Genomic DNA, 72,089 nt, shown 5'->3' with positions numbered 1-72,089 from the left:
GGACCATATGTAGTTAAAGTAGTCACAGATGGAGGCGTGATCTAGCTCGACAAGCTTAGTGGAGAGCCTTTCCCAAGAAGAGTCAATGGCAGTTGCCTGAAGCTCTACACGGGTGGGCCAGCTACCTGATTAACTGACCGCAACATAGTCTCACCGCTCTGGACAATTGAAAGAGAGCACGGGATGGTAAAATAGTCTGTTAGGGGGCTGCATGACAATAGGGGCATGTGCAAGATCGATATTTCACAAAGGTCACGGTTGCGCAGAAGGGGATATGTTGTTGCGTGGCTAAACATGGAAGTGACAGTTGTTGTCACTGTTCATGACAAGATGTCTGTGTAACAATGAAAAGGAGAGGGTGGCGGGCAATTAAGATACGAAGTACGAGCCAGATCCAGAATGATCTAATGTTAATGTGCCAAAAAAGGAGGGAACGACTGAATTTGAATTTCAACAAACCTATAAATCACAGTGGGGCATCCACTGAACAATCTAAGGTGACTGGAGAAGTAAGCTATTGTGCCTTCCAATCGGTATGGAATTGTTAAACGTCGACACTCAAGGAGCAAGCCCGGGGGTTTTCATATGGCCAACAGTGATGCAAGACCTTCTGGATAGTGTGATGTCGATGGTCGCAGACGCCATGCCGAGCTTAACACTGACAGTAGGGGATGTACTGGAAATTCTCAAACACGAAGCAGGACTAGTCCGGATGCTGCTACCTAAACCACGGGCCAAAAGGCGACCTATGAAAGATAAGGGAAAGATGGTGAACCTTGAGACAAATGATGGAATTGCAGTTAACAGTTCGTCCCTGACGCACCTTGAAGATTGGGATCTCACAGACAACAACATCTCTCTTGCAAAAATGCAACACAAGTTGCAACAGACAGTGCGTATAGTGGACCAGAAATTGGAAACTTGTTGCTTTGGCACAAAGAATTCCCGCCTTTGGCACCTCAGCTAGAGCTAAAATCCTATGAGGGGTCGCTTTGTGTTAACCGAGCAAAGCAGAATGAGCATCATTGGTTGAGCAAGTTAGTAGAGGCAATGGAGTAGGAGCTTGAAGGACTTTTGCAGGAAGCGAGGATGGAGCAATAGAACGTAGTGTGTCACTCGTAGGGATGGTGAACCGCGATACCTTGGTAGCATGTCTCTCCGCATCGATGAGTGACTCGGGACGAGTCACGATGATTGTGTTGGGGGCCTATTGGGTAGTGGATCCCCTGCATAACAGTTTTGGGGCTTAAAGCCCACAATTTAGGGTAATGATATTGTAAAAGTTCTGCAAAGTGCACAGGGCGCGAACTATAATAGATCGAGTCAAAGGGTTTTCCACTTGAAAAATAATGTAAAATAATAGAAAGCGAGTTGGCCTTCCCATGGTCCGCAGACCATGGGAAGGTATAAATAGAGCAAAGTTCTAAGGAGAGAAAGTAGCTTTTGGTGAAGATTTGATGTATTATGGGTTTGTGAATGCAATATTCACTCTGAGTTTGTGAGTCTAAGTCGTGGGTAGTAGATAGTGTAGGCTCTGCAGCTGTGTGCGTAGAGGCCTGGTAGAGTCCGCAGCTGTGTGTGCGGACCCCTGCAGCTGAGTGCGTAGGGTGGAATTGGGTTGTACTGGAACAAAAGAGTAATAAAAATAAGTGTTTCTGAATTATTGTGCATCTGGTCCCTCCTCCATTTGATTATTCTTATGTTATGGTTATATGCATATCTGTGAGATTTACGGTTGCGCATGCTGGTTATAACTATTGAATGTTAGATTAAACCCCTTAAGAAGTAGATCAGATCTATAATAATCACAATAATAATAAGAATTTAAGGAGTGCCTCATAGCTGAGCTATGTGAAGGCCAAACTGCTGTGCAGAGTAGCGCGAGTGCACAAATCGGTTCACAACCCTTCCAGTCCTCATCAAGACATCCCTAAGGTGTGGAAACTTGGTTCCAGCACCCTCCCATACTACCCCAGGTGAGACTTCAGTGTGCTCTCCGCGGATTGTTGCCGAAAGGGCCGATAGTGTGGGATTTGTTTGGATAAAACACTTCTAAACCTGGGTCAGGCCCCATCAAGCCAACACCCACTGCCAAAAAAAGGCAATTTAATCAACCAAGTCCTCTGTCAATAGAAACCATCCAATCTCTTCGCCACCCTGGCTTCCCCCACATGTCTTTTCCTCCAGGCAAGTCTATATTTTATCAGGTTTGTATCAATAAGTTTTCCTATCCGAAGCTTGTTCAAAAAGAAACTAGCCATGAGATCGACTTTGGCCAAAGGAACCCAAGTCTCAGACATTCCCAATGAAAAGTTTAAATCCCCCCCACCACTAGATTGGGATTTTTCATAAAAGATTTAGAAGGTAGGTTGTTCTAGAAAACAACCCTGTCATAACATGACCTGTAAATTTTGATGAGAGATAGTTCTGAGAAAATATTTGATGAGTACAACTCATCCCCTAAAATCATTTTTGATCCCCGTGAATTTAATAGCTTCATAATACTACCATTGAATCCCAAATTCAGGCCCCCAAATCTTCCTTTTGCATCAGACGTCACAAAGGACCAGCCCGACATGATTTTACTAAGGTAAATCCACATGATCTCACCAACTCTAAGATTTTCTTGAAGCATAATAAAATAAAGACAGTAATTTTGAAAAATAACTTTCAAAGCTAGATTCTTTCACGTGCTAGCAAAACCAGGGAAATTGAAAGAAAAAATAATCATTTGGTAACCATGATAAGGGCCTGCGTTACTCTAAGCGCCCCTTTGAGGAATTATTGTTTTCCATTGGGAATATCCAATTTTTCTTTTAACTGAGCCTTAGATAAGTTTGACTTCCTGCCTCGAGTCTTTTGAGGCAATGAGGACTCGTGGATGCCCCCCAGCCCTCCTACAAATTCTAAAGGAAGGTCCCTTTTTTCTCGAGGTCATAGGTTATAGTGAGGTTTCTTTAAGGAGTCCAAAGGGAGTGAAGGAAGCTCGGGGCCAACCAGAGAGGTCTTAACTAAGGTAAGAGATAGAATATAGGTTATTATAATATTTAAGGTGAGTGACACACTGCTAAAAATGGAGCTTCAAACATGAAAGGCCTGGAGGGACCAGGCCTAGGGAGAAATTTTAGCAAAGAATGAAGAGAATCATTTACAGAGGATATGGGATGATAACACGTACCCACTGATTGGGGCACTGGATTGATGGATACCACATCATACCAAGCCTTCTGATGATGTTATTGCTCTAGTAGAATTTGTATCCCTGACCTCCCATTTTTTTTTCCTCTTGTACCTCCATCGGCTCCTGAAACCCATTCTACTGATTCCCTATCTCCTTTATCTATGAATTGGCCTCCTCTTCACCATGGAAAATTTTAGGGGCTAATATTTGCAAGTGGGCTAATTTTCCATGATTTTTCCAAAAAATAGATTCGCCAATTTCCATTTTTTCTGAAAATGATTTTTCCCAAATTTTACAATACAAAATTATTTTACCCTAAAAATCACCAAAATTATATAGAGTCTTCATATAAAATCATTAGAACCTTTAATATTTTTACAAAGATATCAACAAATATTTTATAGTTTACATCTCAGACACTAGTGAGATTCGCCAAGGCTTCTAAATTTAAAACTAAATTTCCATCCTTAAAAATTTCCCTGTTCTTCACCTTGTGGTCGACCATTTGTCCCGGGATCACCCCTTTTCCTTCTTTTCCTTCTAAGTCCTAGTGGGAAATCGTGCGCTAGATGTCCATGTTTTTGACATCTATGGCATCTAAAGGGCAACTACTCGTAGTCAATAATCTGAGAGTAAGAATAGCCTTGAAGTTGAAGCTAAATTTTTTCTGCCAGACCCCCCCTTGGGTCCAATCTTACCAAAATGTGAGCCACGTTCCTATTCTTTTTCTCCACAAATGAAATGTATGCCTCTAGGAAGAGGCCCAATTTGTGACCAATGGCTTTGAAGACATCCTCTGTCTAGAGCTGGGGGGGCAGATTTAGAAGTCGAACCCATACAAGTATCTCTTCTAGTTTTTCTCTTTGAGCATCAAAGAGGGGTGTGCATTTCTTGAATAATATTGGTGTTATCTCGAAGCACCAGATGCATTCCAAAACCCATTCCAAATTCTCTCCCTTATTGAATCTAACCATGAACCATCCCTTGGCCAAAGTGATCACTTCTACTTGATTATCTGAAGCACCACACCATGCCTTGGCAGTCCATTCTAATATGTACTTTGCTGAATAGTGTTTCCCTTTCGCTCTTCCACCAATATTAGTTTTGAGACTTCCATAACATTATCTATCTGGATATCTACCCTGAGAACCATATTTGGGCATTCCACTTTTTTCCTTATAACGTTCCCTTTCTTTCTTTTCGATCCTATATTTTGGTCATTCTCGGTTGATCCTAAAATTCACTGCCCCTCTCGCAGATGGTTCTCTTCCTCAGGGGTGCCCCTATCCACTCCTCCGCTGACACATTCCTATTGAGAAAAACCAGAGGTTCTATATTATGCCCCTCCACTTCTGGGATGGTATTCTAAAATCGCTCCTCCTTGTCCTAAGAGCGAAACCCCAAAAGCCCTTCATTTTTGAAAAATCGAAGATCTGAAGAGGGGACACAAGCCCATTATTTCACACTATTTACAGCTAGGGTTTTTACAGTATCTTCCTTCAGAGCCTGAAACTCTTGAAAAAACCCATCTTCTATCACCGCTTCCAGACTGAGAATCGGAAAGGGATTGGGAGTCATGATTGCCTTCTGGCTCACTAGTAACTTACATGCATGGGCTCTGTTCAATATTTTCCCCATACACAATTAATTTGGAAACCGATCGTTAACCAGACATAACTTTAGCCCCTTGTTCCCCCTCAGGCCACTGCTTATGACTATGTCTTCCAAACCTCCTGAGAAAAAATTTGAAATAGGAAAAACCGAGGCATTTTTTGAGCTTACAAGTATCTCCTCGACTCCCCTACATCCTGATCCACCAATATCACTTCCGTCACCTAACCTTCTAGTAGACTAATGTTAGAACCCCAACCGACCGCCTTTGAAATGCAGGGTTTTGCTTCATCCAAAAATCCTAAACCACCCTTTGATTTCCAATCTAGCATCATGACTCCCAGTTTACCAACTGGGGATCTAGCTAGAAGAATTACCTTGGCCAGATTTTTCTAATTGGGCTCCAAGCTCAAAACCAATAAGATGTCTTCCAGCTCGGGCTCCAGGTCGATACAATCCCTTGGGTTTACCATTTCCACTATCTGTAGGAGAAAAGGATAACTATAATTGCCACTTCTGTTGAGCTCCTAGTAAGGGTGTGTGTAGCTGAGGGTAAACACAGAGATAAAAAATAATCGCAGTAAAAGCTTTCCCTTTACACCGCATGGTTATCCCTCTCCGTTTCCAAATGAAGTTGTTCCCCAGCTAAAAAGGATTACTGCCATGTAGGGGCCATGTGTTGGCGAATCCCTATCAATGATCACCATTTGTACATCTCTGTCTACTATTGATCATTGATCCAGATGTAGCTCTCCACCGAAACACTAAACTCCATTCTCTAGAGCTCAAAACTCGAGTTGTTTGAACGTTCCAAATTTATTATTATTATTATTATAAATTTTTCATATTTTGCCTAAAATCTAGTCAAAAACTAAAAAGAAATGTTTTGTACATATTAATTATTGATATTACATAATCTAAATGCAGTAAACGTTCTTAAAAATACTAAACCATTTATATATTTAAAAATGCAATTTTAATAATGAAAATTTATGATTTTACCAATGAAAAATTGCCATTTAATCAATAAAATTATATAGTTAAATTTTATTAATAATTGTTATAAAAGTTTCTACTTAGAAAGTAAAATTTCCATATAAAAAACAAATATAAACTTTAATATATATTACATGATGGTGATGAGAAACACCTCAAAATATATGATACTATACATTTTGAAAAGTCTTGAGTGAAAGGATTGGTTATTTGGATCTATTTAACATATATGCACATAGAAAAGGTAGGTAAATGCAACACTCCCTCCCATCCCCTTGTACTCTATGGGGCTATGAGAGGTTTTACTTGTTGATTTGACCTGATCTCCAAAATATGTTATGAATATGGGATTACAAAATTTCTCTTTTTCCAATATCTTCAACACTTGTAGTAAATGCCACCATCATGTTTGGCTTGTTGAGATATTTCTAGTGAAATAAATTTTATTTCAATCGGACTCCCAGATTGAAAGTTAACTAATCATATTAGGCCACATCGACATTGAGCTACCATGTGACATCCACTTCTTGCACAAAAGAATTTTCCACATCAACTTGACATGGGTCCATGCCATCAGTGGATTGCCAACATGGCATCCATGTGGACACTATCAAGACCTCATAGCATTACCATGCCAACTTGGGCACGGGGTCTCACAAGGCCTTCCCCCTTTTATTTTGCAGCATTTTTACATTATATCTGGTTTGCTACACATCCTATTGATAACGTTGCATTGGTTTTTTACCTCCTTGTATCATTGGATTTACAGATCCATCTGTTTAATTGAGGGAGATCTGGCTTGGTTCCCATCCAAGAATTCATTAGTGGAAACCCCCCATCAACACATAGATCCCTAAAAGTAACCTTACCTCAATGGTGTATATGTTCTAGTGCCCATCTAGCCTACCACAAGTGTAAGTACCTCAACACACCTCATATGCTTGGATCTTGGATATCCTAAACTCTAAAAAACAAAGTTTGGCATGGGAGTGATTCGACCTTTGCACAAGATTGTCATCCCTCTGCACCACTAGATGCTTAGATCACTAGATCCACTCTACTATGAAAATAAAAGGATATATGACCTCACGGTGACTCACCCTCCTCACAAGAGAGTTAGCCCTTGGCACCTCCAGATGCCAAAATCATAAGATGTCCTACAAAAATGTTAAGGAAATGGAAAAAGCAAGGATATTTGGGTTTTTTTTACAATGATTTCTTAAAACCAAGGCATTTTCCAAGAGAACCATATTTTTGAGAATGAATATGAAGTCCTGAACATAGACTTTCCACAACGTCATGCCCCATATAGAATGAATAATATGGGTACCAATAAAATACAAGCTACACTAGATATCGAGTAAAGGAAAGGTAGGGTTCCAAAAGCCAATTAAACCAACCTCAACATTGTATAATATGAAATATGTAAGAAAATTCAATTTTAGGTCTATTGCAAGTTAGTTAACTTCTTTAGTGAACTTTTATTTCTTTATTCATTAGTAAGGAGGCATGCAAGGTTTGTGTGACTATTCATAAGATTATAGATGTTGTATTAACATCGAATCGTAGGTTGATACAGTTGATTACATTTCTCAGTTACAACAATATATATCTTTGTGTGTGTGTAATTCATAGAATCACCACATCATTCTCAGATTAAATGACCATCAACTCTAACTAGATACTTATTTAACACACAACATATAAATTAAATTCATAACATGCAAGATAACCTACATTCAAGGTTATCAAAGTGAGCTTCCTAGTTCGTAAGCATATTAAATAGTTAAGAGCTTATAAGATAACATGTCAAGTGAATGAACTTCAAACAATTAGTTTTAATGATGTATGTGATCCTAAAATTCATGAATATGGTAACAATGACACAGTTCCAGTAGTTCAATTTCATATATATATATGTGTGTGTGTGTGTGTGTGTGTGTGTGTGTGTGTGTGTGTATATATATATATATAGATACACACACACACATATATATATATATATATACATATACATATATATAAAAGAAAACTTTTCAATCATGAATACGTTATGTATTCAAGCAACATTTCATGACTAGCATTGAACCATAAATCAACCAATAGCATAACAAGAATAGTCATCATTCATAAATCAAATATGCATAAATCATTCTATTTATTTGATTGTATGAGAAAAACTATCAAATGGAGGGACTTCCACTCTCCACCCAATGATATGCTAGTTATACTGCAATATCTCTTGAATTTGGCCACCATTGAGATAAATTCCAAATCCGAGGGAATTCTCATAAAGGGGAAATTTCACACCAATGGCTTAGTCAAACACTTAGGAGATGGAGTCCACTTTCTAGTTTTTTTAGACACAAGGATTCCAATGGTTTGATACATAGTCATAGGAATAAGAACCCATGCTGCATAGTGTAGGTTCAAGGTCTCAAAACACCAATTCAAATCTAGTTCTAGCTCTACTAGGTCATACAAGTCACACTTCCCAGCTCTATATTGTCCCAAACTAGCCTTAAATCTTACTGTCATTTAGGAGATAAGAATGTCCACACATCAAATTTCAGAAGAGAAAAGGAAAATTTACTTACCACACAAGTGTAGTGATCAACCCCAAGAACAGAGGCTAGAATGGAGAAAACACAAGCCAACCAATTGTTAACATGAATTGGTGAGAGAAAAATCTCTAACTCATAATCAACCCCTAGGAGTTTTAAATAATTAAAATGTTGAGTAATTGAATTCTGATTGAATAATTGAACCCCGAATTCACTTATGTATGCATATAAGTAGATTTTCCCTTGCATCCATTTGTGTGTTAGAGGGAGCCTCGTCTTGGATCTTTGATGTTGTTTCCTAAAGGGATGTTTTCAACTACCTCTTTGATTCATGTGCACATATGGGTGAATAGGAACCAACTTACCATTCCACTGCTTTCAATATAATTCACATCAATTATTGTAATTGAACTCTAGCTCACACCATTTGTGTCTCATTAAAAATATCTTAGGTCATGGATATACTGAGTTACAAGTAGCTTTTAAATTTAATTAAACTAGATATGGGTTAAAAAAAAATTGAGAAAAACAATTAGCATCCCTCAAACTCAATATTCACAAGTTTTTCCTTCCTCCAACTAGTTTAATTACTTTTAATTAATAGATAACAAATGTTAAAACAAGGTTTCATCCAGTCGTGGCTTCCCCATGTTAGTGTTACAATCACATTCGACATTACAAAATGTAGGGGAAAAAAGAGGGGATGCTACAAACCCCACCCCCTTAAAGGAACACCATCCTTGGTGTTCTACAAATAGAGAACAACAAACAAAAATTGATCTTTATAGTTAAAACTCTTTACATTTTCTTAAATATTAAAGAAAAATGGCTACAGTTCCCTGATTTGGTCTACATATTCCTAGGTTACTTCATATGGTCCAAAGTACTTCCATTGCGACTTAAATTACTCTATTACTCGATTCCATATCACAATTTGTCTCAAGTCTAGGATTCATAGTAGTTCTAGTTGGGATCATCCCTCATATTCCACCTCTATCATAGACCAATCAACCACATGATTATAGTCAGGTACATGATTAGTGTTAAATACAGAATATGCCATCACAGTGGGTGGTAAGGCTATTCTATAAGCCATTAGTCCCACTCTTTCCAAAATCTAAACAATCCACAAAATCTGAGTGCTAACTTAGCACAAGACCCCACTTTCAGTGAGCTCTTCCTTGGTATGATGTGGAAATATATACGATATCCCACTTGGATTTCTTTGTGCATTCTCTACTAATTTGCATAGCCCTTTTTCTTGTTCTTTGTTGGTTTTAGTTTCTACCTGATACTAATTACATCTTGATCCATTTATTTCAGCATATTAGGTCCAACAACCACTATGTTTCCTTGGTCATCTCAGCTAATAGGGGTTTTACATTTTCTATCATATAAAGCCTCAAAAGGCTCATCCTTAGTATTCTTGATAAGCATTCTTATATGCAAATTAAACTAATGGCAAGATTTATTCCCACCTTCTTGGTTGATTCATAAAATACATTCTTAACATGTCCTCTAATATTTTGTTCACCCTTTTTGTTTGTCCATCACACTAAGGGAGATAAGCTACATTAAATGCTAGTTGAGTCCCAAATCCAACAAACAATGCTTTCTATAAATTTGATGTCAACTTGGCATCCTGATATGATATGATCTTCTTGGTTATGCCATCCAATTTGAATATCTCTTTCATGAAAATATGAGATATGCCAATGGCCTTGTGGGTGGACTTAACATGCAGGAACTGAGATTCCTTGTTGAATTTTTCCATTAACACCTTAATGTCATCATGGTGTCTAGGTGTTTTTAACAATCCTGTAATGAATTCCATGGATACGAATTTTCATTTCCACTTAGGGATTGGATTTGGTTACAATAGTATGTAGGGTGCCTACATTCCACTTTAACTTATATACATTGCAGGCACCTAGAAATGTATTCAACAACTTCCTTCTTCATTCTCGGTCAATAATACATCTTTTCCATGGAATTTATCATTTTATGATAATTAGGATGACTAGGGTAAGGTACTTTATGGAGCTCATCCATTATGATATTTTTCAAGTCATCTTTACTATGTACATACCATTTATCCTTAAACAACAACATATCGTCATTAGTGAATTTATATTCCTTGTTGAGTGTTCCTTTGTGACATTTGGTTTTTTTTTTTTACAATGATTTCTTAAAATGAGGCACATAAATGTGGTTGGGGAATCTGTAAGCCTGAAAGGCACAACCAAAAACTCGTATTTACTGTATCATGTCTTTAACATTGTCTTGTGGATATCTTTATCCTTAATTCTGACTTGATGATAGCCAAATCATATATCTATTTTGGAAAATATTTTGACTCCTCTCAACTGGTTAAATAAATTATCAATCCTTGGTAGTGGGTATTTGTTCTTCGCTTTGTATGTGTTCAATTGTCGATAATCAATACACAGTAAAATATGATCCTTTTAATATATTTCATTCTTTTTCATTAAAAAGAAAAATATAATATTGAGTTTCACATATTCAACTTCCATATTTCATATCATAATGAGAAATTTTGATGAAGTGGATTTTTTTTTTTTTTGCATTGACAAAATAATAAGTGAATGATATTTTAATTGGAAAGTGACAACCATAAACTTTTTAGTTCATGATGGTAGCATGAGTTGTTTTAGTATTATTTAAAGGAGGTTTGAATTCTTTTTCAAAGTATTGTGAAATGGATCTAAATTCAAAGAGTTAAGATTCATAGTTCAAGTGAATCTTATCATGATTATCATAGTTCAAGTGAATCTTAACATTTATTATGCTTATCAAGACCATGGTGGCTTCAAAATGTATTTAGGCATTGTCATTGTAAGAGTGACACTCATAATAAAGTTGAATTCTTTTTCTCCATGTCCTAGATCCACCCTAAATTAAATAAGGGGATCTAAAGACATTTATCAATGTGTTTGATGGTGAATATTCTCTTAGTTTCATTATGATTATTTTGTATCTAGTTTTGAAACTCAAAATACTTTTGGATAGTACAAAGCAAGGAAAGTTAAGCATAATTAACACCATTCAAGAACATACGATCTAAGTACAAGAAATCAAGAAACTACAACACATAATCAAGCATTCAAGTTTCCTACGACATCAACATTCATTTTATTGTACATCAATTGTGCTTATAAATCAATATCAATTTTGAACAATTTAATTGCAATAGTTTATTTATAACTAAACTTGAGTTGAATTGTAATTTTTGGGTGCACTATTGATTGAACCCAACATTTGTTTGAGTAACGAGTAAAATTTGAAAAGGTTTTAGTAGTTGAAACGTAATTCATTGTAAAATCAATAGTTTGGGTGCATTCAATGGTGGTATATGACACCCTCATATTGCTAGAAACTAAATCAAGTGAAAGTGATCCAAAACAAGCAAGTATAAGCAAGATATTTAAAATGAGCATGATAAAAAACAAATAAATGCAAGTAATGAATCTCAACAGTACAAGTGAGCATGAAATTCAAGAAATAAATTTCAAGTGAACAAGTTAAAGCTAGAAAATTCAATCAAGTGAATTCAAGTAAGCAAGTTCAAAGGGAGTGAAGTATTTAATTTTTAGAGTTCGTAAATATTTTGATAATAACACTTGAAGATAATGTAATTTTCACTCACAAAATACTCTCTAGTTAGTGCTAACTTGTTTGCAAGTAATGAAATCTCAAAACAGTATTCTTGAAGCTCAGAATCAACTTCTTCAAGATGAACTTCAACTAAATAATTTTGAACTAATAGTGGTTCATAACAATCATGCTTTTGAGTATAGTGATGATGAAAAATATGATGAAGATGACAATTCTATTGAAACCACTCATGATCCACTCAATGATACAATTTCAAGTCTTCATGTTGATAAAGTTGGACATGATGAAATATGCCTTCTCTTTTCAAGCCAATCACCAAAACTTTCAAAGAAATAAAGTGCAAAAAAATTAAATATTGGTTAGGATATGAGAAATCCAATTACAACTTAAAAATACCAATATGCATTCCATTATCCACACTACATTGACCACAAAAATACTAATATTCATTAGGATCAGTCTTAGATAGGACCATTCTACATTGTCATAAGCTTTATTCAAGTCCAGGTTCATAATCAATTCCTATTTCTTCTTAAAATTGATTGAGTGTAGACATTCCTATGTAGTGGCTACAACATCCTACATTTGGTTCTTAGAAAGGAAACCAAACTATTCTTGAGTGATGTGTTTATACATGGTTTCCTTTATACTTCTAGCAATGAATTTGGAAATTAATTTATATGTGATGTTGCAAAGGGAGATCAGTTGAAAATCCAAAAAAGAATTCAGATGAGAGGTTTTGGGATGAGCATTATGAATGTGGAATTAATTTCATAGAGATATGACCCCAAGTGTGAGATTCCTCTACCATATTTAGGAGACCCTGTCTCATAATCTCAAAGAAGTGCAAAAAGAGTTTTATCGTCCATCCATTTGGACCTGGACACTTGTCCTTAGCAAAAGAATTTAGAACCCTGGAGATTTCATTCATAGTAATAGGGCTATACAAAGTTGCATTCAACTCATTCGAGAACATACATGGGAAATTCTCTATCCCCCAAATTTTATCCTCAATATTGACCCCTTGCGTTTCGTATACATATCTTCAAAATATATAAAAAACCCCCTCTGGATTTTCATAGTGCTATGGAATTTACCTCCCTTTTCCAATTCCATTTTCCAAACATTATTTCTATTCCTCCCTTGATTGGAAAATTGATGAAAAAACTATGTATTTTGATGAGTTATCCTTTGATGGAAACCAACTTGATACAAATGTCAATAGGATGTGTCTACAAATTTGATAGAGAGTTTTGACTAAGGGATAATAGTTCAGAGACATTGAATGGATAAAGATGAAGTTTGCAGAAGTATATGCAGGTGTGGTAAAGAAAAGTCGTGTATACACAGGCTCTATAAAGCAAAGTCGAGTATACACAGGTTTTATGAAGAAAAGTGGTGTACACACTCAGGCTTAGTGAAGAAAAGTAAAGTATACATAGGTCCTGTTAAGAAAAGCCACATATAGACATGGGTATGAAGAAGAAAAGGAGCGTACAATTTCTACACCATGGTATTCTAAATACCAAGGGTCCTTACCATAGTATTGACCAGTGGTATTGAGCCCAACAACAGATGTTTTGATCTCGTCTAAGAAAACCATTAGTTGGAGTATGGTTTTGACCTGTGGTGTTGGCTAAGGGCTAATTTATATAAGGAGATGAAGATCAAAGTGATAGAGTGTGCAAGTGATGAATATTTCATGAGTAGTTAGATCTGAAGCAAATATGCATGTAATGGGTTGTTAATGCTTTTTTTGATCCAAAACTAAGTATGCACCTAGGAATTTGATGATGGATCAGATCCAATAGATCTGAGATGACAATATTAAGGAGATTTGATATATGTTGATAGTGAATTAACACGTGATTTTTTGTGTATGCCGAGATATAGGTATGTTTGAAGTTTTGTGTTGCAACGAAGGTTTGAGTAAGAAATTGTAGATATATACGCGAGTTTTATAGCCTGCAATGTGCGTACACACGCAAGTGTGATACTGGCAAATCATGTACATTTCCTGATCTATATGTGGGTTTGTTTCCTGAAAAGCGCGTATACACACAAATATTCTTTGAGAAAAGAACGTACAAAAAGTAGGGTTTTTGTTGAAAAGGATTCCTGATCAATTTAGTCAATCTTGTTTTGTTTTTGGTTGTCTGTCAATGAAGTATTCTTGATGATCTGGGCTTAACAGCAATGTTTAAAATATGAATTGGCTAATTGAAGAATGATGAAGTTTGTGATTTAATTTTAGTGAAGGTTCTATGATTATTTCATAATGGTGTAGTGGTTCTGTGTATGACATAGTGTTTAGTTCAGGATGATAGTGGTTCAATTCAAGATTCAGTGGTTTAAGATCTGTACGTGGTTATACTTCATGGAAAGTTCGTAACAAACGTGGGTTTTCTACTGTAAAGTAGTGTATTTATTTTGATATACGGTTGATCAAGGGTTGCAGTAACAAAATCTAGTTTATGTGATTTGCAGTATATTGATTGGCATTCTGGTTACAATGATATGACTATTCTAATTGTTTAAGTTGATTGATTTAGATTTCGGTTGATTGGCTGATTCGGTTGATTCAGTGATTGGGTTTCAGTTGACGGTTGATTCAGTTGGGTTAGAAATTGGTTGCTTCAGTTGATGATTGAGTGGTTTGTTGCAGTAATTGGTTTCAACTTTGATATTTGGTTTTGGGCTTCAATGTAGGTAGTGGGTCTAGTCTAAAAATGTGATGAAATGTAGTCTACAAGTTGTGATGTGTTGTATCAAGTGGATCTAATATGAAAATTGTTGAAAAGTGGTCCACAGAGGTGTTGAGTATTGGAGCCTTCAGTGAGGGAGTTAAAGCTTCCTTCTAGTGGTAGATGGTAAATCAGATCAGGGGGTTGGAGCTCCCTTTCGGTGGGTGTCTGTAAATGAGATTAAGGGGTTGGTGCTCCTTTCCAGTAGGAGCTAGAGAATGAGTGAAAGTTGTAGCCTTCTGTAGGTGGGTGCCTGCGTACTGGTATGAGTCTGCACTAGTACAAGATTGTAAGAAGTTTTTCTTTATATTAAAAGAAGGCAGAGATGACATTAGCGGTGGTTTCACGGGGGCTTCACTGGGGGAACAATACCATACCATGCGCATTCATATTGGGGGATATATATTGAGGAAAAAGTGACATAATATACTGGGGGATATATATGGGAGGGGGTAAAGGGTTTTTATATTGGCAGGTATAAACAATGAAGCTCAAAGTTAACGAAAGAATATAAAGGGGCATAAAAAATGTTATTTAAAGAATGGATACCTACAATATCTAGTTAAAGTAGGGATTTTTAAATTGGGAAGGTGTATTGGGTTTGTATTGGTAGGGGGTTAAATAATGTGATTTTTAGAGGTATTTTCCAATATGTAGTCAAATTAGGGGAATTGTTTTGTATGCTACGAATGCACGTGATATGTTAGAGATTCATTGAGTGAAGACCCTATGGGTGGTTTTTTCCCACATTGGATTTCCACTTTAAATCTTTTTGTTCATGTGTCTTTCTTATGTGTGATGGTTTATTTTGTTCTTACTTCACATGGTTATTGTCTGTTTAATGTTTAATGAAGTACAAATGCACTGGCTTAAGATAAACAAAAGATGAATTAATGGAAAAAAGTAAGTTTAATGGATGTACACTAGTTGTCTGAATAATAGTCACATACATATGCAGGTTGCCTTCAATAAAGTCGCACACAGAAATTTGGATATGAAATTTAAAATTATAATGGTTTGAAAATACTGATTCACACCCCTCTCAGTATTTTTCCTAGCAATTGGTATCAGAGCAGGTCCTTTAGAAGAAACTTGACCACTTGAAGGAGATTTGTCAAGACAATGGGTAAGAAGGAAAAGAAGAAAGCAACTCAAAAGAAGAAGAAATCTAAAAGAAAATATGACAGTGAAGATTTTCTATTAGATGGAAGCAAATATTCAGATTCAGAATCACCCCGCTTTGTATCAATCCAGAATGAAGATGATCAAGTAAAAGAATTATCAAGTATTGATTTTTGTTCCACTTGTGATCCATTTCCCTATTCATGTAATATTGAAGGTAGTGAATATGATAGTGAATTAACTGAATATTCTCTTATGGGTAAAAGCGAAAGAAATCTAATGGTTGTATAAGTAGAGGTTAAAAGTCTCACGGATAAAATTAGAAATCACCAAAATGTATTTGATAAAAGGGATTGTACCTACAAAGAAGAGATTACTAGGTTAAAGACTTAATTGCAAGAGGGAAACAAAATAAGGAACCAATACAACGAAAAGGAAGATCAATGTCAAAGGTTACAAGATGAAGTAACATCATAAGAAATCAAGTGAATGAAAAGATACAAAAACCAAGGAACTTAAAGAAAGAACTATTTAATGTGAAGGACTTGAAGCGGAAATCATTTCTCTCAAATCTGAACTTGAAAAGTCAAACAAACAATATGAGGAGACTCTTCAAGTATTTAAAGAACATGGAAACGGGTTTAAGAAGGAAATAATTGAGTTAAGAACTCAATTGGAAAAGACTAGAAGCGAAAAATAGGTCGAGGTAAGTATTCTAGAAGGTAACTTAGTAGAAAAGGATAAGAAATTGAGATTTCAATATAGCTCAAAGATATTAGATAATATCCTTAGAAATCAAAGGTTTCCCTCCATCAAATATGGTCTTGGATTTGTTGAAAATGAAAAAGAAGAATCTAGCTCACAAGCTTGTGTAAGCAATCATAAAGCTATCAAAGAAAATTATGAAAAACCAGAGAAAGAAGTGAATAGTGAATCAATCCAACAACCAAAGAAAGAAAATTTTCAAAGGAAATAATTTTCTCCTAACTATAAAAGTAAAAATCACAAGAATGTTGAATTTGTTATCTGTCATAACTTTGGACATGTTGCAGCCAACTGCAGAAGTAGATTGTTTCGATCACAATCAAATAGCCACTTCACAAGAAGATCAACTCTTAGACATAAAGGATGGTTTTATGGGTATTTCTTTTATTATAACTCATTTGGTCATAAGGCCACTAATTGCAGGTCTAGTATCAGAATAGAACTAGGATATGGGATAAGTTCCAGCACATGGGTAAAAAGTGAAAATAGATTTGGAGGAAGAAGGAACCTCAGTCAGAAACATAGGGAAAATTATCCCTGTTGCAGTGCATTGATTATTAAAATAATACTTCTCATAGTGACTGCATAAGTGATGTGAGGAACATGACCTCATAAGAGAAGAAGATGATTATCTGGTCCTCAAAATAAGTGATCTGTAATCTTAGGGGGAGAAATACATGTTTTTTATTGATGATGATTTCCATGATTGTTTTTGATATTGATGTTACTTATGCTATTGACAATGCATCTGGTGTAATAACAGTAAATTGGAACATTCAATATAGGCATAGGGGGAGCTGAAATTGTGAAATTCAGTATTTCACTTTTTGTACGCAAATCCTATGAAGACAAATCATGTATATGCGAGTTCTCAGATGAACAATGATGTATGTTTTGCTTTGATGAAGAAATAGTGAGATAGACTCAGTAAAAGGATCTTATATGCTTCAGTCAATTATTATGTGGCTTTCCTGTTCTAGTGGTTGATGATTACAATTTGTTGATGCTATTTAGAAGTGATTTTCTCTTTTATAAGTTTTTGATGGCTTGATGGATAACTTATTGATAAAGATACTTTGATGTCCTCACTGATGGATGCGTTGATGTGATCAAATCTAACAACGAACACGTGGCACAGGTTTAGGGGGAGCCTTTTTTATGTTTTTAAAAGATGCATCATGTTATGCTACGGTCATGGGTTGCCTATGATGAAATCATGGATGATACTTATATATTGCTTGAGTCACATAATTGTTATGATGTTGATCATATTTATGGAAGATTCCTTTGATGATGCATATAGTACATATGTTATGAGTTCAAGGAGATAAACAAATCTTGAGTTTACAACCTCATTATTTGATGATGATAAGTGTCACTCATTACTTTTATGTTGTTGTCATTATGCCTTCAAAGATGCATAAATTGCATATGGTGCAGTTATGGATGAGGATTCCTATAGTGCTTGGCTCTCACATGGTGTATTGTTTGAGGATTTTTGCTTTTGATGGTATCAAAGAGATGTTTTACTAACCAAGTTTGACAAATCTTGGTGAGCTCATGGTTTTCTTTGCTCATTGATGAGAAGCTAGATACATATTGTTATCTCTATGATGGATGAATTACAGATAAGGATCTTATGGGTGATTACTTAAGTTGCATGTTGATGAAGTGATGTTGGTGTGATAGTTCTTCTTGCATGAAGAAAATGGGCCAAGAGAATGGTGTTACTGTAGGTTTCATGAAGACATAGCATACTTAGTCACATATTGATGGTGTTAAGGAATGATGATACTTATCTTACTTTATGATGATATGCTTGGTTCTCACATATGTTGATTGATGCATGAGTTTATAATCATGGTTGTTACTTATCAGATGTAGGATGTTAGAAAAATCCCTAGTTATGATACATGTATGATATGTTGGGGGTGGTTGTGGAAATAACATGTAGTTCTTGTTATGATTGTTTGATGATGATGTTGTTATCATGGATGATGATTATGGTGCTTACACATGTACATGATATAATGTGAATGGATTTGTGAATATTTGGTTATAACTGCTATATCTGTTGGATGATACTTGGAGACATGGCTAATGCATGAAAAGATATGGTTTGATGAACATTGATTAAGGCTTTTTTTCTACTAAGGGAAAGAGCAAGTTGGCCTTGATGGGGTTAAGAGGATGAGTTGATTACAAATCTCTATGAAAATTTTATGTTGCATTCTTGGTCACAGGTTGATGATATTAAAACTACATTGTATTATCTTACGAATTGATGATACACATTATTGTTCTTAGTGTTGTTGACAGATGCTTATGGTGCAAATCGTATATGGTGTATGATAGTTACTGATAAATATCATGGTCTTATTGAGGTTTTTGGTCTTGGTTATGAATGTCTTATCTATCATTTGATGTAAAGGTCATGTAAATACCTATGATGTAATCATGTAAAATTCAATCATGTATGGACTATTGTGGTCAAGTCCTTTCTAGGCATGTGATGTAATTTGTAATCCCATTGTGATTGGGAGATTCATGTAATAATGAAGTCAAATATGTAAACCCACTCTGATTGGGTAATTGATGTAACTTTTAGTCCTTGGTGATAGGAAATTTCATATTTAGTTGATTCATAGAGTCATGTACTTTATTGTACATTCATCAGAAATTTTAGCATGTGCTCAGGGGGAGCATGATCAATATCTAGTACTCAGAAATTCAGATCTACAAAGCTCAAGAGAGAAGCCTTCATTCTGCATTGGTCCGCCCTTTTCCCTTGATGTCAAAGGGGGAGAGTAACTTGGTATTTGAAAAGCTTGGTTCCTGGCTTGATGTGTTTTACAGGTATCTACAGCTGGTGGTGACCAAACACCAAAGTAGTTTCCACCAAGTCCAAAGGGGGAGATTTTTGACATTATGACTAATGTGTTGTCCTTCATGGAAACCTACTTGATGATTTTTCCTTTGATGGAAACCAACTTGATAAATATGTCATCAAGATGTGTCTATAGATGTGACAGAGAGTTTGGGCAAAGGGATAATAGTTCAGAGACAAAGAAATGATAAAGATGAAGTTCGAAGAAGTATATGCAGGTTTGGTGAAGAAAAGTCATGTATACACAGGTTCTATGAAGCAAAGTTGAGTATACACAGGTTTTATGAAGCAAAGTGGTGTACACACTCAAGTTTGGTGAAGAAAATTAGAGTATACACGAATTTTGTTCAACAAAGTCGCATACACACGCAGGTATGAAGAAGCAAAGGCATGTATTGTTTATGCACCATGGTATTCTAAATACCAAGGGTCCTTACCATAGTATTGACCTATGTTATTGAGCCCAACAATGGATGTTTTGATCCCATATAAGAAAAACATTAGTTGGAGTATGGTTTTGACCTGCAGTATTGGATAAGGGCTAAGTTATATAGGGAGATGAATATTAAAGTTATAAAGTGTGCAAGTGATGAATATTTCATGAGTAGCTAGATTTGAAGCAAATATGCATGTAATGGGTTGTTAATGCTTTGCTTGATCTAAAATTAAGTATGAACCTGGGAATTTGATGATGGATTAGATCCAATAGATCTGAGATGACAACCTTGAGGAGATTTGATCTGTGTTGATAGTGACTTGACGCATGATTTTTCTGTGTATGTCGAGATCTGGGTGTGTCTAAAGTTCAATGTTGCAGTGAAGGTTTGAGTAAGAAATTGCAGATATGTACACGGGTTTTATATCCTGCAAGGCACGTACACACGTATGTGTTATACTAGTGAGTCGCGTACATTTCCTAGTCTATACGTGGATTTGTTTCCTGAAAAGTGTGTATACACGCGTATATTATTTGAGGAAAACATGTATAGAAAGTAGGGTTTTTGGTGAAAAGGATGTATGATCAGTTTTATCAGTATTTTTGTGTTTTTTGTTGTCTATCAATGTCTTCTTGATGATTTGGGACTAACAGTATTGTTTAAAAGATGAATTGATTGATTGAAGAATGATGAAGTTTGTGATTGAAGTTCAGTAAAGGTTTTATGATTATTTTAGAATGATGCAGTGGTTCTATGTATGGCACGATGTTTAGTTCAGGATGAGAGTGGTTCACTTTCAGGATTCAATGGTTTAAGATCTGTACACGGGTATGATTCATGGAAAGCACATACACACGTGGGTTTGCTACTGTAAAGTAGTGCATACTTTTTGATATATGGTTGATCAGGGTTTGGAGTAATAGAATTTGGTTTCTATGATTTGGAGTATGTTTATTGGTATTCTAGTTACAGTGATTTGACTGTTCTGATTGTTTAAGTTGATTGATTTGGATTTTAGTTGATTGGTTGATTTAGTTGGTTCAGTGATTGGGTTTCAATGGATGGTTGATTTAGTTGGGTCAGAGATTGGTTGTTTTAGTTGATGATTGAGTGTCTTGTTGCAGTAATTGGTTTCATCTTTGATATTTGGTTTTAGGATTAAATGTTGGTAGTGGGTCTAATCTGAAAATTTGATGAAACGTGGCCTACAAGTTATGATGTGTTATATCAGGTAGATCCAATATGAAAATTTATGAAACATGGTCCACAAAGGTGTTGAGGGTTGGAGCTGAGGGAGTTGAAGCTTCCTTCCAATGGTAGCTATTAAATCATATTAGGGGGTTGGAGCTCCCTTCCGGTGGGTGCCGGTAAACGAGATCAGGGGGTTGATGCTCACTTCCAGTAGGAACTGGAGAACGAGTGAAATTTGTAGCCTTCTATAGGTGGGTTCTTGCGTACAGGTATGATTCTACACCATTACAAGATTATAAGAATTTTTTCTTTATATTAAAAGAAGATAGAGACGACAACAATGGTGGTTTTTTCCCACATTGAGTTTCCACCTTAAATCCTGGTGTTCATGTGTGATGGTTTATTTTTTTCTTACTACACATGGTTCGTGCCTGTTTAGTGTTTAATGAAGTATTGATGGACTATCTTAAGATAAACAAAAGATGAATTAATGGAAAAAGTAAGTTTAGCGGATGTACACTATTTGTCTGAATAATAGTTGCATACATACGCAGGTTTCCTTCAATAAAGTCACGTATAGAAATCTAGATATGAAATTGAAAATTATAATGGTTTGAAAATACTGGTTCACCCCCCCCCCCTTTGTATTTTTCCCAACACAAATTTCCTAATATTTCCATAGGTTCATCAATTCTCTATAAATCCCTCACTATCTTTTATTTTTTTGTCTGCTCCCACTTGCAAACTTCCCTCTTGAGGTGACTTAGTTTTCTTGAAATCAAATCCATCGCCAATCTCTCTTGAGAAGCTTCAACAAGTGTCCATATTTCTCACATCAATGTATTAAACTCCTCCACTTGTAGCCAAATTTTGTTAAATTTCAGGGGAAGTCCCTTGTGCATTTCCTCCCCTCTCCTTTGCATGAAGATTGAAAAATGATATGATAATTTAGCTCGAGAGACCCAAGATCTGATATTTCCCAGAATATCCAAGATATTATTGTGTACCATAACCCTATCAAGCATTTTTCCAATGTGCTCCCGGCTAACCCTGTCATTATTTCGACTTGGAACCAAAGTATATGGTCGAACATACACAATGTGGTTTTTATCCAAATGTTCTCTGAGTTGATTCCCCATAGGATTTGATCTACTTCTCAGACCCCAACTTAATGGAATGAAAATAATTGATATGATGTTTCAGGGATAATTTTTGGAGGTATCCCCCAGCCCCCTCAAATTAAGAGATATAATTTTCATTTTGATACCCCATTAATGGGCATGCTTTCTCTAAGGGCCCGTGAATTTCCCATTGAAATGATGAGAATGTCCTTAAGGTAGCCATTTATGTCAAAATCCAGTGATTTAGCAGTTGATTTCCCACATAAATGTCAACTACCTGTACCCCCACACCTACGAACAATGATATTCAAAGTTGAACTAGGGCTAATGGATGGAATAGGATGTGTATCTTCAACTTTATGAATAGAGAGAGACACACGATCCATAGCTATATTATGCATCAATATTTGAATGTCACTACCCATAGAGTTATGGGGAGAATAATTGAGTGTAGGGATGTCCACGTGATTAGAAACTAGATCAATCCTAGGGGAAGGGACATTCTCATGTGAGTCATCCTCTAGATGTGAGAATCTAGGAAGGGGAATACCCCAAATCTATGGTACCTCGGGAGGATCTGGAGATGTAAAACACAGAAGACACATATTTTTGCATAAATGCTGTTTAGAGGAGGGTTCTATAATAAGGACAACTAAAGAATCCAACCAATCCTTTTCATCCACATGTGAGCCCCATTTTTTGGGAGACCTGTGGCCCGGGGTTTCCTCAAGTACAAATGATCTACCCTCCAACCAAACCCATATTGGAAAATGTAACTAGGTTCGGTCTTCATAATTATACTTGAAGTCAAAATGAAATATTATTATTAAATTGAATTCACTTATTAAAGCATGGGTTTCATGTTTGGGTCAATCATAGGTCAAAACTCCATTGTAGGCTTGAGGTTATTATCAAAGTAATTTATTCTTGGGTCAAAGACTCTTCCATCAAGTCATCATCTTCAAGCAAGTCATCAACTTGTCCTCTTCATCAAAACCTTCAATAAACATCTTCAAGTCGATGTCAAATAAATTATCTTCAAGTTAAATCATGTCGGCCTTATAACAATGACACATCTACTCAAATGGACATGTCATCTTATTTATATGGCGGAACCACTAGATATACCAAGCTAATGTATTTGCATTAGTCTAATCTCAGAAGTTAGGATTTCAGAGATCAAGGTTTGGTACTATAATAGAGGAAAGAAGCTCACATATATCTCAGAAGGAGGGTTTGGATTATCTCTGAAATTACAGTTCGTATGCACTCTATGGTAGTGCGAATTTGGATGCAAATACATTGAAGAAGGACTCAATGTGACAATGATAAGAAGGCTTGTTCTTATGACAGTTTTGGTGACATCACATTAATTAGTTTGGATTAAAATGGAGCTTGTATTAGTCACATGGATGATCTCAATAACCACAGTTTGGTGTTATTTAGTGTTGCTACAATGACAAGGTCAAGATGTAGTGAAGATGGTTTTGGTACTCCCACAGTGACAAGGTCTCATAGTGAGATGATTTTGTTGTTATCACAGTGATAAGGACTTGGTGCTATCATAGTTACAAGGATGACTTGATGGAGGATGCCTTGGGTCTAGATTGTAAGGGTCTTGTTCGTATCATTTTTTGAATATACTTAAGGAAGAATTTGTGACTGGGTTTTCCCCTCAAGGGGGGTTTTTCCCTAACAGCGTGCCTATATCTTGTGTTCTCTTCTATTTATTTCTTGGAATTAATATTGATTATAAGAAAAGATAATACTAATAATGAAAACATCACAAGTTAATGTCATTAACAAAGGAAATCATTTAACTGCCAAACATATGGATTTCCCAAAATGGTATCAGAGTTATGGTATTGGTCAAAGGCAATTATGGGCTAAAGAAACTAATGTCACTCACTACAGGAGATCAAATGATCTCGGCACTACCACAAAATGTTGGATTTCATATACTATTGCGGACCAATGTGAATTGGTTTCAATGTTATTACACAGTGAGAAAGTTCAGATACTCAGTTAGAGAGTAACATTGTTTCAGTAGCACAACAATAAGAAGGGTCAACGTAAATGGTTTGGTATAAGGTTAAGGGTATAATAATAGTAATAAGAGCTCAGTATTCCAACAATGAATATATCTATGTCCCAATGTAATTACAGTGACTAGTGAGAAGGATTCGATGTCTTCACCAATGAGATCTATTAATGTATTCGATGAAAACTGAGTGATATAAAATTGAACTTGGGCCATTGAAGTGATGGTGATATAAAGTTCAAATACAAAAAATGTTTTGTTTCCATTAGAAATAGCTTCGATATGGTGTAAAAATAATCTCTATGCTTCCACAGTTTGGATCTTTAAGTGATGATATAGTACTAGCATTTCTGATAATACAAACTTAATATTTTTGGTGAATAAATGACTATGGTGCTATGATTGGTACTCCCAACGGTGAGTAGGCATCGATGAAAAGGTGTCAGTGTTATTACAATAACACAGTTTTTGTGCTTCTAACAAGAATAGGAGTTCGGTACTATGATAATGATTCAGTGTGACTACAATGTGAGGGGTTCACTACATTAAGAATGGAGGGAAGTTGGCACAACTACCTATGAATTTCTACCAAGTACAAGCACAAGGAACCAACTCAAGAAATTCAAGTAAATACTTTCAAGATGCACATGCTAGTCTAATAAGTTATCAAATTAAAGGTATGTAAACACAAGGTACATATGCTCATGAGTTCTTAGATTTTCAATATATCTAATGTTGAATGGTTCATATAATCCTTGTTGATATCTATTCTAAGCTAAAGAGTGTACTCTCTAGATAACATATTAGAACCTCAATCCTCTCCCTCTAGGATCTACAAGTAATCTAGGATTCCAAGCAAAAGTCCTTGATTGAAAGAAGAAATAACTTTTCATAGGATTCCATCCTCTATGGTTACATCGGAGATCTAACTTGAGAAATGAAGTCATGTTCTTGGTATCACATGTTTTTCTCGAAAGCATGCATTATAGGTATAGAATATCATGGATTACACTTTAAGAAATACCTACAATGTTTGTCAAGAAACATCTCCAAGTATGTCTATATATCTTATAAAATTCTCTTTGCATTACATTATATATCTTATTTTTGAAGTTTGCATTACATTACTAACATCACTATGTCTATCTATCTTGAATCATATAGATTATTGTTTAGGGTGATTCATCACTTGATAAATCTACCACCCTTCATATCCTTAATTGATTTTATAGAACCCTAGACAGGTTCTCTGGAAAACCCTAACTTAAGGGCATGCTAATATTTGACACCCTAAAACTACTTAGGGTTATTGGAAAATGCCATTTGAAACTTTTAATTTCATGTTTGGGATTTCGGTATGATCATGAAAACCTAACTTGTTAGGGTTGATAATGTTTGTCTGAGATCTCGAACCTTTGAAATTTTTGGAATAGTAGGGTTTGATTTTCTATGTTATGAAGCCCTAGATATTTAGGGTTTGATTGGGTCTATAAGAAAAAACCTTGTTATGAAACCTTAGGTATGTGTCCATTGGTTAAAACCTTAGCTTGGTCTAGGATGGTAGATGTCTAACATTACCTGACATATGACGTGCTTGTGATATGTTGATGAATATGTAGATATATGTGTTGACTTAACTGCTAATAGTCATGAGTCCTAGGGTTTGGAAACAAGTCTTAGTCAAGGTTTGATGTTCTAGGATGATGATGTTTGGTAAATCTAGAGTTTTGCAGTTAAACCCTAGTAGTAGTTAAATTCTCTGGTATTTGTGATATGACAATCTAGAATCAATTAATTTATATAGTAATTGTTGAGAATTTGTAAATGTAAATCTAGGGTTTACATCAAACTCTAGTAAATGCACCAAGGCTTCTGCACCACAACTTCACCAATGTCCTTACTACATCAAAACTTCAGCAATAATATTCTGGCACCATGTTGCACCAATTTATCTCAAGATTACTGGACCACTGCTGCCCCAAGACTTCAGCAATAGATTGTGACAATTCTTCTTTACAAATGTCCTTGAACCACACTGCATCAGACCACTGTTCAAACTGTTCCAATACTTCTACACAAGGATTTATACACCATACTGCACCGCTATTTTGCACCACACTTCTTCATTAATACTTCAGTAATGTTCTTGCACTAAGACTTCAACACTGCACCAATTTTTTAGTACTACACCAAGAATTCTACACCACAGCTTCACCAATGTCCTTACTACACCAAAACTTTAGCAATAATATTTTGGCACCATGCTGCACCAATTTACTAATTTGAATTTTGATATGTTGCTATAGGCCTGAATATGATACCTCAGGACGAAATTAATTAATAAGGTCTGTGATCTGAGCTTAACCGTCACTGCCCAAATGTTCTGAGTATTAGTTCGAGCTACAAATCTCAGCCCCTTGTCTTCTTCTCAGGTCCAAAGTTTATACAAGATACAAGGGAACATTTTTGAACCTGAGATTTGTCCTCCAACAAATCTGAGCTTTAGGCAATGTAAAAAGTCTGAGGTGTTGATTACAAATTCAAGTGTCACTATTCTATCCAAGTTGTTTGTGATCACAGTTCACCCATAAATCCAAGCACTATGCTAGAAATCTTAACTAAGTCTGAGCTGAGGCCTGAGTTATATATATATCTATATATATATATATATATATATATATATATATATATATATATATATATATAGAGAGAGAGAGAGAGAGAGAGAGAGAGATATCTATATATATATATATATATATATATATATATATATATATATATATATATATATATATATAGCTCTTCCACGGGTTTGAGCTTAAGGCAGTAATATGAGCTCTTCCAACAGTTCTGTGTAATTGTGAACTATTATCACAGATATGAGATCTTGATTGTTTTTGAAGGTCTGAGCTGAGGTGAAGTCCGAGTTGTCCTGGTGACTACTCACTAATCTTCCACAGGACTGAAGTCTGAGCTACCAAGGTGATTACTGTCACTGTAATGGATATATAGGTCTGCACAAGTAACTAAGGTAAGGTGAAGTCTGAGCTCCAAAAGGAAATTTATCACAACAAGTCCAAGATAGATAGAGTTAAGGTTCGAGATATTATAGGAGCTACAGTCTTCATAACCCAAAACAAAACTTCAATTCTACCTCCTTCAGTTCATGAGTTGTGAACATCTAATATACTTCTATCTTTTTGATTTGCGAAAAATGATGATTCAAACAAGGAGCTCAAACCTCCTATTAATAGGCTTCTTGAATGTGAACCTTGAACAGACACGTCTCTTTTGTTGGCTGACAAGGTAGGTTTGCTCAGGTCGGCTCCATGTCCAGAATTAATAACTTAACTTCAAAAATTCATTTCTCCCAAACCGCTTGGAGTTTTGGGCTGAGTAATAGCTCATTGGAAAGGAAAAATTAAGCCCTTCAAGATGGTGAAGGTCTCATGGTGAGATTCTGGCTCTAAGGAGGTGAAAAGTAATTTTTAATGTGACTAGTCCTTTATGAGTGCAGAAATGGAGGCAAGGCATAATGCCTTTGAGTGTAGGACTTCTTTATGGTTTAATTATGTCCTTGATTGCCTTCTTCATCACCTTGTCTCCTTCAACATTATTGGAGGTTTGTCATCATGTGGTGTCATCATGAATATCATTGTAGGTAGGGCATGCCATCATGTTTATTTCATACAGGCAGTCTTCCAAGTGTAGTCCACCTAAGTCATCATCATGGTCCACATAAGTCATCATATAGTATTTTATCATATACATGTAATTAAGAAGCATGATTGACACTCGATCAACTTAAACAAGAGTTGTAGTCATATTCTGGCATCTTCAAGAATATTTGCGATCTAGTCACTGCTATATCAATGATCAAATATTGACATCAATGACAACCTAGATTAACACTAGTAGTGCAACAATCACGAGTTCTTTCTCTGATACAACTTCATAAATAGCTTGGAGTTCATCTCTTATTCTAGAGATCATTATAAAATATGATGATACAATATCATCTTTTGTCATCTTTATTGTTCTTAGTTCATTCTTGATAGTAGCTATCTGACCAATGTTCTTGATGGTGAACAACTTCGAGAGGGCTTCAAACATATCTTTTGCAGACTCTATATTATATATGTGTGGGATTAGATTGTCCTACACTCCATCTACAATCAAATTCATGGCCAAGATGTTAGTTTCTTTGTATTTTTCTTTTCCTGCATCATCTATTGGTTCCTTGACTTTTCCTTGAATAAAATCCAAAACTCTATGCTTAGGAAGAATAAGATCTATCCTATTCTTCCATTACCTATAGTTGGAGGCTCCTTCTAGCTTATTTTTTTACTTCATTAAGGTTGCCATAGAATTTATAACATCTTCTTTACTTGATATAGATAGTAAGTTTTTCTTCTTATATGATCCTTTCCTTAATGAACTTCTTTTTTTCCTTCCTTCTTAACCCTTCTTGCTGCCTTTTTCTTTCCTCCTTCTCCTCAGCTCTGATACCATGTTATAAACTCAGAAAGACAGAAATATTTTCTTCTATTGCTAATTACTTATGATATTCTTGTAGTCTTATTAACTTAACTTTATATTCTTCTTTTATCTTCTTTCATCAAGCAATCATCAAATCAAAACATGAAGATCAACAACACAAGGTATAGGCACTCAGCTAGGGCTAAAATCCCTCTATAAGGGAAAACCCAGTGAAACTCTTCCACTAGAAAATTCAAATAGAGATAGACCAAGACTTTAGACCAAACCAAATGACCTTTCTCCTCCAACAAGTCAGTCCTCAAACTATCCTTCCAAACTTAAAAGATCAACTGCAACAATATTGCATCAAAGACAAAAATTTTAGCCCTACTGCTTCAGAATTTCGACCTAGCTTCATGTCTGCAACTTTGGCCCTCTTGCAGCTTCAACTCCTTCACACGTGTGAGACAAAGAGAGAGAAAAATCAATTTATTTTGCTTGACAAATACTTTCTTCTCCTTTGCTAGGTTTTCCTCATCCTTCCTTGAATTTCACACATTTTCCTTCAATAATTGCAGATCAAACTTGTTGAATCTGTCTCCAAATGAGGTCGAGTTGCTGCCTTTATATAGTGGATTCTGCGTCCCAATTAGGCTGACTTGTCCAGGTTGAGGCTGACTTGGTGGAGGAGGCCTAAATGACTTATTTGACACTAAAATAAATTTCTTTCTTGATTGATAATTCCCAAGTAGGGTCTGTTACATAATGACAAGGACAAGAATTTTTGACACAAACCCTAGATGTCTACAATTGAGGCTTTGACCTAAAAATCATTGACCCAATCATGAAACCCATGCTTTAATAAGTCAATTTCTTTTACAATAAAATTTCTTTTTTTTTCTTTTGACAAATACATTACATCATGACTAAAATACAACTTTGAAGACTATCACTAGTTTCATTTAGAAGTTAGTTGGGATACCCTCAGGACATAGGATTGTGCAAATCCCCCCTTGTTCATATTCGATTCCTTGAGTTTATTCTTCAAGAAAAGGATATGATTCAAGTTGTTTACCTCATACATCCCAACCTGCTTATCATAGATGTCCTTAGACTTCTTCAATTTTCCAATATAAACAAGCAAATGATCTTGCAAAGGAATCAATAAGAAATTTCTTAGCTTTGATCTCACCTTTCTTATACTTGGACTTGGTAGCAGCAGGAGGATTTTCTAGAGGCTCAGGTACTTTTCCTTCCACATATTCCAGGACATCGTTTTCATCCAATATTACTTCCAACCTATCCTTCCAAGCAACAAAATTTGATGAGTCACCCAGCTTCTCAGAGTCCTTAAAGTATGAGGTAGACATGTTGACCAAGTCAAATAGGCTCCTTCAACTTCTTTCAAAGATGATTGCTCTTGTCTACTGATTCCTTGGGCTTGTCTTCACCTTAGCTTTGATACCATGTTAATTTTCCACTATTCTATGCTATTACAATTACTTAGCCCAATATTTTCTTCAATTGGCAATCAAATTTAATCTTCCAACGATAAATAGAAATTGTAGATAGAAAAATAAATGCAATGTACAATAGTAGACAATCAAGAGCAATGACATGAGACACAAGATTTGGTCAAAGACCATGGAAAAACCCCACAATGGACAAAACCCTTTCAAATTCTTCTTTTATTAGATTGCCATCAAATGTTCAGTCGAGAGATACAATAATTCAATTCATTAACAAGAGTCAAAGTTTAACCTTTGACTATCGAACAAAATCAACCAATCAATATCAAAATGATGAGCCCAATAGTCAAATATGGTCAACAAGTCAAATCTGCAATTCTGGTCAAAGTCAATGGCAGCAACAGTTATCCTAGATGGACGATCAATGGTCATCTTGCCTCCAAAAGAGCTCGGTCAACTATCCAAAAATGCAGTCTTGATAGCTGGTAAAATGAAGTCAAAATAGTCCCAAAATGGTCCTCCAAAATCAGTCAAAGTCAAAGTCTACTGAAACCCTAGTTGCAAAACTACAGCCAACCAAGGTCAAGGTGCCCAGAAGAGTTCATCCTCCTTGCCAAAGAATTTTGCCTCCAAAACAGATCCAAACTATAAAGTTCTTGACGGTGTTGGACCTGCCAACATTTGGGGGATCTCCCCGATATGAAGTCCCAACTAGACCTCACACTGTTTGGTGTAGGATTCCCATCTGGTACGATGGCCCAATTTCCATTATCTTAAATATTTGACTTAACTCTTGCTTGTTAGCATGTGAGAGTGGTTTCCTTTGTCTTCGAACAACGAGGTTCGCATTCCTAGTGAGTACTTAGTGCCGCTTGTGTCAAAGTTATTTCACTACAGAGGGAGAGGGTGGAAGTGAGTCTCAGGTTGAAAGGGAAAAGTCCCAACTCTGCTAGAGACACACAACACAACATGACATGTGCAGCTTCCAGCGGAGTAGTCCACATGGATGCGGCATTCATAAACACAACATGAATAAATATCACATACAACACCTAGCGGAATAGTCCACACGAGTGCGACGAGTGTTATAAAAAATTTACAAGAATGCATATGTTGAGTGTACGATGGGATATCCCACACTGGCGAGACAACGTTAACAATTGATACAACACATTTCCAATAGCATATGTACTAAAACAACCAAAATAGTTCAACTATCTTAATACAGGTTAAAGCAACATGCATTACAAGCATCCAAAGATTAATCTTACAAACAAATACAATACATGTGTAAAAATGTGCTGGCCTGTTAACATGCTTCTGAATTATGTGAAAGTTCCAGGTCACATCCATACACCATTACATCACTAACCTTGATAGTGGGGTATTGGAGCCACTGCTCAGTCCTCAAAGAAAATATTATAGACTCTTAAGGCTATGTGGGAGGAGCCAAGGTGAAAAGTCCTTTGCATGTATAAATGAGGGGTATTTATAGCCAAGTGTAAAACTAGCCCTTGTGACTATTCAACTTCCCTCATGACTGTTTGACTTACATGACTCTTCAACTTCACATGACTCTTTAGATTTACATGTGGGTCTCTTCAATTTCTACGTTACATTACATTGATTACAACAGTGTAGCCCATAGTAGTGACGTGGCTGAGATGACTCATGACATGACTTGACACGACAGAGCTAGTATGTTCATGTTGGTGGGGGTGTGCATGTCAAGCTGCAGTGTTGTTGAGTGATGGATGTGCTCTTGGTGTATCATAGCTTCACCTCCGCATGGAAAGGTGTGCAGAGTCATCGATGGTCTTGGTGTTTGCTTGATGTTGAATGTGCATGTCGCTCCTTTGCTTGTACTTTGGCATGCTTCATGTGTTCATCCGTCCGCGAACAAGTCTCCTTGCATGCGCAACTTGTTCATCTCGTTCATCGCCGCACCATGTCTCATCCATGTACCTATATCTGTAATCAATTATGATGAGACAACATCAAATCTAGAAATCTTCTAGTCTACCATGATGCATTGTATTTTGCTTTCAAATGCAGGAGACCGGGAAAGCAGACAAGGCTTTGCAACTGTCCAAGGCAGATTTCATGTTGGGATGTAGGCTACGAGCACTGTCTATGAAAACTGTGCAAAGGTCGCTGGGAGGCTGAGATGGCCAATCTGGATCAGCAGTGAATGTCTGGGGGATCTAGCTCGGCTGGAGGGCAGATTTGCACAATTTTTTTAGGGAGTTAGTGTATGTAGTGGAGGGAGATTGGCAGTGAAAACTGCGTAATTTCTCCGAGGAGCTGGTAGTGGGTTTCTGGCAAAAAGTGCGCAATTTTCCTGGGGAGCTGGTAGCAAGAGGCTGCTGGAAAAAACTACTTAGAGCTGGGAGGCTGGCCTATTGTACATCCCTACACAATTTCTTAGTTGAGCGGGATGCTCGACATCTCGGAGACTGCTCATGAAAACTACACAGTTTTTAGGATGAGTAGCAGGCCAGCTGATAGGGTGACTGGTTGGATAAACTGCACAATTTTTTAGTGCAGTGCAGTGACAGGCAGTGGGTGTCTATCCAGCATGTCTGTGTAGTTTCTTCAGTCAGTGGAAGTGGGCATGCTTGGCAGCTTCTGCACAATTTTTTGGAGGAGTGAGGCCTGGGGTCACTTCCCAGTCAAACTCTTTGGTTGACCAGCTGGAGGCTTGGTTGATTTTCTTGTAGGCAACGCAGATTGAGATGACTTGCTGGGAAAATTTTGCGCTATTCTAGGTGACAGTCAGTCGAGTCGATTCCAGGATTGCGCGGTGCAAGCTACCTGGGATGCAACCTCAAGCTTTGAGCAATTATGGGCAGTAGTACATGTTCACTAAGGGTTGAAACTACATAGTGCAGCTTAGCAGAGGTTCAATTGTTGGGGTTGGTCCAGTCGACATGGCTTCAGCAAAATGACTAAGTGTGTGAACGAGTGACTTCGTACATGCATGACCTTGCAAACAGACACTCAACATGACTTGATGACAAGACACCTCGAACCATCAAGACAGCATACACTCAGTGTGACTGACCGATGGTGCAAGCGACAAGACCGACACTTGTGATAGATCGCTGAACGACCGTGACAACACTTGCGTGACAGTGCATACAAATTCATGTGTTAGTGTGACAGATGTTTTCCTAGTGAATATAACTTATACACATGAAGACGAACCTTGTCCATAGCCAGAACATGGTTGCAAGCATGACATTGTGACCAACGTGCAAAAAGATGTCCAATGAACGGTCAAGCGAGGAGGGTGCAAAGACTCAACACGAGCTCACAGGATGAGCCCGAGTTTTGGCAAACATCAAGGAAAAACCTAAGGAAGTATCCGAAATTGGATGCAGGCCAAAATTTTGGAGGGTATTGTAGCCGCTACAACACTTGGCGATGCACTGGTTAAACTCCAGCTTCTCTGTTTTGGTCCATTGATACCACAAGGCCTTGGTCTTTCAGGGAGTATTAAATCATTTTTCAAGTTACTTCGGCTTCCCCACTTACCCCATGGATAGACATGGTTCACCTTTTGCCAACTCAGTCAAACACAACGACAATTTTCAGCTTGATCAGAGTGTTTCAAAATCAAGAAGGGTAGTTTGGCTCACGAGTTAAAAATTTTCAGTGTATAATTTTTCATCTTTGGTGTTGCTCTGCTGCCAGCAGGCCTAGACAGTACCCCAACAGAGTCACGCAGGAACACAGGCATTGCTCCACTGCCAGCAAGCTTGGTCAATAACTTGGTGGAGTTGCATGCTTCACCTCACTGCGTAGGAAGCCTTTCTCTTCTTTTGCCTTTGTATTTTTTAAAAGAGGACTGTGCATAGGCACTTATTTATTTTTGGGGTGGAGGGATCCCAACTTATCGAGAGCAGGAGAGGTTGTTCATTCAGAGAAGCATGTAAGACCTCTGACATAGGTTTTCTTGTTTAGATTTTCCCCTTCTCCATTTCTACTAGTTTGAGCTTGAACAAATAGAGCAGAAGGCTGAGTACAAGCATGGGTTTCCTAGTGTGGACATAGGTTCATGGTTGGACCTAATCTTCCCTTACAGATGGCTCATAATTTTTGTCAAGACCTCATCGGCCAAAGGTTACAACCAAGCACAGAGAAGACAAACATAGGATTTTCCAAGTGCTACAGTGTCACAAGACTCCTTGGATCTTAGCCACATACTCATTCAAAAACCCGAACTCCGTAGAGGGAAACACTTATTGACAAAATAAAAAATAACATGATATTAAGCAAGCAAAACAAAGCAAAGCAAAAATAATAAAGTAAAGAGAAGAGACAACAAGCAAGCAAAGCGAGCAAGCAAACAAAACAAATCAAGTCAGCAAGCAAACAAACATGCAAAACAGAAAGAAAAGACAAGAAAGAAAGAAAACACTACTCCTTCTACGCTAAACGGTTGGGGTTATGTGAAATAAATTTTCAGTGAAGCCACCATAGGCGTACCCGACTTTCGACCACAAAGATAAAGGTGATTAAAACAGATAAAAAATACTGTGCAATAGAAAATACAAAAAACTCGACAAACTTGCACACGAGAAATAAGGTCTCGCCTGTGGCCAGAAAGATGTGTCGCAACCACCCAGCACACATACTCACCTCTTCAGTGACTATCATTTTTCAAAAAACCTCGGAGGCCTCTTGTGAGTGTGTGTTCTTCTGCACCAAGTTTCTTAGAGAGTGCGAGGAAGGACTGAAGCTTGTTACCTGCAACACGACTCGCCAAGTAAGATTATTCTAGCCATTCAATGATTGGATCATAAAATTCATGATGGCTTCTTTGAAAGACTTGTGATATTTGAGAAGATGGGTTCCTTATTCGAGAGAGGGGATCACGATGGGAATATAGTACAGATAGATAGATCAGAGCATTCTCGTTGGTCATGTCAAGACAGTGAGGACCTGCCATAGCCATCAACACAAGGTGAAGTGCTTCATCTGCTTGACAAAAGTCTGAGGAGAAAGATGTTACACAGTGAAGATCATAATGTGCGAAATGACTGTCATTAGATGTACTGTTGGGAAAATGATAAATTGCATGACAGTCAACCAAGATAGAAGAAAGATCAGATGAGTTGGTCGAGATGCTAGATTCCCAGTTTGACATGAAAATAGAAGATTTTTGAACAATCTTACAGACACTTTGAATGATGGAACCAAGTTCGCTGTGCACTAGATATGACAGAACACCCACTTACAACTGGTGAAAAATTGCGCAGGTATCATGGTCATCACAGGAGTGTAGGAAGGATACTAGCACTGTGACTATGTGAAGCCAGTTGGGGTGTGGTGAAATGAGAGGAACTTGATTCGCATGATAGCTTGTGTGCTTGTCATCACACAGGGAGATTGCTGGTGTGATGAGCGGGCAGATTTGAAGTGCAATATTCACAAGAAGACCAAGGAGCTGATCACGAGAGAGAACATCCGATAAGTATGATTCGAGACAAAGATATTCTTTGAGATGATCAACTTCACAGTTCCGTGATTGCATGAGGGACGGAAACTCCCAGCTTGAATTGGATGTAAGAGAAGTGCATGAAGACGGACATGTTGTAATAGACTCATGGATTCAGTCATTAGTGAAAATTTGAAATTTTGAAATATCACACCCAGAATAGTAAATATTTTTTACACGTGGATCCACGTCGAGTGCAACCATGCAGATAGACGGATTGTGTGTGAGAATCGAGATCTAATTTGGTTTGAGTGACTTACCAGAGTCGTGAGGTCCTGACATAACCATCAATAGATGTTGAAATGCCTTGACTCCCTGGCACGTCCCGAAACTTTCCAAATTTGAAAATTTACATTTTGAGATGTGAACTAGATCATGCATGGCTTAAGGATGACTATTTTTTTTTATTTCAAAACTGCGCTTTCTGGTTTGCATGTTTGTTTGCTTGCTGACTTGGTTTGTTTTGTTTGCTTTCTCACTTTTCTTGCTTGTTGTCTCTTTGATTTACTTTATTATTTTTGCTTCGCTTTATTTGTTTGCTTAATATCATGTTATTTTGGTTTTGTTAGTAAGTGTTGCCCTCTATTGAGTTTGGGTTTTTGAATGAGTATGTGGCTGAGATCCAAGGAGCCCTCTGACACTGCAGCACTTGGCCAATCCTGTGTCCATCTTCTCTGTGATTGGTTGTAACCTTCAGCCGATGAAGTCTTGATGGAAAATATGAGTCGTTTGCAAGGGAAGCTTGGGTCCAACCATGAACCTATGTCCACACTAGGAAACCCTGTGCCTGTACTCAGCCTTCTACTCGGTGTGTTCAAGCTCAAACTAGTAGAAATAGAGAAGGGGAAAATCTAAATAAGAAAACCTATGTCAGAGGTCTTACATGCTTCTCTGAAGGAACAACCTCTCCTGCTCTCGATAAGTCAGGACCTTTTCCGCCCAAAAAATAAATAAGTGCCTATGCAAAATCCTCTTTTAAAAAATACAAAGGCAAAAGAAGAGAAAGGCCTCCTATGCAGAGAGGTGAAGCATGCAACTCCACTGGGGTGATGACCAGGCTTGCTGGTAGTGGAGCAATTCCTATGTTCCTGTGTGACTCCGTCGGGGAACTATCCAGGCCTACTAGCAGCGGAGCAACACCAAAGATGAAAACTTATACTCTGAAAATTTTTAACTTGCGAGCCAAACTACCCTTCTCGATTTCGAAACACTGTGATCAAGCTAAAACTTGTTGTTGTGTTTGACTGAGTTGGTGAAAGGTGAACCATGTCTGTCCATGGGGTAAGTGGGGAAGCCGAAGTAACCCACACAACGATTCAATACTCCCTGAAAGACCAAGGCCCTGTGCTGTCAATGGACCAAAACAGAGAAGCTAGAATTCAACCAGTGTGTCGCCAAGTGTTGTAGCGGTTGCAACACCCTCCAAAATTTTGGCTTGCATCCAATTTCGGAGCCTTCCTTAGGTTTTTCCTTGATGTTTGCAAGCACTCGGGCTCATCTTGTGAGCTCGTGTTTATTCTTTGCACCCTCCTTGCTTGACTGTTCATTGGACATCTTTTTGCATGTTGGTCAAAATGTCATGCTTGCAGCCATGTTCTGGCTATGCATAAGGTCCGTCTTCATGTGTATAAGTTGTATTCGCTATGAAAACATATATCGCACTCAAACATGAAGTTGTATGCACTGTCACGCAAGTGTTGTCATGGTCGTTCAACGATCTATCACAAGTGTCACGCTTGTCTCTTGCACCGTGAGTTAGTCACACTGAGTGTATGTTGTCTTGATGGTTCGAGGCATCTTGTCGTCAAGTCATGTTGAGTGTGTGTTCGCAAGGTCATGCATGTACGAAGTCACTCATTCACACACTTAGTCATTTTGTTGAAGCTATGTTGACCAGACCAACCCCAACAGTCGGACCTCTGCTGAGTTGCACTACGTAGTTTCAACCCTTAGTGAACATGTACTAATACCCATAATTACGCAGAGCTTGAGGCTGCTTCCCAGGTAGCTTACATTGCGGAATCCTGGAATCGACTCGATTGACTGTCACCTAGAATAGTGCAAAAGTTTCTAAGAAATCCATCTCAATCTGCGTTGCTCACAAGCAAATCAACAAAGCCTCTAGCTAGTCAACCAAAGAGTTTGATCGGGCAGTGACCCCGAGCCTCACTCCTCCAAAAAATTGCGCAGAAGCTGCCAAGCATGCCCACTTCCACTGATTGAAGAAACTGCATAGACATGCTAGACAGACACCTGCTGCCTATCACTACACTGCCCTAAAAAATTGTGTAGTTTTTCCAGCTAGTCACCTTACTACTCATCCTGAAAATTGTGCAGTTTTCATCAGAAGTCTCCAAGCTATTGAGCATCCCACTCAGCTCAAAAACTACGCAGGGATGTCCAACAGCCTAGCCTCCTAGCTCCTACACAGTTTTTTCCAATAGCCTCCTGCTGCCATCTCCCCAGAAAAATTGCACAATGTTTTCTAGCAGCCCACTGCCATCTCCCCAAAGAAATTGCGCAGTTTTCACTACCAGTCTCCCTCCACTACTTACACTTTCTCCTTGAAAAAGTTGTGCAAATCTGCCCTCCAGTCGAGCCAGATCCTACAGAAATTCATTGCTGATCTAGATTGGCCATCTCAACTTCCCAACGACCTCTGCACAGTTTTCATGGACAGTGCCCGGAGTCTGCATCCCAACTTGAAATTTGCCTTGCACAATTGCAGAGCCTTGTCTGCTTTCCCGGTCACCTGCATCCGAAAGCGAAATATAATGCATCATGCTAGACTAGAAGATTTCTAGATTTGATTTTGTCTCATCATAAGTGATTGCAGATACAGGTATATGGATGAGACATGGCGTGACAATGAATGAGATGAACAAGGCGTGCATGCAAGGAGACTTGTTTGTGAATGGATGAACACATGAAGCATGCCAAAGTACAAGTGAAGGAGTGATGTGCACATGCAACATCAAGCGAACACTAAGACCATCGAAGACTCTGCACACCTTTCCATGTGGAGATGAAGCTATGATACACCAAGAGCACATCCATCACCGAACAATGCTGCAGCTCGACATGCACACCCCCACCAACATGAACATACCAGCTCTATCGTCTCAAGTCATGTCATGAGTCATCTCGGCCACATCACTACTATGGGCCACACTGTTGTAATCAATGTAACCTAACGTGGAAATCCAAGAGACCCACATGTAAATCTGAAGAGTCATGTAAAGTTGAAGAGTCATGTAATTCAAACAGTCATGATGGAATTTGAATAGTCACAAGGGCAAGTTTTACCCTTGGCTATAAATACCCCTCATTTGTACATGCAAAGGACTTTTCACTTTGGCTCCTCCCACATAGCCTTGAGAGTCTATAATATTTTCTTTGAGGAGTGAGCAGTGGCTCCAATACCCTGCTATCGGGGTTAGTGATGTCATGGTGTATGGATGTGTCTTGGAACTTTCGCTTAATTCGGAAGCCTGTTAATAGGCCAGCACGTTTTCACACATGTATTGTATTCATTTGTAACACTATTCTTTGTACGCTTGTAATGCATGTTGCTTTAACTTGTATTAAGCTAGCTGAACTATTTTGGTTGTTTTAGTACATATGCTATTGGAAATGTGTTGTATTTGTGGGCTATCCTATCATACACTCGACAGATGCATTCTTGTAAATTTGTTATAATGCTCATCGCACTCATGTGGACTATTCTGCTGGTTGTTGTACGTGATATTTATTCAAGTTGTTTTTGTGAATGCCGCATCCGTGTGGACTACTCCGTTGGAAGTTGCGCATGTCATGTTGTGTTGTGTGTCTCTAACAGAGTTGGGACTATTCCCTTTCAACTCGAGACTCACTTCCACCCTCTCCCTCTGTAGTGAAAGAACTTTTACACAAGCTTCACTAAGAAGTCACCAGGCATGCGAACCTCATTGTTCGAAGACAAAGCAAACAACTCTCACATGCTAACAAGCAAGAGCTAAGGCAAATATTTAAGATAATGGCAACTGGGCCATCGTACCACATGGGACTCCTACACCAAACAGTGTGAGGTCTACTTGGGACTTCTTACCAGGGAGATCCCCTAAATGTTGGCGGGTCTAGCACCGTCAACAACTTCATATTTTGGATCTGTTTTGGAGGCCGAATTCTTTGGAAAGGAGGATGAACTTTTCTGGGCACGTTGACCTTGGTTGACTGTAGTTTTGCAACTAGGGTTTCAGCAAACTTTGACTTTAACCAATTTTGGAGGACCATTTTAGGACTATTTTGACTTCATTTTACCAGCTATCAAGACTGCATTTTTGGACAGTTGACCGAGCTCTTTTGGAGGCAAGATGACCATTGATCGTCGACCATCTAGGATAACTATTGTTGCCATTGACTTTGACCAAAATTCCAGATTTGACTTGTTGACCATATTTGACTATTGGGCTCATCATTTGGATATTGATTGGTTGATTTTGTTGGATAGTCAAAGGTTCGACTTTGACTCTTGTTAATGAATTGAAGTATTGTATCTCTCGACTGAACATTTTAATCTAATAAAAGAAGAATTTGAAAGGGTTTTGCCCATTATGGGGTTTTTCTCTAATCTTTGACCAAATCTTGTGTCTCATGTCATTGCTCTTGATTGTCTACTATTGTACATTGCATTTATTGTTCTATCTACAATTGCTATTTATCATTGGAAGATCAAATTTGATTGCTAATTGAAGAAAAGATTGGGCTAAGTAATTGTAATAGCATAGAACAGTGGAAAATTGACATGGTATCAGAGCTAAGGTGAAGACAAGCCCAAGGAATTAGTAGACAAGAGAAATCATCTTTGAAAGAAGTTGAAGGAGCCTATTTGACTTGGTCAAGATGTCTACCTCCTACTTCAAGGACTTTGAGAAGCTGGGTAACTCATCAAATTTTGTTGCTTGGAAGGATAGGTTGGAAGTAGTATTGGATGAAAATGATGTCTTCGAATATGTGGAAGGAAAAGTACCCGAGCCTCCAGAAAATGCTCCTTCTACTACCAAGTCCAAGTATAAGAAAGGTGAGATCAAAGCTAAGAAATTTATTATTGATTCCTTTGCAAGATCATTTGCTTGTTTATGTTGGAAAATTGAAGAAGTCTAAGGACATCTATGATAAGCAGGTTGGGATGTATGAGGTCAACAAATTGAATCATATCCTCTTCTTGAAGAATACACTCAAGGAATTGAATATGAACAAGGGGGGATCTACGCAATCCTATGTCCTGAGGGTATCCCAACTAAGTGCTAAATGTAACTAGTGACAGTCTTCAAAATTGTATTTGAGTCAAGATGTAAAGTATTTGTCAAAAGCAACAAAAAGAAATTTTATTGTAAAAGAAATTGACTTATTAAAGCATGGGTTTCATGCTTGGGTCAATGATTTTTAGGTCAAATCCTCCATTGTAGACTTCTAGGGTTTGTGTCAAAAATCCTTGTCCTTGTCATTATGTAACAGACCCTACTTGGGCATTATCAGTCAAGAAATAAATTTATTTTAGTGTCAAATAAGTCATTTAGACCTCCTCCACCAAGTCAGCCTCAACCTAGACAAGTCGACCTAATTGGGAGGCAAAATCCACTATATAAAGGAAACAACTCGACCTCATTTGGAGATAGATTCAACAAGTTTGATCTACAATTATTGAAGGAAAATATGTGAAATTCAAGGAAGGAGGAGGAAAACCTAGCGAAGTAGAAGAAAGTATTTTTCGAGCAAAAGAAGTTGATTTTTCTCTCTCTTTGTCTCACACGTGTGAAGGAGTTGAAGCTGCAGGAGGGCCAAAGTTGTAGACATGAAGCTGGGTCAAAATTCTGAAGCAGTAGGGCCAAAATTTTTGTCTTTGATGCAATATTGTTGCAGTTGATCTTTGAAGTTTGGAAGGACAGTTTCAGGGTTGACTTGTTGGAGGAGAAAGGTCATTTGGTTTGGTCTAAAGTCTTGGTCTATCTCTATTTGAATTTTCTAGTGGAAGAGTTTCACTGGGTTTTCCCTTATGGAGGGGTTTTAGCCCTAGCTGAGTGCCTATATCTTGTGTCATTGATCTTCATGTTTTGATTTGGTGATTGCTTGATGAAAGAAGATAAAAGAAGAATATAAAGTTAAGTTAATAAGACTACAAGAATATCACAAGTAAATATCAATATAATAAAATATTTTTTTCTTTCTGAGTTTATAACAAGGTATCAGAGTTGAGGAGAAGGAGGAAAGAAAAAGGCAGCAAGAAGGGTTAATAAGGAAGGAAAAAAAGAAGATCATTAGGGAAAGGATCATATAAGAAGAAAATCTTACTATCTATATCAAGTAAATAAGATGTTATAAATTCTATGGCAACCTTAATGAAGACAAAAAAATAAGCTAGAAGGAGCCTCCAACTATAGGGAATGGAAGAATAGGATAGACCTTATTCTTGCTAAGCATAGAGTTGTGGATTTTGTTCAAGGAAAAGTCAAGGAACCAATAGATGATGCAGGAAAAGAAAAATACAAAGAAACTAACATCTTGGCCATGAATTTGATTGTAGATGGAGTGAAGGACAATCTAATCCCATACATATATAATATAGAGTCTACAAAAGAGATGTTTGAAGCCCTCTCCAAGTTGTTCACCATCAAGAACATTGGTTAGATAGCTACTATCAAGAATGAACTAAGAACAATTAAGATGACAAAAGATGATATTGTATCATCATATTTTATAAGGATCTCTAGAATAAGAGATGAACTCCAAGCTATTGATGAAGTTGTATCAGAGAAAGAACTCGTGATTGTTGCACTACTAGTGTTAATCTAGGTTGTCATTGATGTCAATAGTTTATAATTGATATAACAGTGACTGGATCACAAATATTCTTGAAGATTCCAAAACATGACTACAACTCTTGTTTAAGTTGATGGAGTTTCAATTATGCTTCTTGATGACATGTCTATGATAAAATACTATATGATGACTTATGTGGACCATGATGATGACTTAGGTGGACTACACTTGGAAGATTGCCTATATGAAATAAACATGATGACATGCCCTACCTACAATGATCTTCATGATGACACCACGTGATGAAAAACCTCCAATAATTTTGATGGAGACAAGGTGATGAAGCAGGAGATCAAGGACATAATTAAACCATAAAGAAGTCCTACACTCAAACGCATTCTGCCTTGCCTCCATTTCTGCACTCATAAAGGACCAGTCACATTAAAATTTATTTTTCACCTCCTTATAGGCAGAATCTCACCATGAGACCTAAGCCATCTTGAAGAGCTTAATTTTTCCTTTCCAGTGAGCTATTATTTAGCTAGAAACACCAAGCAGTTTGGGAGAAATGAATTTTTGAAGTTAAGTTATTAATTCTGGACATGAAGCCGACCTAAGCAAACCTACCTTGTCGGCCAACAAAAGATACGTGTTTGTTCAAGGTTCATGTTCAAGAAGCCTATTAATAGGAGGTTCGAGCTCCTTGTTTGAATCATCATTTTTCGCAAATCAAAAAGATAGAAGTCTATTAGATGTTCACAACTCGTGAATTGAAGGAGGCAGAATTGAAGACTTGTTTTGGGTTATGAAGATTGCAGCTCCTATAATATCTCGAACCTTACCTCTATCTGTCTTGGACTTGCTGTGATAAATTTGCTTCTGGAGCTCGGACTTCACCTTACCTTAGTTACTTGTGTAGACCTTATATCCATTACAATGATAGTGATCACCTTGGTAGCTCGGACCTTAGTCCTATGGAAGATTAGTGAGCAGTCACCAGGACAACTCGGACTTCACCTTAGCTCAGACCTTCAAAAATAGTGAAGAGCTCATATATGTGATTATAGTTCAAAATTGCACAGAACTATTGGAAGAGCTCAGATTACTACGTTAAGTTCAAACCCATGGAAGAGCTATATATATATATATATATATATATATAGAACTCAGACCTCAGCTTGGACTTAGTCAAGATTTGTAGCATAGTGCTTGGATTTATGGGTGAACTGTGATCACAAATAGCTTGGATAGAATAGTGACGCTTGAATTTTTAATCAATACCTCAGACTTGTTACACTTCCTAAAGCTCGGAGTTTTTGGAGGACAAATCTCAGGTTCAGAACTGTGCCCTTGTATCTTGTATAAAATTTGGACCTGAGAACAAGACAAGGGGCTTAGATTTATAGCTCGGACTAATACTCAGAACATTTGGGTAGTGACAGTTAAGCTTGGATCATAGACCTTATTCATTAATTTCATCCCGAGGTATCATATTCGAGTGTGTAGTAGCATATCAAAATTCAGATTTGTAAATTGGTGTAGCATGGTGCCAAAATATTATTGTTGAAGTTTTGGTGCAGTAAGGACATTGGTGAAGCTGTGGTGTAGAAGTCTTGGTGCAGTACTAAAATATTGGTGCAATTTTGAAGCCTTAGTGCAAGAACATTAGTGCGGTATTGATGAAGAAGTGTGGTGCAAAATAGATTGTGCAGTATGGTGTATAAATCCTTGTGTAGAAGTATTGGAACAGTTTGATTAGTGGTCTAGTGTAGTGTGGTGCAAGGACATTTGTAAAGAATAATTGTCACAATCTAGTGCTAAAGTCTTGGTGCAACAGTTGTCCAGTAGTCTTGAGATAATCTAGGGTCTTATATTTTTTGGATGCTCTACTTTGTGTCACTAAGTTTCAGTGTGCGATAACAGTTGAGTCCTATCAACGCTTACATATGTTTCACTAATCTCACACTTAGCCATTTTCCCAAGCAACATAGCCTCATCCATCTTCTTGGAACTGTGCGCTTTTCTTTTGTAACCAATAAGATTCCTCCCTTGCCTGCTGACCCCATAGTGCACATAGACACCAACCTCCCTTGCCTGTTGAAACCCCATAGCTTGCAGAGACCCCACCCAACACTGCTCTCCAAAAATGTGCAGAGCAGTAAGGAAGCCAACACTGCTCTCCGGAAATGCGCAGAACAGTCCAGCTGCACTGTACTCAGAAATTACAAAGAGGTGTCCTCCCAAGACCCCTATCGTGCAGCAGTGCCTTGAGCCTAAAAACTGCATAGTGTTTTCTAGGTTGTCTTGTTGATCTTGCATGCAAAAACTCAGCAGACGGGCCTCCCAGGGCCTCATTCCAACAACAGTCACTATCCATTGAAATTGCGAAGATCTACCTCTCAGTGACTACAAGAAAAGGTGACATGATGAAATTGCTTCCAAGGAGTTGAGGAGAAGGACCAAGGAACTGAGTAATGGAAAAGATGAGGACCACACAAAAACTCCGTTGGACGATCGTCTTGAGGGTAAGTATGGTAAGTAAGGAAAATCTTTCTAAGTACACCTCTTAGTTGAGTTTGTAGGACTTCTTATCATTTTCATATCATCATGTCCTCAGTAACATGCATGTTCGCAAATGCGAAAAGTCATCTTATGTGTTTCTTCTACATATCTTGCTTCCTTTTCACTTGTTCGACCAACTATTTTCTTCTGCATGTTGATTTCTATGTCATGCTTGCGACATCGTTCTGGTGATGTTGAAGGTTGTGTTTGAGCTTTGTTCACCATCTACACGTCTATCGAACTCAAACACAATGTTGTATGCACTATCGTGCAAGCATTGTTGCAGTCGTTCAATGATCTATCACAAGTGTCGTGCTTGTCACTTGCACCGTCGGTCAGTCACACTGAGTTATTTTGTCTTGAGGGTTTGAGGTGTCTTGTCATTGAGTCATATTGACTGTGTGTTTGAAAGGTCCTGTATGCACAAGTTCACTCACCCACACACTTAGTCATTTTGCTGAAATTCTGATGAACCGGATCACCCTCCAACAACCAGACCTTCAATGAGTTGCATTGCATAGTTTTGGCTCTCAGCGATCATGTACTGCTACCGAGAATTGCACACAGCTTGAGGTTGTCTCCCAAGCAGCCTGCACTGCACAAACCTGGAATCGATCAGATTGGCTGTCACCTAGAAAATGGAGAAGTTTCTCAGTAAGCCATTTCAATCTGTGTTGTCTGCAATAACACCAACCAAGCCTCTAGCTGGTCAACCAAAGAATTTGACTAGGCAATGACCTCGGACTCACTTCCCCAAAAAATTGCACACAAGTTGCAAAGCATGCCCACTATGCTAACTTAGGAAATTTTGCAGACATGCCGAATAGACACCCTGTGTCTATCATTATCTCCCTCAAAAAATTGCACAACTTTTCTAGCCAGTCACCCAGTCAACCAGCCTGCTGCTCACTTGAAAAACTGCGTAGTTTTCATGAGTAGTCTCCCAGTTTCTCAGCATCCTGCTCAAATCAGAAACTATGATGGGATGTTTAGCAGGCCAACATCCTAGTAATCGCATAGTTTTTTCCAGCAACACTTACGCATCTCGCTGCCATCTCCCTGAAAAAATTGCGCATTTTTTCCAAGCAAACCTCATGCAACCTACTGCCAACTCCCAAAGGAATTTCACAATTTTTGTTGCCAACCCCCTCTACTGACTACACTACTTCCCTCAAGAAATTACATAGATTTTCCATCCAATCAAGCTAGATCCCGCAGACAGTCACTGCTGATTTGAATTGTCCATCTCAGTCTCCCAGTGACTTCTACTTAATTTTCACCAACATTGCCTGAAGCACGCATCTCGGCTTGAAATATGCCTTGCGCAGTTTCAGAGCCTTGTCCTCTCTCCCGGTCACCCACATCCAAAAGTGAACAACAATGCATCATGGTAAACTAGGAGATTTCTGGATTTGATGTTGTCTTGTCATGAGTGATTACAGATACAGGTACATGGATGAGACATGATGCGACGATGAATGGGGTGAACGAGGAATGCATGCGAGGAGATTGTTTCACGAATGCACAAACAAGGAATGCATGCAAGGAGATTTGTTTGTGAATGAATGAACACATGAAGCATGTCAAAGTACAAGAAAAGGAGGAACATGCACTTGTAAACATCAAGTGAACACTAAGACCATTGAAAACTTCGCACACCTTGCCATGCAGAGATGAAGCTATGATACACTAAGGGCACATCCATCACTCAGCAGCACTGCAGCTTTACATGGACACCAACAACATCATGAACATACCAACATTGCCATGTCGATTCGTGTCATGAGTCATCTCGGCCACATCACTACTATGGGCCATACTGTTGTAATCAATGTAATGTAACATGGAATTCCAAGAGACCCACATGTAAATCTAGAGAGTCATGTAAATCTGGAGAGTCATGTAAAGTTGAAGAGTCATGTAAGTCAAATAGGCATGAGGGAAGTCAAATAGTCACAAGGGCCAGTTTTACCCTTGGCTATAAATACCCCTCATTTGTACATGCAAAGGACTTTTCACCTTGGGTCCTCCTACATAGCCTTGAGAGTCTGTAATATTTTCTTTGAGGAGCGAGCAGTGGTTCCAACACCCCGCTTATGGGGTTAGTGATTTATGGTGTACCGATGTGTCTTGGAACTTTTTCTTAATTCAGAACACTATTAACAGGCCAGCACATTTTCACACACATGTATTGTAAGTTTTTGTAAGGCTATTCTTTGAACACTTGTAATTCATGTTGCTTTAACATGTGTTAAGACAGTTAAACTATTTCAATTTCTCTAATACATATGATTATGAAAATGTGTTGTATAAGTTATTAACGTTGTCTTTCCCATGTGGGCTACCTCGTCGGACACTAGATAGAACCATTCCCACAAACTTGTTATAATGACTGTTGCACTTGCGTGGACTATTCCACTGGGTGTTGTTCGTGTTATCTGTTCATTGTGTTTTTGTGACTTCCACATCAGTGTGGACTACTCTGGCAAAAGTTGTGGATGTTTTGTTGTGTTGTGTGTATCTCATAGAGTTGGGACTCTTCCCTTTCGACTAGAGACTCACTTCCACCCTCTCCCTCTAGAGTGAAAGAACCTTGACACAAGTAACACTAGCGCTCACCAGGCACGCGAACCTCATTGTTCGAAGACAAAGTAGACCACTCTAACGTGCTGACAAGCAAGAAATAAGGCATATCTTTAAGATAATGGCAACCAGTCCATTGTACTATATGGGACTCCTACACCAAACGGTGTGAGGTCTAGTTGGGACTTCATATCGGGGAGATCCCCTGAATGTTGGTGGGTCCAACACCATCAAACTTTCTGGTGCTAGAAGGAGGGTGAGATGACAACTTGAGTCCTCACAATCTATTTTGAATCTTCACATATTTATCATGACTAAACATATAATTTCTCTTCTAGAGTGTATGTCTTATGGAAATGACTTTGAAATATCGTAAGAGCTCTAAAATAACTTGTCTGGTAAAACATATGATGGTGGAGGCCAAGTAGCCTTGGTTAGACATGCGGTTGGCATTGTAGGCTCCTTTGAAAGGCATGAAATATTTGAATATTACATGACCTGCGCGTTGTTCACATAGACACTTCTAGGGAACCCCTACATTAGTGTGTCATGCTACCCGAAAAGTATATTCACTCCCTCCCTCATCTGGTCACAGAGATAGACCGTGCTTTCAATCATTTTGACCATAAAGAACTCAAAAAAGAGATTATGAAATTATGGAAAGCACCTGATGAATCCGTTTAATAGTTTCAAAAATGCTTTTTTAATCTTGCATGGAGATTTCTTGAAGATGAAATTGATTGGGAATTTCTCGATGGAAGATTTCAGTATCTTCTTTACATATCTGAAAATCAGCAATTCTTAGAATCATTCGAACCCCGCTCAGCATAATTTGGTGATGGAGCTACGCAATCACAATCATACACAGTTGCTGTCACAAGTGACTATCCACCTTCCCCTCATCAAACAACTCCACCACCACAGAGTGATGCAGAAGAACATGCACACACATCGGTTGAATTGTCACATCCTCCTACCCCACCTGCTCTTGATATTTGTGTAGATTTGGCTTGCAAGCCTACTGGTTTTCATCCACACATGTTACCTCAACCTCCGTCCTCACATTTTCTCATCCTCTAGACTATACCATCTTGTGTTCTTCCATTCCAGACTCCACACTTGTTGTGAACAAGGATCAAGTTGTTGTTCGAGTTGGTGTTGTTCAACCAACCTATGCTATCATTCATGATGAGTGTGTGCGAGAATATAAAGATGAATTCACAGTGAAGGATGACTCCCTTCCATCTGTGCCTCATCCACTCTATCATGACATCCCTTGTGATTTTGTCACAGTTTATTTCCCTTGTGAAAACTCATTTTCAGATGTTTTTGTTTTCGATCATTCACAGGACACATCGGATGTCAGTCTGTCATTACATTGCAGAGAGGACACGCCTTCCTCTGAGAATTTGTCCCATCTATCATTTATCATTTCTGAAAACATAGAGGGTGAACATCCTTGCTTCTCATCTACCCCTCTACACGATTCATCAAATCATGAGGATGCCGATGAACATCCCGAATTTTTTGGTTGTGGTTGTCATGATCTATGTACTTCTTCATTTGAGCACAATGTTGATTCCTCACTATTAATCTATCTATTCCATTGGTCTATGATAATCTACCTATCGACGAAGTGGAAACCCCACAGGATGTCGAGGCACTTCAACCTGGGGTTATTGTTATGTTAGGCCCTCACTATCCTGAGGTTAGTTCCACTTCCGATCAGAAAATTTTCGAAACACCCAAGGCTCCTCATCTCTCTCTGCTTCACATTGAATATCAACCAAACGCCTAGATTTCGCTTCCTCCACTCGAATCACATGATCCCATCGCTCAAGATTTGGAGGAATCTTACAAAACGAGTGCGCTTGCAAAGCATAAGCTATTGGTATTTCTCATGTTTGCTCATATGTCACAATACAAAGAGTGTGCATGTTTATCATATGCACACAGTGTATCACAACACCATGCTAAGCCTGCAGAATGCTTGTCTTCTGCATTCACTCTTTTCTTTTATGTGGGTGTTTTAGAACTCGGAGCATGTTGGTATTCACTGTTGAATCTTTTATGTTTGTTGGTTCACTTGATTGTGCTTCTCGCGAACCATGCCTTCACCAACATGGGCCAGCCAATGCACGAGTGGATGCATTGGAAATATCACTTCACATGAGTAGGCCCATGCACTATTTAGCGTAGGAGTAGGAGTAGTCTTTTCTTCTTGATTTTCTTTGATTTTTCGTTCACATGTTTGTTTTCTTGCTTACTCGGTTTGATTTTCTTTATTACTTTCCTTGCTTACCTGTTTTTCTTTCTCTTTGCTTTCTTGTACTTGTAGGTTAGCCTCTTGTGAAATCGTGTTTGGCTTTCGAGACAAGTTGGGAAAATATAATAGGACCTGTACAACTATCAACACTTGGTTATCTATTGTCCTCTCTTTTTATTAAGAGCTTGTTCTCTTTAGTCAATGATGCCTTGATGGAAAATATGTTCTGTTCAAAGTGAGTCTAAGTGAAAACACAACGCTTGCACTCTAACTAGCACCACCTACTATAGTCGGTTGTTTTGGGTTAACCCTTGTCAACTTAGTCAAGTAGAGTAAGGTGAGGGGGAAAACCTTAATAAGTATGTCAGAGGTATACTTTTATGAAGGAACAACCTCTTCTACTCTCAATAAGTTGTGATCCCTCTTCTGCCTCTAAAATAAATAAGTGCCTATGCACAGTTCTTTGAAAAATGAAAATATGAAAATTTTGAAAAAATGAATAAGGAAAAAGAAGAGAAAGGTTTCCTGCATAGAGAGGTGATGCAAGTAACTCTGTCGTGGTACTGACCAAGCTCGCTGGCAGCGGAGCAATGCTTGTGTTCCTATGTGACTCCGTCAGGGTACTATATAGGCCTTCTCACAGTGGAGCAACACCAGATATGAAACTTAAACTATGGTTGTCATATTGCTTGTGCACCAATATACCACTCATCCCCAATCAAAACAACTAGGCTGACTTGGCTTGGAATGTGTGCTAACCGATCAAGAGAATGGTAGGGACTACATCTTTCAACCAAGCTAGTGTGGAAACCACGAATCAAACAATACTTCCAGAAGGGTTAGACTCGCTTCTCAAGGAACAAGATCCATTTAGAGAGCTAGAGTTCTACCAGTGTGTCACCAAGTGTTGTAGCGGCTACAACTACCCTCCAAAATTTTGGCTCGCATGCAAATTTAGGATCCTACCTCGGATCCTGTGATCGATTTTCCTTGGTCTCTTGTTGGTAAGATGATGATTTCAAGCTCCAGTCCTTGATCTTAAGAGTTGTCCGTGTTCTCATCTTCATGCAACATGTTCCATATTTGGGCATAGGGGTTTTTGTTTGTCATGCAAAGGGAATGTTGTCTCACTTCAAGGGAATTCTATGCGTATGAGTGGTTGTCATCATATAGACATGTTTCACACTCACCTCGCACACTCATGTCATGGAGGTTGTTGCATCAAGCAAAGTATGTCTTATGTATTTTGGATGGTCTACGTTGTGTCACTAAGTGTCCGTATGAAATCACAGTCGATTCCTATCAATGTTTACATATGTTTCATTGATATCACACTTCACCATTTTCCCAAGCAACCTAGCCTCATCCAGCTTCTCGAAATTGTGCGCTTTGCTTTTGCAACCACCAAGGTTCCTCCCTTGCCTGCTAAACCTGCAGTGCACAGAAACACCAACCTCCCTTCCCTACTGAAACCCCGTAGCCGCAGAGACCCCAGTCAAAAATTCTCTCCAAAAATGCACAGAGCAATAAGGCAGCCAGCACTGCTCTCTAGAAATGCATAGAACAGTGCAGCTGCACTGCACTCAGAAATTGCATAGAGGTGTCCTCCCAGGACCCCTGTCATGTAACAATTCTTTCAGCCTCAAAAGTGCGTAGTGTTTTCCAAGTTGTCTTGTCAGTCTTGCCTGCAGAAACTGCGTAAACGAGCCTCCCGGGTCCTCATTCCAGCAGCAGTCATTGTCCATTGAAATTGCGCAGATCTACCTCTTAATGACTACAAGAAAAGGTGATATGCTGAAATCGCTTCCAAGGAGTTAAGGAGAAGGACCAAGGAACCAAGTAATGGAAAATATCAGGGCCGCATGCAAACTCCATCAGATGCATGATCATCTTGATGGTAAGTATGGTAAGTAAGGAACATCTTTCGAAGTACACCTCTTAGTTGAGTTTGCAGGACTACTTGTCATTGTCATATCCCTTGTCCTCAGTAACATGCATGTGCGCAAATGCGAAAAGTCATCTTATCTATTTCTTCTACATATCTTGCTTCCTTTTCACTTGTTCTACCAACTATCATCTTCCGCATGTTGATTGTTATTTCATGCTTGTGACCTCATTCTAGTGATGTTGAAGATTGTGTTTGAGTTGTCTTCGCCAGGTAAACATCTATCACACTCACACACGATGTTGTATGCATTGTCATGCAAGTGTTTTCGCGATCATTCAATGATCTATCACAAGTGTTGCACTTGTCGCTCGCACTGTCAGTCAATCACACTAAGTTATGTTGTCTTGATGGTTTGAGGTGTCTTGTTGTCGAGTCATGTTGAGTGTGTGTTCGTAAGGTCATGTATGCACAAGTTCACTAGCCCACAAACTTAGTAATTTTGCTGAAATTCTGATGACCTTCAATGAGCTGCATTGCGTAGTTTTGGCCCTCAGCAATCATGTAGTGTTGCCCAGAATTGCACAAATCTTGAGGGTGTCTCCCAAGTAGCCTACACTGCGCAATCCTCGAATCAACCGGACTAACTGTCACCTAGAACAACGCAGAAGTTTCTCAACAAACCATTTCAATCTGCGCTGCCCACAAGCACATCAGCCAAGCCTCCAAATGGTCAACCAGAGAATTTGACCGAGTAGTGACCCCAGGGCTCACTCCATAAAAAATTTGCACAAAAGCTGCAAAGCATGCATGCTCTACTGACTGAAGAAACTGCGAAGACATATTGGATAGACACCTTGTGTCCATCACTTTCTCCCTCAAAAAATTGTGTAGTTTTTCTAGCCAGTCACCCAGTCAGTCGGCCTCCTGCTCACCCAGAAAACTATGCAATTTTCATGAGAAGTCTCCCAGTGGCTCGACATCCCGCTCATCTGAGAAACTGTAATGGGATGTTTAGCAGGCCAGCCTCCCAGCAATTACGTAGCTTTTCCAGTAGCACTACTGCAACCCATTACCAGCTCCATGAAAAAATTGCGCATTTTTTTCCAAGCAAGCCTCCTGCAGCCCACTGCCAGCTCCCCAGAGGAATTGTGCAGTTTTTGCTGCCAACCCTCTCTACTGATTGCACTACTTCCCTTAATAAATTTTGCAGATATTCCCTCCAGCTGAGCCAGATCCCGTGGATAGTCACTACTGAACCAGATTGTCCATCTCAATCTCCTAGTGACTTCTGTGTAATTTTCACCAACAGTTCCCAGAGCCCACATCCCAGCTTGAAATCTTCCTTGCATAGTTTCAGAGCCTTGTCCTCTCTTTGAGTCACCTGCATCTGAAAGAGAACGACAATACATCATGGTAGACTAGGAGATTTTTGGATTTGATGTCGTCCTATCATGAGTGATTGCAGATACATGTACATGGATGAGACATGATGCAATGACGAACATGATGAATAAGGAATTCATGCGAGGAGATTGTTTCACGAATGGACGAATGAGGAATGCATGCAAGGATATTTTCTCATGAAGCGAAGGAGGAACATGCACGTGCAAACATCAAGCAAACACCAAGACCATCGAAGACTTCACACACCTTGACATGAAGAGTTGAAGCTATGATACACAAAGAGCACATCCGTCACTCAGTAGCACTGTAGCTCAGCATGGACACCACCAGTAGCATGAACATACCATCACTGTCATGTCGAGTTGTGTTATGAGTCATCTCGGCCACATCACTACTGTGGACGATAGTGTTGTAATCAATGTAATGTAATGTGGAAGTCCAAGAGACCCACATGTAAATCTGAAGATTCATGTAAAGTTTAAGAGTCATGTAAGTCAAACAGTTATCAGGGAAGTCAAACAATCACAAGGGCCAATTTTACCCTTGGCTATAAATACCCCTCATTTGTACATGCAAAGGACTTTTCACCTTGGCTCCTCCCACATATCCTTGTGAGTTTGTAATATTTTCTTTGAGGAGCGAGAAGTGGCTCCAACGCCCCGCTTACGGGGTTAGTGATGTATGATGTACCGATGTGTCTTGGAACTTTTGCTTAATTCAGAAGCCTGTTAACATGCCAGCACGTTTTCACACATGTATTGTAATTGTTTGTAAGTCTATTCTTTGAACACTTGTATTGCATGTTTCTTTAACCTATGTTAAGGCAGGTGAACTATTTTGGTTTTTTTAATAAATATGCTTATGAAAATGTGTTGTATAAGTTGTTAAAGTTGTCTTTCCCATGTGGGCTACCTCGTTGGACACTAGATATAACCATTCCCATAAAATTGTTATAACGACCATCGCACTCACGTGGACTATTCTATCGAGTGTTGTATGTGGTATCCATTCATTGTATGTTTGTGACTGCCGCATTTGTGTGGACTACTCTATCAGAAGCTGTGCATGTCCTACTGTGTTGTGTGTCTCTCATAGAGTTGGGACTCTTCCCTTTCGACTAGAGACTCACTTCCACCCTCTCCCTCTGTGGTGAAAGAACCTTGACACAAGTAACACTAGCACTCACCAGACACGTGAACCTCGCTGTTCGAAGACAAAGCAAACCACTCTCATGTACTAACAAGAAAGAGCTAAGGCATATCTTTAAGATAATGGCGATCGTGCCATCATATCGGATGGGACTCCTACACCAAACAGTGTGAGGTCTAGTTGGGACTTCATACCAGGGAGATCCCCTGAATGTTGGTGGGTCTAGCACCGTCAACAATACTATAACAGAGGAAAGAATATCACATATATCTCATAAGGAGGGTTTAGATTAACTCTGAAATTATAGTTCGGATGTCACTGTATGGTAGCAAGGATTTCGATGCAAATACAACAAAGAAGAACTCAACGTGACAACAATAATAAGGATTGTTCTTATGATAAGTTTAGTGGCATCACAGTGAGAAATTTAGATTACAATGGAGCTCAAATTAGGCACAATGATGATATCGATAATCATAGTTCAGTTTTATTCAATGCTATTGCAATGAAAAGGTCCAGATGAAGTGAAGATGGTTTCAATGTTTCCACAGTGACAAGGTCTTATAGTGAGATGATTTTGTTGTGATCACAGTGATAAGGACTCAGTGCTGTCACAGTTACAAGGATGATTTGATGAAGGATGTCTTGGGTCTAGATTGTAAGGGTCTTGTTCATCTCATATTTTGAATCTATTAAAGGAAGAATTGGTGATTGGGTTTTCCCCTCGAGGGGGATTTTTCCCTGGCAGTGTGCCTATATCTTGTATTCTCTTCTATTTGTTACTTGGAATTAATATTCATGATAATAAAATATAATACTAATAATGAAAAAATAAAAAGTTAATGTCATTAATAAGGGAAATCATTTAACTTCCAAACCTATGGATTTCCCAAAAACCCCCATAGGCTCCAGAGAGGGGGGACGACAGCAGAATTGGAGGGGATTTTATCCAAAATATTTAAAGGAAAAGTAGGCTTATGAACATGTGAGATACCTGGAAAATTGAAGTCCTCTTGAGAGTTAGAGAATCTCCATGGTCATTTCTCCCGTGTCGATTCCAACCAAGCCTCATCAACCATAAATCAATTCCTCCTAGGGAATCTATCCCAAAGGTATCCATTATGATGGCATAAGAGGAACTTGAAGGGTATGCCCCAAAAATCCACATATTAGCAGATTTTGATCGACCCCCTTTCCAAGTCAATATTCTAAAAAAGGTTGCCTGAGAAATTAACCTTACCCAACAACCAAGAAATGTGTTTATCCATGGCCCCCAAATGTTTAGGATCCATGTAAATAAAGCTTGCTATGGGAATCCCTATCTCCAAAATTCCAGTGGGAGACCTAGAAGGTTAATCAAGGTATATCTATTGTGAGGGGTCTTGATTAATGGGTTAAAGACAACATACCACCAAAATAGTTGTAGAAAGCTATGAACTTTAACCCAAGGCATCTTGAGAATATGTTTCACATCTTCTTAGTGGAGAAAGTGTACACTGGTCCATTTATTCACCAACATGCAAACTTCTGGGGTATACCTCAGAATGGGAGAACATTGTTTATTCACCCAGTCCTACGTCTTGTTGGGTGTGGAGCCTGATTATCTTATGTATTCAAAGGTATCGCTGCATTGGAACCCAGTTCGAAATGGGGTGGCAACGCTGCCCGTAAAATATTCGCTGCAGGGGGGGTCCACAGGGGGGCGGTTGCGACCTTTTGGGAGCCCCCCCTGGCAGGGGGGCTGGGGGCAGCACCCTTGAAGCTAAGAATAGATGTAAAATTACCTTGTAAAATTTTGTAATTTCGTAGTCAATTTGGGCCGTTCATTAGGCGTAGATTTGATCGTAGAAGTTATGTTTAATTTAAGTTTTTTTGCCCTAGAAGGCAACCCCTCACTATATATGAGGGAATTGTATTGCGTCTATGTAGATCTACATTCTGAGTAGGAAGAGAGAGGATATTGAGAGAGAAGAGGGAATTACAACAGATATGCTGTAGGTTGTATCTCTTCAGTTTGTTGGATAATATAAATCAAAGGACTGGTTGTTTCTCCATGGACGTAGCCCAAACTGGGTGAACCATGTATATCTGTGTCTCTCTTGTTTTATTCATTTTCTGTGTTTATATTTCTGCAATATTTTATGTGTTAGAGTCGGTTTGGTCATCCATCCTTCAGAGATCAAAACTCTTTTTGCATTTCATTTTTAGGTGTCCCCTCACTCGATCAATTGCATTCCGTTAGGAGCATGCCATAAATCTGTCGGAAGGGCTTTTTTCATTCATCCCCCTCATGCTTTGCACTGCTGGCTCAGGTTTATTCATCAAAATCAAGTCTTAAAAGTCATTTGCAGTCATGTTTCAGTTTCTAGGTCATAACAGTCATTTTAGTCATTAGGTCTAGGGTTAGTCAATTTGGTCTTCAACAAGGTCTAAAAAAGCCAGCAGGTCAGAGGGAGGTTCTTAATAAGTTGTTATTTCAAAGATTTTTATCGTCATATGGATGGATTATGACTTTTCTTCAAAACTTTGTTTTGAAGACAAGTCGACATTTCGTTTTTTGTAATAATTTTCCAAAATTTTTAGTTCTTGAATTCTTTAGGCGTAGCCCTGGTCTCCTTTGCCAAATTCCATGACAGCTATCCCTGCAAAAAATTGCCAAGAATTTCATCATTTCAACCAAAAAATCAAAGAGGAAACAAAAAGACAGACTTGTGTTAATTGTGAAAAAGTGCCAATTTCAAAACATTACAAAAATGGGTTTTGAAGAACCAAAAATAAAATCAATGTCTTTATAAAGGTTTTGCCATGAAGATCAATGTTATTCTGCATGCCAAGGTCAAAGAGAAGCATTTCAAAGTGAATTGGGTGAGCAAGTGCGTGTTTTGGGGTGAAATTACTTGCAACTAGCCGGCGTGGCGCACAGAACAGGTGGCACGGCACACTGGAAGCGTGTGACACACTGGAAGCGCACGGCGCACTGGGAGAAACTACCCAGTGTTATTCTGAACGGGCGTGACGCACTGGGTTCTTGGCGCGGCGCATACAGTCCACAGCCCGAATTTGCTTGAAATTTCACCAATTTGCTCATAAACTTGCATGGATTTTCCAGGTAGGGTTGCTATTTTGATATTTCACCCACTTTTGTGATAAGTGTTGGTGGTTTATGGGTAATAACGGCTGAAACAAAAATCCAAACCCTACATCTAAAGTTCCTTCAAAGGAAAATTGTTGTGGGTTCTTAAATCTTTGATTTGTCACCAAGGACTCTCCTCCTTCCCCATTTCTCCCTTGTTTCATCATTTCCTACCCCCCCCCACTAAGCTCATCAATCCTACATTTTCTTTCCCACATTCAAATCCCAAAACCCCAAAACCCTAGCCCTTATAAAAATCTCCTAACCCTATACATAAAACCCCTCAAACCCCCTTCCTTTCCCTAATAAAATTTATTCTAATATTCCCTAATCCCTTACTGTTTTCCCTTCCTAACATTCCCTTGTTGCATTTTTTCCCCTTGGTGGCAGAATCCAACTATATTTGCATTACAACACAGCAGTTTCATACATCATTAAAGAGAGTCCAAGCACAGTTCATATACAACAACATCTTTTCTTCAAGGTATTTTGTAGAACAGTCATGGCATCTGAGCATTCATCGGAATATGAAGTAGAAACCCAAAGTGACTCACCCTTGGAAGAACAGGCACCCCAGAGGCCTCATAAAGGTGGCAGACATGTTAGGGAAGAACCGACCACCCTTACAGAATTGCAGGCCTGCCCTTTTGCCATGTTTTGTTTTCAGCATCAGTCATGCTATGAGTTTTGTCAAAAGGTGGCAAGTGTTCAATTTCATCATGAGCTGGCTCGTCTTTTTGTGCTACACTTACATGGAGATCAAGCTACCTTGGCTGGTGTCACCTTCACGCTTACACTAGAATCTGTCTCATTAGCAACTGGTATACCGAACATTGGAGAACCATGGCACAAGAAACAGAAGATTGACCGGCAACATTATGAGCCATACATTAAAACCAGTTTCTTGAGGCAGCTCAAGAGAGTGTTCCCATTCCAATATCTAAAAGATGAATATGCTCCACTAATGAAGTTGATCATGAAATATTTCAGTTGTGAGGGATGGTTCTCTTGTCTCTATGCTTATCACATCAAGTTGCTCATGCATTTCACCAGGGTACGGATGATGAACATTTCGTATTTCATATGTCGGAACATAGAGAGGATGACCACCTTTATGCAGCACAAAACCCCTCAGCAGCAACTTAACACTGTCTATCATTTTTGTCTTATTAAGATTTTGGTGGTTCATCAGCGTGGAGTACAGGGCATTACTTGGGATGATTTCATCTCTTGTGACTTCTTCAGAGCTTCATGGGGGTTATTAGAGGTTAAGCATGAAGGTGGACTTTCTCATCAGTATGAGCGCCATGAGATCGCTAGTGTGCCAGTATTCATCACATATCAGAGAGGCACCAGACATTTGTTTGCAGCGGCAAAGCGAGTGTTATCTCCACCCGGGGTGGAAGGGGCCTCGCTTCCTCCATCAGCATCACAGGTACGAGACAAAGGCAAGAGGCCAATGCAGGATGAGGGGCCTTCAAGTGAGCCTTCAGGTGAAAGAGAGACTGACTTCATTCTCATTCATGATGATGATACAAATACGGGCCCACAAAGTGCCAAACTTAGGGAGATTATCCAGGAGCAGCAAACAGAGATCCAAGCCTTATCTCTTGATTTGGAGAGAGCCAAGTGGACCATGAAGTACTTGGAGAAGAGGAACAAATATCTTGAGGATCAACAAGCAATCATGGAGCTACAAAACATTCGTGAGCATCGCCAAGCTGCACAAAGGAGGAGAGTTGAGCTCACGTCATTAGAGAAAGAGATTAATGAGGATTGGGAGGCCAATCTCGAGAGAGTTAACATGCACTTAGAGAGGTTGTTGGACAAGGCCAACAAAGACCATGCATTTCTGAGACACATGGCTTTTCACTACATGGCACGAAACAAGGTGTGCAAGGCCCAAATCAGGAATTTGAAGGCAAAATTGAGGAAGGCAATAAGGAATCAAAAGAGGCAAAGCAAGCTCGATCGTCTTTAGATATTAGCCGAAGCCTCTTTAGCTCAGCATAACACTTAATGAAGAAGCTCCAGCCCAAATTTCAAGAAATTTAGGGCATTTTTGGTATTTTTGTACAAAAAATAGGGTTTTTCTCCCTGTGCGCCACGCCACGTGGCGCGTGCTTATGATAGGAGGCTCCAAATGCAAAAAAGTTTATATTTTTGGATTTGTCATGAAAAATCATGACTGTTGGTGCATGGCCAAGAAGTTTGGGCAAGTTTTGAGTCCTCGGGAGGTCAAAAACACCCTAAAAATGACCTCTCTGATGTTAGAGCCTAGATTTGCCTCAGGCTGAAAAGATAAGGTTCTAGGTCCACATCAAACCACGCTCAGCCTCATAGCTAGCCCTACGAGGACAGCAGAGGGCTCTCTCCAGGTCAATATCGGTAAAATATAGTCGATGGGGCTCGAGATGACTGTAATAAAAGCTAATCTTAGGCTAGGTATTAAGTGCAGGGATTTGATTTGGTTTTTGAGGGTTTTGTTGAAAAAATAGGAAAGGCAAATTTGGGCTCGGGATGAGGCACAGTTTCTGCAGAGTTCTGATTGGGGCAAGGAAGGCAATCATTTTGATGCTTTAAAGTGAGTGATATGGATAGATCAGACTGGTGAGGTGCTAAGGAGAGCAAGAAAGTCTCAAGAATTCTCCTTAAATAGATGAAACATGGAAATTTAAACAAATTCAAAGGCAGAGCATAACAGTTAATGGATTCCACCTTAATCACTCATTTGTTCAAATTCAGAAGAAAAGAGAGGAAAATGATACACATAACACTAATAAACTTACAATTACTTAGAGAAGCACACCATAAAAACATAAAGCCACATGGATCCCAAACAGTGCTGCAAAACCCTAGTCTTTCCTTAGCCAAAAATGCAGAGATAGAATGTACAATAGAGTGCCAAAGCAATCCCAAGTGTCCAACCTTGAAAATGACTTAGAAATTACATAATATAGGCAAGCCAAACCTATTCCCTTGCCTCTAGGGGTCGAGCTCATCATTCTAGGAGCTATTTCAACCAATTCTAAACAAAGCACTAAAATCTAGGCAATCAAAACAACTTGCCTCTATAAGGTAGGAAACTGATTCATTCATTAAATTTTCACTTTTTGGTGAATGAATCCTCTAGAAAAAGAAAATAAGTGCTAAAATTACATCATGTTTATCCAATTACATCAATTTAGATCAAAAATTACATCACAAAGCAAAACTAGTCAAACTGGCCGAATTTCTGAGCTGGAAGGTGAAAAATTGGGCAAAAAACCTCTGTGCGCCGCGCCAATTTCTCTGTGCGTCGTGCCACTTTGAGACTGAGTTTGAGGCACTTCTTGAAGTCGAAATTGAGCCCAAGTGTGCTTGTTGAAAATCCCTGCCTGTCTACTTTCCAACCCAAGTGGAATTTCTGAATTTGGTGCCCATTTGCCCCTCAAAAATTTCAATCTCCCAAGACTGCTTCCTGTGTGTCAAAACAGGGGCAGAGAGGTGATTTTTAGGGTGTTTTTGACTTCCTGGGGACTCAAAACTTGCCCAAAATTCTTGGCCATGCACCAATAGTCATGATTTTTCATGAAAAATCCAAAAATATAAACTTTTTTGCATTTGGAGCCTCCTATCATAAGCGCGTGCCACGTGGCGCAGCGCACAGGGAGAAAAACCTTGTTTTTTGTACAAAAATTTGCAAAAATACCAAAAATGCCCCAAATTTCTTGAAATTTGGGTTGGAGCTTCTTCATTAAGTGTTATGCTGAGCTAAAGAGGCTTCGGCCAATATCTAAAGACGATCGAGCTCCCTTTGCCTCTTTTGCTTCCTTATTGCCTTCCTCAATTTTGCCTTCAAATTCCTGATTCGGGCCTTGCACACCTTGTTTCGTGCCATGTAGTAAAAAGCCATGTGTCTCAGCAATGCATGGTCTTTGTCAACCTTTTCTAACAGCTTCTCTAAGTGCATGTTAACTCTCTCGAGATTGGCCTCCCGATCCTCATTAATCTCTTGCTCCAATGACCTGAGCTCAACTCTCCTACCTTGTGTAGCTTGGCGATGCTCATGAATGTTTTGTAGAGCCATGATTGCTTGATGATCCTCAAGCTATTTTTTCCTTTGCTCCAAGTACTTCATGGTCCACTTAGCTCTCTCCAAATCAAGAGATAAGGCTTGGATCTCTGTTTGCTACTCCTGGATAATCTCCCTAAGTTTGGTGCTTTGTGGGCCCGTATCTGTATCATCATCATGAATGAGAATGAAGTCAGTCTCTCTTTCACCTGAAGGCCCCTCATCCTGCATTGGCCTCTTGCCTTTGTCCTATACCTGTGATGCTGATGGAGGAAGCAAGGCCCCTTCCACCCCGGGTGGAGATAACACTTGCTTTGCCGCTGCAAACAAATGTATGGTGCCTCTCTGATATGTGATGAATATTGGCACACTAGTGGTCTCATGGCGCTCATACTGCTGAGAAAGTCCACCTTCATGCTTAACCTCTGATAACCCTCATAAAGCTTTGAAGAAGTCACGAGAGATGAAATCATCCCAAGTGATGCCCTGTACTCCAAGCTGATGAACCACCAGAATCTTAATAAGAGAAAAATGATAGACACTGTTAAGTTGCTGCTGAGGGGTTTTTTGCTGCATAAATGTGGTCATCCTCTCTATGTTTCGGCAAATGAAATACGGAATGTTCATCATCCGTACCCTGGTGAAATGCATGAGCAACTTGATGTGATAAGCATAGAGACGGGAGAAACATCCCTCACAACTGAAATATTTCATGATCAACTTCATTAGTGGAGCATATTCATCTTTCAGATATCGGAATGGGAACACTCTCTTGAGCTACCTCAAGAAACTGGTTTTAATGTATGGCTCAAAATGTTGCCAGTCAATCTTCTATTTCTTGTGCCATGGTTCTCCAATGTTCAGTATACCGGTTGCTAATGAGACAGATGCTGGTGTAAGCGTGAAGGTGACACCAGCCAAGGTAGCTTGATCTCCATGTAAGTGTAGCACAAAAAGATGAGCCAACTCATGATGAAATTGGACACTTGCCACCTTTTGACAAAACTCATAGCATGACTGATGCTGAAAACAAAACATGGCAAGAGGGCAGGCCTGCAATTCTGTAAGGGTGGTCGGTTCTTCCCTAACATGTTTGCCACCTTTATGAGGCCTCCTGGGTGCCTGTTCTTCCAAGGGTGAGTCACTTTGGGTTTCTACTTCATACTCCGATGAATGCTCAGATGCCATGACTGTTGTACAAAATACCTTGAAGAAAAGATGCTGCTGTATATGAACTGTGCTTGGACTGCTCTTTAATGATGTATGAAACTACTATGTTGTAATGCAAATATAGTTGGATTCTACCACCAAGGGGAAAAAATGCAACAAGGGAATGTTAGGAAGGGAAAATAGTAAGGGATTAGGGAATACTAGAATAAATTTTATTAGGGAAAGGAAGGGGGTTTGAGGGGTTTTATGTATAGGGTTAGGAGATTTTTATAAGGGCTAGGGTTTTGGGATTTGAATGTGGGAAAGAAAATGTAGGATTGATGAGCTTAGTGGGGGGGGGGGGTGGTAGGAAATGATGAAACAAGGGAGAAATGGGGAAGGAGGAGAGTCCTTGGTGACAAATCAAAGATTTAAGAACCCACAACAATTTTCCTTTGAAGGCACTTTAGATGTAGGGTTTGGATTTTTGTTTCAGCCGTTATTACCCATAAACCACCAACACTTATCACAAAAGTGGATGAAATATCAAAATAGCAACCCTACCTGACAAATCCACGCAAGTTTATGAGCAAATTGGTGAAATTTCAAGCAAATTCGGGCTGTGGAATGTATGCGCCGCGCCAAGAACCCAGTGCGCCACGCGCTCCCAGTGCGCCACGCGCTCCCAGTGCGCCGCGCCCATTCAGAATATCACTGGGCAGTTTCTCCCAGTGCGCCGCGCCACCTGTTCTGTGCGCCGCGCCGGCTAGTTGCAAGTAATTTCACCCCAAAACACGCACTTGCTCACCCAATTCACTTTGAAATGCTTCTCTTTGACCTTGGCATGCAGAATGACATTGATCTTCATGGCAAAACCTTTATAAAGACATTGATTTGATTTTTGGTTCTTCAAAACCCATTTTTGTAATGTTTTGAAATTGGCACTTTTTCACAATTAACACAAGTCTGTCTTTTTGTTTCATCTTTGATTTTTTGGTTGAAATGATGAAATTCTTGGCAATTTTTTGCAGGAATAGCTGTCATGGAATTTGGAAAAGGAGACCAGGGCTTCGCCTAAAGAATTCAAGAACTGAAAATTTTGGAAAATTATTACAAAAAACGAAATGTCGACTTGTCTTCAAAACAAAGTTTTGAAGAAAAGTCATAATCCATCCATATGACGATAAAAATCTTTGAAATAACAACTTATTAAGAACCTCCCTCTGGCCTGCTAGCTTTATTAGACCTTGTTGAAGACCAAATTGACTAACCCTAGACCTAATGACTAAAATGACTGTTATGACCTAGAAACTGAAACAGGACTGCAAATGACTTTTAAGACTTGATTTTGATGAATAGACCTGAGCCAGCAGTGCAAAGCATGAGGGGGATGAATGACAAAAGCCCTTCCGACAGATTTATGGCATGCTCCTAACGGAATGCAACTGATCAAGCGAGATGGGACACCTAAAAATGAAATGCAAAAAGAGTTTTGATCTCTGACGGAGGGATGACAAAACCAACTCTAACATGTTCCATTGCTCTGTATATATAATTTTATAACACATCTCACTCTCATCATGTCTACAAATGTCTGCCACCCCACGAGTGCTCTCTTCTGTAAACTAGCCACATGGCCCTAGAGGATGTCATGACCAAATCTTAGCAATTTAGTTTCCGTAGTAGATTTAAATTCTTTTTTGTTGTGCCTAGGTTTTCTTCTGTTTAGTGGCTTCGAATTTTGTTTCCCAATGTCCTCTCCATGCAAATTATGAGATTTCGAGAGCCTAATCCCATCCAGTTGTTTTCCATGCAAAAGCATCATATCCTCCAACCTGCCATATGCACATGACTTGGCATATGACTCCTCACCTACTAGCGTGGCCTTGATTGTGACTTCCTATTAAAAAGAGTCCACACCAGACCATGAAATATTTTCCCAAGAAATTGGATACCCTTGGAAAAACACAAAAAGATGAATATCAAGATAAAATTGAATTTCCAAATCTGATCCAAATCCAATATTATTAACAATAAAATTTGTTCACCTACCCAATATGGCAAGGAGGGAAAAACTAATTATAACCATTAAATGGAAAGAGGTACATAGGAATTAAATACACTATAACATCGAGCCTTGAGAATCAAAATCTTGAGAGTAAAAAACATTCCTATAGGTATGTCATTGTCCTGAACCAAAATATCAAGAACGATCCCAAAATCCCTAGAAACAGCCTCGAGATCAGTGAAGCGATCATGCAAAATCTAGCTAGCACTCATTATATTATAAAAAATGTGAAAAAATGCAGAAGAACTTAAATGCATCTACCCAACCCAAGAGGCAAGAAGGTAACATCCAAATATGTTACCAAATCCTCCTAGAACTGATACAACATACAAAAAATCAGGTCAATAATCATGGATGAAGATACTAGAAAAAATGTCGTGCAACCTATCCCCATATTCCCATCAAGGAAAATTTTAAGAACCACCCTAAATTTATATGTATAATAAATGGGCTAATACCCATGATACATAGGAAAAATGGGAGGAACTTTTATCAATAATATAATATGTATATATAATTTTTTTGCTGAATCTCTCACCAGATTATATTATCTTGTATAGTGATGGAGAATCTTTCACTGAATTATAAAATCTTGTAAGATCTTGGCAAATATTTTACTGAATAATAAAACATTGTGAAGTCTTGGCGAATGTTTTGTTAAAGTATGAAACCATATATGATAATAAGAAAACATATTCATTAAACTGTAATATACTAACATACATGTTTGGAAAAAAGAAACATAATTTTCTCTTTTTACAAACAATGTTCCAAGTTTTGTCAAGGTTCTTACAATACACTCTTTCATATCCTTCTATTAGTTTTGATAATATTCCACAACAAAGTTCTTGTAGGTGTTGATATTGACAAGGAGTTCTGTCAAGGTAGGAGAGATTAATCTTTTCTCTACAACTTTTTTCAAGCTACCACTTTTTTCAAGTTATCAAATTTCTTTCTTATTCCATAGACTCCAACTGCGAGATAAAAAAAAACACATCAAGTTTGTTTACCCCAACACGCCAACAAGTAGCAAGCCCCAACTATATTATATAAGAAAGTATTAGGTATCCCAAAGGCTTGAAGGGGATCTAATTGAAAGAAGTGACCATTGTGAGAATCCTTCCAATCAATATATGAATATATAAATGTAGATTTATTATTATTTTAATTGGAAATCTTCAATTAAATAATAAAATTTAATTACGTCTCTCCCAATCTAAAATTGGAAATCTTCAATTAAATAATAAAATTTAATTACGTCTCTCCCAATCTAAATTGCTTATTAGCATAATTCACTACCCTCATAGGTCTCGCATTTTTTAACAGCGTTGTAACATGTAGATTAATTTCCTTTTTGGTGAACAATCTCCACCTTTTAGGAAAATATGGTGCAATGGCTCCAACCCCTACAGATCATTAGGACAAACAAAGAATAGCACAGAAGATGAAAGATTGTACAAACCAACTTACTTTTCAAACAACTAATCCAACATAATACCTAAACTTTTTCATGAAGATATCACATTGAGAATGTTTGGAAAATGGTGAGAAATCTTCTACGAGGGTGATGCGGAAAGAGTGATAAGGTTTCATTGTTTTGACTTTTTTTTGTTAAATCAGAAAAAGTTAAAAACCAATATTAATGGAGATATTGGTATTTTTTACTAAATTTTGTAAAGTGACTAAATGTAGCTTTAACCATTCACCTTAAGATGTTTTTACAATATAATTTCCTAAGTCTATTTAATATCTTCATTATCATAAAAACCAACCTATATCCATCTTAACTCCACATCTACCACTCTTAGGGGGATGAAATCTATTTATCCCTTTGAGCACTCAGTAGACCCAGAATTATGATGGATCTAAGATAGAATTTCCCCTTTAAATAGTCTATGCTCACATGAATACCATGGTATTACCATGGGTCAATACCATGGGTTATCATAAACCTGGAGCTTAAAAATAACTATTAGTAATTTATAAAAATTAATAAAATTAATAATTGATTTTTATTTTATTTTTTATTTTAACCAAGTTAAAATGTTTAACATACATTAAATTACAACATCCATTTTTACTCTTGATCCACCAAGCCCCGAGAGGGATCAAATATTTTTTCACTCTGCTAGTTTGCATATCACGATATTTGATCCCTATCGGGGCTTAGTAGATCCAGAGTAAAGATGGATCTATGCTAGTTTAATTCCCCCATTTAAATAGGCTACATTGCACGTGAATACCATGGGTCAATACCATGTGCCATTTTTATTTTTATTAATACTAATATTAGGGTTAACAATGTTTTTTTGCATGGTATTAATAATAATCTAGCCCATGGTATTTGGCCCATAGTATTTTGCCCATAGGTTTCACCTAAATATAACGCATTTTTTTAGTGTTCGTAAATATAAGGTGACTTATGGAGTAAATATAAAAAAATGTTTTATTTGTTTACCATACCTCTCATTTATTTATATTTTTATTAATTTACCATACCTCTTTTACAAATATGGTATTTGGCCCATAGGATTCACTTAAATAAAACCTCTTTTTTTAGCCTTCCTAAATAGAAAGAGGGTTATGGACTAAATATAAAAAGAGGTTTTATTTATTTACCATATGTCTAGTTTTTTAATATTTTTATTTATTTACCATACCTTTTGAGTAAATATAAAAAAATGTTTTATTTATTTACCATACCTCCACTTTATTTATATTTTTATTTGTTTACACACTTGCATATATATAAGGTGACATATGGAGTAAATATAAAAAATGTTTTATTTATTTACCATACCTCTCATTTATTTATATTTTTATTAATTTACCATACCTCTTTTATAAATATGGTATTTGGCCCATAGGATTCACTTAAATAAAACCTATTCTTGAAAATTAGGGCAAATGGAAGGTTGTAACTCCTAATTTCAAGGGCTAAATATACCTTTTTTACCCTCTCCCTGTAACATCCCTACCATAATAACTCAGCGTAATAAACAGTTATGAAATATTTACGAGTTAGTTGTAAAACGGATTCTTGATTTTGGAAACGAAATGAGAAATGAATGGAAAGGGATAAGCGCTGGAAGACTGATTTCTTAGCCATTCAATGCAAGCCTCGTAGCTTTGGTGACAGCTTTGCCAAAGAAGTAAGTGGCCGAGTTATTGATCGGCTGCAGATTATGCACGTCATGTTCCAGGGATTAGATCACACGACTCCGTGCTTCTGAGTCTTTTGGGTCGGGTCCTCTAATGGAATACTAAGCCATAGCAATTGGGGCTTTCCTAGGAATCCATGAATCTCTGACGATGGCGACAAGGTCGCCATCTATGCTGCGGTAACTGAGTTCCGGCACGAGCGTGTGTGGGGAATCCAAGATTTGACGATGTACGGGATGCGAGAGCTTGAGAAGCGGCGCTCGTCCTCTTTTTTCCCATTTGTATATGATTCTGGAAGTGGTGCTCAGATCCGCACGACCGAAAATAGGGTAAGTTGGACTGTAACGGTCCAGAATCCTCTCGGCCAAAGAAATTCCGTCGTCTGTCACTGCCGGATTTACAGCTATTCAGATAATGCCGCGGAAAGACCTGGCGATGCCGAGGTCCTTGCCGAGATACAGAGGAACAGAGCTGTAAATCAGCCATGTCTGCTCGTTGTCAAATATGACCTTATGCTTCGTATTGTGAAAGCTTGAATAAACTCCGAGCGGCGTGTGGTTGCACGATATTTTGATTCCGCCGCCCTCGACTATGAAAGTAATATAAGGGCTGCCTCGTACGAGGGGAACCGTAATAGGGCCAGGGAGCCATAAAGTTAAGCTCAGGTCGTCGAAGCTGGAAATGAGATGTTGGCCGGGGACTAAGGCGGAGATAAATATGGTGGGCGATAAATTCTGGTGAGGGTTTTCATCGCCGGGAGGAAGCCCTTCCGCGAAGAGGTCAGGTGAAGGCTACCATTTCCGCAGCTCTTGAGCGCTCCATATCTATTGTGGCTTCAAATCATCTTTTTGATGCCTCGAACTCAATTTCCTCTTGAAAAGTTCAGATTGCATGATTTGGATTTCTCACTGGTCAACTAAAGAGATAAGTATTTATGACAATCTTGGAAAATATATGAGTTTATGTTAGTATTTGAGATAAGTACATATTATTTTTCTCATAGAAATAGCTATTTTGGGTAAGGAGAATACATATTTAAACAATAGCTATTGCATTTTGGAAAAGAGAATGCATATTAAAGAAATAGAAGTTAATATTGCATTTATTGAAAAGAGAATGCATATTAAAGAAATAGAAGTTAATATTGCATTTATTGAAAAGAGAATGCATATTTAAGAAATAGAAGTTAATATTGCATTTATGGAAAAAAAAAATGCATATAAAAGAAATAGAAGTCAAGTTGGATTTTATTAAAAAGGGTTATATGCTTTATTGCGTTGGGAGACTAGTTATTTTTGAAGTTTCTTGTGGAAAATTTATACATTGCATGCATGATAGAAATTGCTATATGATGTGCTTCTTGGGACATCGATAATCATTCTAACTTTCTTGAAGAAAAACGTATGTTTTATATATACAAATATGGTGCCTTTCTAGAAAAAGAGAGCATTCTTCATGCATGAAAATAATAACTTTATAAGAGATTTCCTGAAAAACAAAGATAGAGATTCTTGCCTTAAAAGACACACCTGAATAGTGTTCATGCAAGAGCAAGAATCCATACTTGTTTCATGAAAGACTATGCGCATTAAAGTAAAAGTAAATGTGTTAGGAAAAAAAAACACATGTTGCATGCACATAAAGGTAGCTATTGTGATTTGGAAATATGAGTTTGTGTGTACATAGAGAAAGTGATCATGTTAACTTTCTTGAAAAATATAATCTCTTGAAAAGATTGGCTTGTTAGATGAGTTGTGTTGACTTCTTGATTTTGATGCATAAAGGGTAAGTTTACCTTGTTATTGTTCTTGGTTTTTACACATAAAGATGGGTATTCCCAATATTTTCTTGAAAGAGAAAGCATGATGATCTTACTTATAGGAAGATAAGGAAATGGGGTTATAATGACTTCCTTTAAAGAAGAAGAATGAGATTTGTTACATGAAATAATGGTAGTAATCTAGTGAAGGGAATATGTGTTGCATATATTAAAGAAGGGCTATACACTAGTAAGCTAATTTATGCACAAGGAATAGTCATTGTGATATAAGAGTTATGTTCTTTGTATGATAGAGGAACTATGTTGAGTTCTCGAAAAATAACTATGTGAAAAGAACATATGTGCTTAAGCATAGAAACAACAAGTTTATTACATGTATGAAGATATAATGATTGTTTTATACATGTTAGTAGAACTAAAGAGTTAGATCTCTTAAAGAGAATTATGCATTAGTGTGAATAAACATTGAGTAGGTAAAACAATATTTACTTGAGTATATGTACTAGTTATATGATATGTCATGCTTACTCATGCATATGAGTAGATGTTAATAGATCTCTTTTAGAGGTTGCTTATTGACTGATTAATATGGTATCTAATCTTGTTGCCAAGCTTGTTGACGACTACATTGATAGGAAACGATGGCGAATAGTGCCAAAGGAAAGTGATGTTCAACCTTGTGGCAGAAAAAGGAGTAATGGTCCATGCAAATGAGTTTAAGTTGCAAGATCGTACATTGCTGGAACAATCATGCCACAAGGAATGTTGCATTGTGGCGGTATGTAAGTAAAAGATTACATAGAAACTGTATTAGCTTTTAGCTAGTTATGTGACAACTTAATGATAATTCATTGTAATAATTTTATAACAATGGTTAAGGTATGGAATCCCTTATAATCCATTGAGTGAGGGGTGAAATCCCTCATGAGCGTTTAATAATAAGATTAAACGTTTGTTGGTTTTCACCCTACGGGGTTTCCAGGGTATATTGGTGTTCAATGGTGTGATTGCCTTTTGTGTCAGATGATGATGATGATTCTTTATTTGATGTGATAATCATAATGTCCACGTATGTGTTTAAGTAATATGGCTAAGGAAATCATGAAATGGTTGCAAATTCCATAAGACAGTTTATGTTATTACACTACAGCAGTGGTTGTTAATGGTTATGCAACTTACTGTCTAATATTGCAATTTACTTGATGTACTAATGAACATTATATCCAATGGTTAATGATGAATTGTGGAGTTGTGAATTGGATAATTACTTGTGGGTAATTTGTATAAGAAAATTCTAACTCCCTGCTTTTACTTGCGAGGTTACCGGGGTATGTTACAAGTGGTAACAGAGCTAAAGGTTACAACACCGGCACCTTTGGGAATTGGTAAGCAGAAAAGAAATTGAGGTACGCCACCAGTGGCATTAACACAGGTATGAGTTTAACCATTCACATATTGATTTATGTAGTACACTACTTTTGGCATGAAATGTGTGATTCATGTTTATAACTGCTTTGCGTAGTAAGTAATAAAGTTTGTTGCATAACTATGTTTATGACATTGGATTCTTAATGAGGATAAAAGACAATAAAACTCGTGTCACACTTATGAACAATATTGAACACTCATTACAATATGGAACACTCATTAAGGAAAGTGACAATCAACTACCAACTTTTTCTTTGCAAATATGGCAATAATAATGATGCATTTAATGAACATGATTGAAGTTACAATGAACTAATTTTAATGAGTCAATGCATGAATGTAAAATATGGGGATGTCCTTGGATTTGACGATATAGTGTTTTAAAAAGACATTGTAAGAACCCCTTTAGACTTGAAAATAAACAAGGAGTCGAGTAATGGGACTTGACTATAATAACTAATTTTTGATTAAGTCTTGTCATGGATGCATGAAGATGATTGGTAGTTGAGATTGGTTAGTGTTGTATGACTAACCAATAGAACTTATATGCATTAATTGAATTGGATTTAAGATTATTACAATTCGTAAACAAGTGATGGTTTGATTGGTGTCACATGCATGGAATGTGTGTATGATGATTCTTACTCTCTCTGTGCTATAGTTCCAGTTGTTTATGAGAAGAGTTCTTAATTTTATTCACCATGAGAATGCATGATGAATAGTATATGCTTATGTCTTAATAGATTTAATGATGTTTCCCTCTAATTCTTTGAGATTCACTAGCATGGTATGTGTTTATGTTAATCATTACTTGTTGTGAGATAAAAATCATTTGAGCATCTATTTAATGATGGTTGAATTTATCTCTACTATGGGAATGACGGATTTCTTATGCATGTTGCATTCCAGTGTGAAGTT

Source organism: Pinus tabuliformis, chromosome 4_1 (assembly GCF_031772625.1).
Source record: "Pinus tabuliformis cultivar Carrire ecotype Pingquan chromosome 4_1, CPIR1, whole genome shotgun sequence".
In the NCBI taxonomy this organism is placed as follows: domain Eukaryota; kingdom Viridiplantae; phylum Streptophyta; class Pinopsida; order Pinales; family Pinaceae; genus Pinus; species Pinus tabuliformis.
Note: the sequence above shows the minus strand (reverse complement) of the source record.